This window comes from Megalobrama amblycephala, linkage group LG16 (genome assembly GCF_018812025.1).
Source record: "Megalobrama amblycephala isolate DHTTF-2021 linkage group LG16, ASM1881202v1, whole genome shotgun sequence".
Classification (NCBI taxonomy): Eukaryota; Metazoa; Chordata; class Actinopteri; order Cypriniformes; family Xenocyprididae; genus Megalobrama; species Megalobrama amblycephala.
Window position 1 is genome coordinate 7,824,218 of NC_063059.1, and position 72,089 is coordinate 7,896,306.

The 72,089-nt window shown below is 41.1% G+C and overlaps 2 protein-coding genes across 2 annotated transcripts; both read right to left on the minus strand.

The window, feature by feature from the left end:
* Positions 1 to 6,720: 6,720 nt before the first annotated feature.
* Positions 6,721 to 34,239, minus strand: LOC125249534 (ladderlectin-like). Its single transcript, XM_048161844.1, has 5 exons — positions 33,873 to 34,239; positions 33,584 to 33,675; positions 7,407 to 7,532; positions 7,131 to 7,242; positions 6,721 to 6,942 (listed from the first exon to the last, which is right to left on the minus strand). Exons 1-5 carry the CDS (start codon positions 33,931 to 33,933, stop codon positions 6,857 to 6,859), a joined length of 477 nt encoding a protein of 158 aa, XP_048017801.1. The 5' UTR covers positions 33,934 to 34,239; the 3' UTR covers positions 6,721 to 6,856.
* Positions 34,240 to 65,721: 31,482 nt separating this feature from the next.
* On the minus strand, positions 65,722 to 67,468 carry LOC125249364 (galactose-specific lectin nattectin-like). Its single transcript, XM_048161643.1, has 6 exons — positions 67,391 to 67,468; positions 67,189 to 67,256; positions 66,875 to 66,963; positions 66,395 to 66,520; positions 66,117 to 66,228; positions 65,722 to 65,933 (listed from the first exon to the last, which is right to left on the minus strand). Exons 2-6 carry the CDS (start codon positions 67,247 to 67,249, stop codon positions 65,860 to 65,862), a joined length of 462 nt encoding a protein of 153 aa, XP_048017600.1. The 5' UTR covers positions 67,250 to 67,256; positions 67,391 to 67,468; the 3' UTR covers positions 65,722 to 65,859.
* Positions 67,469 to 72,089: the final 4,621 nt, after the last annotated feature.

Genomic DNA, 72,089 nt, shown 5'->3' on the forward strand with positions numbered 1-72,089 from the left:
AACTAACACATTACCTCTGCTCTGATCCAGTCAGCCGGCTGAGGGATGTACTTGAAACAACCGTGTCCAAAATGTGTCCATCCAAAGGGGCAGCTTTGGCGGACTGCATGCCAGTACATAAACATTAGGGTTCTTGTAATTTTCACACCAAGGAATCTTTTTATTTTATTTATGTAGCTTATTTTATATTTGTGTTATTATGTGCTGTGTACTTTAGACTCTGTAAACTCCTCATTAATTATGCAAATATTAGTCAATGGAATATTGTACATTTTTTTTTGTTGTTGTTGTTTTATTTATTTTTCATTTTTTGCAAATAAATTTCTTGGTTACCTGCTGCATTCCCCATGGAGAAGATGACAAAAAGAAGCAGAAAACTTCTCAGCATTGCCATGATGAACCTGAAATGAATAAGCAGGAAAAGTTAGATGTCTGCATGCACACATATGCTGGACACTGGGGATTCTCCAATGCAAACCACAAAAACACTTCAGGTAGAAAATGTTTTCAGTAGGTCTCAGTTGCAAAAACTCACTTTGGTTTTCAAGCTGTTGTCTTCAGAATTAAGAATGATCAAGCCGACACAGAGCCTGTGTAATACCATAACATTCTCAGATTTATTGAAGGAAGATGCGTCATATTTATACCCATATGATCAGGCATTAAAGTCCAGGATGTCCTGGGCATCCAATCACACTCAAAGATCAAACCTTACCATATATGGCATATGAAGAATTATAGTAACAAGAGAGATCAAATGTTCAAATGTATGTGTGTGTCTTGAGTTCCTGTTTGCATGCAAGTGTGCCAGTGTTCAAGGTCCTAGTTTTTGTTTTGTCTATGGAGAAAACAAAATGAGTAAAATTTACGTTAATTTTGCAAGTTTTTGCACTTTTTAGTGCATTTATTTTTAAAAGCAAATTTCACATGTATGGAATTAACTAAGTTAAGTAAAATTAACAAAGAGAATAAATAAATTTAACTTTTCCAGTTAAGAGTTCATTTCTACTCATTTGAAGTTTACTTTGCAATACTTTCAAGTACACTGAAAAAAAACAATAAGTACATTTTCTTTTGCAAGTTTTTGCAAGCAGATTTTAAAGCAAATTTCACAAATGGAATTAAATCAAATCTACTCAACTAAGTTAAATAAAATGATCAAAGAATACAACTTGACCAGTAAAAGTTGATATCATATCTACATGATAAGTAAAGTGCAGAGACCTCAATTGGTACACAACACACAATAACAGTAACAATCAGTGGATAGTTTTTGAGGATGAATGAGTCATTTTGAGTAGAAAATCACCTCCAGGTGTCACAAAACCGCAAGATACTAAACCTAACCATGAAAGCAACCTACTCAACTTTTTTATCAGAAAATAACTTTAATACTTACTTACAATAATCATTGTAAACAAACAATTTCAAGTAAAATACTTACAACTTCAAGCTTTAATTTCTACAATCTTGAATTTAGTTCTAATATAAAATTTAATTTTTTTAATTCTTGCCTGAACTAACTTTTTTAATGTAGACATTGTAGAATTGTAGAAATAATGTAGAAATGTTTTTTTTTCAGTAGTATTTACTTCACCACAGAATCATTTTTATCAGTAAATGTGTGTCCACGATGTGCACATGACATAACAGAAAGAAGTTACTAAAGAGCAGTCTTACACAACAACAGTCAAAAGTGAAGTTTAAGAAATAAGAAAATTGTAAGATATTATTACAAATATTCCCCTGTCTTGTGTTTAAAGGATTAGTTCACTTTCAAATGAAAATTACCCCAAGCTTTACTCACCCTCAAGCCACCCTATAGGTGTATATGACTTTCTTCTTTCTGATGAACACAGTCAGAGATATATTAAAGGTGCCGTAGAACGTCTTTTTAAAAGATGCTCAGGGGCGGATCTAAAAAATTATTCATAGGGTGGCAAAGCGGTGGCATGAGGTCTATGAGGGGTGGCAACATCAAAGCAAGCACCCATGGATTTTTGGAGATTTATGGCCTGACATACACAATTGTGTTCACAAACATTGCATTACCACAAAGTAGTCCTATATACCGTTTAAATTTAAAAATAAATAACAAGATTTCAATATCCATCATGGCACCAAGTAAAGGCACTATATGAAAAACATCAACAGATTCAAAATGAGTCTGAACTTGTATCACTAAAAGAGATGAGCAGTTTTATTAATATTACACATGCTACTTCAGTGGCATAAATCACATGTTTTAGTGCAAGTTAAAGAACAACAAAAACTTTGTTTTTTGCAAACAATTTTTGAGTTTCTGTTATTAACAGAGGTGGGAATGTCTGTGTGTGTTCACCCAGAGTAGACTATCAACTACATACTCTAGCAACACCCCAGCAATTGCATAGCAAGAGCCTAGCAACCACCCTGAATCTCCTAGCAACCACCTAGCAACACTTTAGCAATCACCCAGAACATCTATATTCTGGCCTAACTGGACAAACTCTTTATGTTCATTTAACAAGACTTTAAGTTGGCTATATGACAAGCCAGCATAAATTTGTCTTTCAAACTTTTCAGTCTAGTTGAAATGAAACAATTCAAAATTTTCTCAGAACTATAAACACAATCTCAAAACTATGCACCAACTTGTACAAACCTCAAACTTCCAGGTCAAAATAAAATGTTCTAGTCAAAAACTTATTCTTGTCTGACAAAATCAAACTTTGGCACCAGATGACACACAAAACTTAACAAATACACAGACTACTGCACTGCCCAGTGAACACTAGTGAGATCAATTCATATAACACTGTAACAAAAATACCTCTTACTGGGATTCAGGAATTATTTTGCAGCTCACTGTCTACTACACTATACAAAAATAAATTTACATATACAGTAAAATACAGCAATGATTTTTCTTCTTTCTTTTTTTTATTTTACTATTATAAATTGATCTTGCAGTAGACTGCAGTAGTATGCACCACAATACAGTATCCTGTCAATTACAGTAAAACTAAATTCAGCATCCTCTGCACATTTGGCCAAATCTTATTACAGTATATACAGTACTAATAGCAGTGTATTGGTCTTCTGACACAAGACTATATCCCTAGGCAGTCATTTCTCAGTTCTGCAAAAATAAAGTACAAATGACTTACAGAGAAAGTTGACAATCACAAGTTTGAGGGTGTACAGCATGCTACAGTTTACTTGCTACAGTGCTACAGTTTACTGTACACAGTTAAATTTCCCTCATCTTATAGCCTACTGGTGTGTAAGTTTAAAACCCCTGTAAATTTTTCATTCAGCTCTCTTTTAGATTTTGACTGGTCTGTCATCAGTTTTGCTACCTAATGTTGTCATTGTTAAACGTTTTGAGAAATGTGTCTTTGTTTTGAGAACTGAGCAAATGGTTTGGGAAACTGGGCCAAATGAATCACTTATAATGTGTTAGCAATCGAGAAAAGATAAAATACATTTAGATTCTTACCTAACTAGTTTCTGTGATCGGGATATTCTTGTTGATTTCATGTTACCGTTTCGTCGGATGGCAAAAAGACCTTTATCCATGATGAAAGTGGAGCGGGCGGTCGGTGATTCAGCTCACAAAAAATTACGAAAATTCGAGGACTTCTGAGTTAGCCGAGAAGCAGTAATTTTCTGATTCACGAACAAATGGAAAAACAATTCGTAAGTGAACTTGGCTGCGCTGTGTTTTTGACTCCCAAAGAACCGGTTCATAAGAGTAATTTGTTAATGAAGCGGACTACACTGGGCGGACTACGCTGCGTGCGCGTGCAATCGTCATGCAGCTTATTGAAAGACGTGTTTTCTTGCAATTATTTTGCAATACGCTGTCTTTTTTTATGTCATCACATTGAAGCCCCCCGCCGCTGCTTAAAAGCAGTAGTATTTGAAACACTGCTAACATTTATATTTTATTCTCTGATAATTTTGGGGTGGCAGATGGGGTGGCAAAGCTTTTTCTTAGGGTGGCAGTTGCCACCCCGTGCCACCCCGGTAGATCCGCCCCTGAAGATGCTATATATGTCTAAAGTGTCCCCTGAATGTGTCTGTGAAGTTTCAGCTCAAAATACCCCATAGATTTTTTTTTATTCATTTTTTTAACTGCCTATTTTGGGGCATCATTAACTATGCACCGATTCAGGCTGTGCGGCCCCTTTAAATCTCTCGCTCCCTGCCCTCCTGAGCTCTCGACTATAAGTGCAGTTATACAGGCAATAAACAAAGTTCACACAGCTAATATAACCTCAAATGGATCTTTACAAGATGTTCATCATGCATGCTGCATGCATGGATCGGATCATGTGAGTATAGTATTTATTTGGATGTTTACATTTGATTCTGAATGAGTTTGATAGTGCTCCGTGGCTAAAGCTAACATTACACACTGTTGGAGAGATTTATAAAGAACAAAGTTTTGTTTATGAATTATACAGACTGCAAGTGTTTAAAAATGAAAATAGTGACGGATCTTGTCTCCACGAATACAGTAATAAACGATGGTAACTTTAACCACATTTAACAGTACATTAGCAACATGCTAACGAAACATTTAGAAAGACAATTTACAAATATCACTAAAAATATCATGTTATCATGGATCATGTCAGTTATTATTGCTCCATCTGCCATTTTTTGCTATTGTCCTTGCTTGCTTACCTAGTCTGATGATTCAGCTGTGCACAGATCCAGATGTTAATACTGGCTGCCCTTGTCTAATGCTTTGAACATGGGCTGGCATATGCAAATATTGGGGGCGTACATATTAATGTAAATATGAATGGGAATATAGTTCAGAGATATTTTACTCATAAAAAATTCTAGGGGTGCCAATAATTGTGGCCAACGTGTTTTGGAGAAAAACATTTATTCTATAATGTGATTTCCCCCCCCCACCCCCCCACCCCCAATTTACAAAAGTACAATGCAGATTCATTTTCATAGTCATCTTTGATCATATTTACCAAGGATGTCAATAACTCTGACCACAACTGTATGTATTTTTATTTTTTTTACTTTGCTTCTTTTAAAACCATCTGAAGTGCTGACAAAATTAAATAAAAAATAGGCCTACATTATGAAAATATTGACTCTCAATCCATCACAATTGAAGACAGTGACAGAATCATCTAGGTTGGTTGTTGAATGATGAACGGTTGATCAGGACGGGATGCACAATGTACCGTGCACAACAACAGCACACTTGTTTGTGGCTACGGCCTATGGTTGTAGGCCAACAGTATAGGCTACTTTGTCACCTGAACTACATTTAACCTGACCAATATACCATTCAATGACTGAACGAGTCCACCAGTGTATGTAGGCCAAGTTTGCTCAATCAGTCAGCCATTTTAAGTGCTGTCTCAATCACAAAATCCTTCCAGTGCACTGAAACGTTCACTCCCTGAAAAAGTCCCACAATGTACCGTAAAACAAGGGAGGCATTAATGTTTATTGTTACCTTAAAGCTAAATTTAAGAAGCTAAAGTTCAGATGCATTTTACATTGTCAGTTTGTTTTATGTACACAACTTTAGGATAACCAGACAGATGATCGTGAGGGTGACCCTGAGCAGCTCTCCATTGTGGTGTTCATTATTCGGAAGGAGGGGGAGAACTTCGCGAAACCACGTGCTGACATTGGCATTGTGATCAATGAAGTTAAAGTTTTGAATCACTTCACTTCACTCACATCGGCTTGTGCCCTGCTTCTGTGTACGAATATACACCAACCTATAAAGGTTTATATTAAATTAAATAGTCATACATTTGAATTCAGCGTGTTTTAACTTAAACCTTTTGTTTTTTTAAATCATATTTCAAGTTGCACTGAATGTTGTCCCGGTTTTCCAGGCTCTTCTCCTGAATTTTCCAAAGATATGTTTGAGCTGTTTTATCTGAAAGCAACTTGCACTGACATCTTAAAATTTGCCTGTGCTACTGTTTTGTCTCAAGACGAACACCAATAATGTTTTTTTAATGTTTTCATTTTTATAAAAGTTACTTAAATAATTGAACTAAGGTCTGATCCTGGCTTAGCCTAAGCCCTGTCTGTGAAACCAGGTCTCTTTGTTTGTCACCATGAAATGCCATTTTTACAGCCACTTGTTTTTTCCTGAATGTGATGTTAATTCCTGTGATTATGAATAAATAAATTTGTATGTAAACTGAAGTTGTGAATTTTTCTTTCAAAACCAAATTAACTGCAACCCTTACATTGTGTCTGATTGAAATGAGTAGAAATAGAAATTTAACTGGCATAAAATCTTGCTGTACATAAAGCAAGATTGATTTGACATTGTTTCGTTAATTCAATATTAAATAGGTGATTTAATTAAGGTTGAAAAAATATTGATTTTACAACCATCTTGATCTATTTTTCATCACTGAAATAACATTATTTTAGGGTGCAAACCTGATGAAAAATCAGCGTTACATTTCAACAATGATTCAATGATAATGTGGTTGATGCCTTAACATTGATTCGGTGTTGATTCGGTGTTGGTCTGCTATCTGGGTTCTCACACCGAAATAGTAATGGGATATTTTATGAGACAGAAAACAAAAAGAGCCCTGGATGAGGGTCATATTTGCTTACAATCCATTGTAGGAAACAAACTTGCAAATGACCATTTTAATAAACAAATCCTCAAACTGAGCTACACAATACATTTATATTTTTACATTCATGAATTAGATTGTGATGCACATGATTTGCTTTATCAATGCTTGTATTAACTTGGAGTGTTTCAGAGAAGATATTGAGAAGTTTAGAAGAGACTTGATTTCAGAATAACATTTGCAAAGATAAGATCAGAAAAAGTAAATGTAGTTCAATCAAATCACTGTGGAACTGCACAACCAACCCTCTTAGCACAGAAATAGCTCTTTAAGATTGAACAGGGCGCATCATTCCAGCAATGGTAATCTGTAGAGTGGAATAATGAAATACATTATTCTGATCATTATAGAGTGTTAGAATCAAAATAAAATAGAATGTTCAACTTAAGGCACTTTGTGAAATCCACACGAGTTATTTCATGTTACTGTATGATATGAAGTTATAGTATTGTAAATTATAATTTAAAGTATTCAAAAAACAGACTGCATTCTTACGGGAGTTGTTGATGTCCAAACAGGTCTCGGGCTGTAGTGAATTGTTAGGTTCTCCAGGGCACCAGTTGGTATATGAAAATGCAGTTCCATCAGTCCACAACCACTGTCCGTCCTAAAGAGTGGAGAGAGTGAATACAAAGAGTGCACTACTGTAGTCAGACTTAGAAAAAGCCAATAAAGTTCATCTTTGAAGTCAAACCATCTACATTAGAAAGTGTTTATAGCAGAAATGTCAGTTAAGACAAACAGGTCTCTATAGGACACAAGTTAACTTACTTGTACACCATCATGACCACCAACCCAAGAACGTGTGTCAGAAGAAGGCAACATGCCCAGCAGGAAATTATGTTCCAGTTTATTATGCACCGATGCAAGATTCGCACCAAGACTTTGACAGTTTCTCTAAAGAGACAGATTTTTTTTTATCAATACAAAATCTAATCTTTTTAGCATAAAAGCATAAGACTTTTTAAACAACATTTTATACATTTGCAAACAATGTCTGCTCTGATTATTTGCTCAGTATCAGTTTTCTGTATTTATTTTTGCAAAAAGAAAGTTTTACTCTAAAAAAACAACAATTTCCACTTTATATTAAGTGCCTTTAACTGATATGAACTAACATTTAAATTAATCACTTGATACCTTAGAATAACTATACATCTATCCAGCACTTCTCAAAGTCCGGAGCCGGAGGGAATTCAATTCGGACCCGCCTCAATTTCGTATTTCAACAGCGGTAATTGTGTTAAGGGATTAAAAGTCTGGATTTCCTACTTTGATAAACGCATGTCAGCATCATTTGTTTAGTGTTTTATGTCTTTTTGGAGATGGTCTGAAATTAAAGCGAAGGCGAGATATTTAAAGTTCCCTTTCGATACTTCACTCGTACTGTGTATGGGGAAAGGTCTCCTTTTTCCCCGTTACTGAAGCCTTTTTCAATAACGCAGTGTAACTGCATCGTCATTGGTTCACTCATAGACAAGTTGTTGAACCAATGACGGCGCGGCATAGCTGCTATGGCGACAGAGCGCGCAAATATTCCCGCCGAAATGGTTCTCTCTCCTTCAGCGACGACTTCACATCGCTCCTCGCTGATCTCCGGCTGAAGCCTTCGCCGCCTGGAAGAAGCTCGCCTGGAAAGAAGCTCTCGCCGCCGTCGAAGAGGCTCCCGCAGCGGACTGCTGAGCTCGCCGAGGAAGAAGCGCCAGCGCCCTCGTCGACTGCCGCCTCGAGCGCCGTCTCGAGCCGCCCGCTTCCCGCTTCCGGCCGCCTGCCAGCCCGTCTCCTGCCGCCATCCGGCGCGCCTAAAAGAGCGATTTTCCCGCGGTTTATTGCCGCTCTAAAAGAGCTTTCCAACAGCGGTTTTCACTGCTCTAGCGGCCCTCGCCGCTCTAAAAGAGCCCCTCAAACGCCGTTTTCACGGCGGCGGCGTTGTTACAAATGCCGCGCCACTCGTGTGGCACATGCAGAGCCCCTCTGCATGACGACGACGGTCACGGTGAGTGCGTCGGCTGCCTGGGCAGACCCCATGCAGAGGCCGCGCTCACCGGGACCTCGTGTTCTCACTGTGAGAACATGAGTCTCGCCTCTCTGCGCTCGCCGCTTGCGCCCTCCCGTCTTCTTCCTCCCGCGAGCCGGCTAGGAAGAGACGGCGGGGTAGAGCGGCCCAGTGCACGGAGTTGGATGACGTCACGCCGGCTTCCCCGCGTGCCTCACCCTCTCCCCGAGAGAGCAGTCCCCCGTCCTGTTCTCCCGCCCTGAGCTGCATCCCTTGGCAGATGCGAGCGACCTCATCTCTTTTGGCGGTTCTGAGGACGAGCCGCTTGATGACGTCATGTCTCTCGCGGCCTCTGAATCCGAAGGTTGGGCCGGTGATTCTGACCCCGCCCGCCTTCCTTCGCTGGAGCCCATTGACTGCAAGCCGGGTATGGATGCCGAGCTCTTCTGCATCCTTTCGAAAGCAGTAGAGGTTTTGGACCTCGAATGGGCTCCGCCAGAGGAGCCATCACGGAGCAGGCTCGATGAGTGGTTCCTGCCGGGTTCCCGCCAGGCCCCTTGTCAACGCGCCGCACCGTTTTTCCCAGAGGTTCACAATGAGCTGACGAAGTCATGGCGCGCCCCGTATTCTGCCCGCCTATGTACTACGCATTATTCAGCTCTCACCTCTGTGGATGGCTCTGAAGAGAAGGGTTACGAGCATTTACCGCCCCTGGACGAAGCGGTGGCGGCTCACCTCTGTCCCCCCACGGCTGTGGGTTGGAAAACTAAGAGGGCCCTTCCATCCAAGCCCTGCAGGACCACTTCTGCCCTGGCTGGCAGAGCATATACGTCCGCGGGCCAGGCTGCCTCAGCGCTGCACGCCATGGCTATTCTCCAGGTGTTTCAAGCGAAGCTCCTCCGTTCTCTGGATGAGTCCGGCGTCGATGCACCTGCCTTCCGTGACCTCCGCAGCGCCACTGACTTAGCCCTGCGTGCCACAAAGGCCACAGCTCAGGCCATTGGACGATCCATGGCCAGCCTGGTCGTGCTTGAGCGCCATTTGTGGCTCAACCTGACCGAGATTAAGGAGATGGACAAGACGGCCTTTTTGGATGCCCCGGTCTCTCCTTCTGGTCTCTTCGGGCCAGCAGTAGAGAGCTTTACGGAGCGTTTTACTGCAGCACAAAAGTCATCTCAGGCTATGCGACACTTCCTGCCTAAACGCCCTAGCTCCACGTCTGCTTCCAGCCGCCCCAAGTCTGTGCCGGCTCAGCAGAACAAAACTGCCCCCTCTACCTCTCAGGCAGCACCACCCAAGGAACAGCGCCATCGTAAGCGCTCCTCCTTCCCGAGGCAATGTCAGGGACCCCGGCCTAAGATTACGTTGGACCCGACGCCTCCTAAGCCCTCCTGATATTTCAGGAAGGAAGAGGATGGGGCAAAGTCTCGCCACGGCCGGACCACCCCAAAAGCTCTTTCGTTCCACCCCCCCTCCGCCTCGTTCAGCTCCGGGCGTGGGAGATATGTTCAGTGTTGTACTAACTGGGCCCAGTGCTGCGTCCATGCAAAACGTTATTCTTATGGCGAACACTATGAATATTGTACCTTCTCTAAGAAAGAGCGAAGTTCCTCTTCCACTCTCCCCGCTGCACGGGCCCCCGATTGGCGGCCCGTCACCCGATACCATTCAGCCCCTTGTCACGCGGGCCGAGGCCTGGTGGGCCATCCCCGGAGTGTCAAGCTGGGTTCTGGGAACCATAAGTCGAGGCTACTCGCTTCAGTTCGCCCGAAGGCCCCGCGCTTCAGCGGGGTGCTTCAGACTTCAGTCAACACGGACGACGTTCATGTCCTCCGAGCCGAAGTCATGTCTCTTCTGAGGAAAGGAGCTATAGAAATAGTCTCCCCCTCAGAGAGCAATTCGGGGTTCTACAGCCGTTATTTTCTAGTTCCCAAAAAAGATGGCGGTCTCAGACCCATCTTAGATCTCAGGCTCTTGAACCTCTCCCTCATGAGACGGAAGTTCAAGATGCTAACGCTGAAGCAGATCCTCGCGCAGGTTTGCCCCGGGGACTGGTTCTGCTCGCTGGACCTGAAAGATGCATACTTTCACATCCAGATAGCCCCCCATCACAGGCGATTCTTGAGATTCGCGTTCGAGGGTGTGGCTTACCAATATATGGTCCTTCCGTTCGGACTGTCCCTAGCTCCTCGCACTTTTACCAAGTGCATGAACGCGGCGCTTTCCCCACTGAGACAGATGGGAATCCGGGTTCTCAATTACCTCGACGACTGGCTCATCCTAGCCCAGTCACGAGCCGAGCTGGAGCATCACAGATCCGTGTTACTCAGCCACTTGGAGTGCCTGGGTCTCAGGGTCAACTTTGCCAAGAGCTCACTGCTCCCCAGCCAGCGTATAACGTTCCTGGGTGCAGTTTTCGACTCAGTCCGTATGATGGCTGTAGTATCTCCAGAGCGCGCTCTGGCCATTCAGCAGCTCGCGGCATCGGTCAGGAACAGAGCCTATTTCCCTCTGAAGTTTTTCCAGAGGATGCTAGGGCTGATGGCTTCCGCCTCCCCGGTTCTGCAGCTCGGCCTTCTTCGGATGCGGCCTCTGCAGTACTGGTTGAAGTTCCGGGTCCCTCCTCACGCCTGCGTCTCAGGGTCAATCAGGCCTGTTTGGCGGCTCTGAAACCCTGGATGAACCCTGTATGGTTCAGCCAAGGGGTACCCCTACAGGCGGTGTCCAGAAGGACGGTGCTCTCAACGGATGCGTCCAACACAGGTTGGGGCGCTCTTTGCGAGGGCAGACCGGCCTTCGGCTCGTGGTCTCACGAGGAATGCCATCTGCACATCAACTGCCTCGAGATGTTGGCAGTGATTCGAGCCCTTCATGCGTTCCAGGCACACCTGACAGGGCGCCACGTCTTAGTCCAGTCGGACAGCATGACAGTGGTGTCATACATAAATCACCAGGGCGGTCTTTCGTCCAGCCGCTTATGCGCTCTGGCGAAGCGTCTTCTGGAATGGGCATCACCGAGGTTTCAGTCGCTCAGGGCGACTCACATACCCGGGAGAACAAACTTGGGAGCAGACATGCTATCTCGGAGCAATGTCCCCTCAGACGAGTGGATGCTCCACCCCCAGACGGTTCTCATGATCTGGGAGTTCTTCGGAAAGGCAGAGGTAGACCTCTTCGCTTCAGAAGGCAACTCTCACTGCCTAATTTATTTCTCGAAGGAGGAAGATGCGCTGGCCCATGTCTGGCCCAGCACCCTCCTTTACGCTTTTCCCCCGATCGCTCTGATCCCACAGGTCATCAGACGAATCAGGGAAGACAAGCACAGAGTCCTCCTGGTGGCCCCGCTCTGGAGGAGCCAAGTTTGGTCCTCAGAGCTGTTCAGGCTTTCCACAAAAGCTCCGTGGCCGATCCCCCTGAGACGGGACCTCCTCTCTCAGGTGAACAGGACGATTTGGCATCCCCAGCCAGAACTCTGGGCTCTGCACCTCTGGTCCCTCGACGGGAGCCTGCTAACCTCCCCGGGGACGTGCTGAATACCATTTCTCAGGCAAGAGCTCCGTCCACGAGACGCCTCTACGCCCAGAAATGGTCGGTCTTTGTTGACTGGTGTTCTACACGCAACATAGACCCAGTGGAGTGTGACGTATCTCCGATACTGTCTTTTCTCCAGGAGCGTTTGAATCTGGGTCGCACCCCTTCAACGCTCAAAGTTTACGTAGCAGCCATTGCAGCGTTTCACGCTCCTATCGCTGGCCAGTCAGTGGGACGAAACAACCTTGTGGTGCGTTTCTTGAGAGGTTCTAGGCGATTAAATCCTCCTCGTCCTCTCACTGTTCCCACCTGGGACCTCTCTTTGGTCCTCAGAGCTCTTAAAGGGCCTCCCTTTGAGCCACTGCGTTCAGCTGACCTCAGGCCCCTGACACTCAAAACCGCTCTGCTACTTGCACTAGCATCGGTTAAGCGAGTTGGTGACTTGCAGGCCCTCTCCGTGAGCCCTGCATGCCTTGAGTTCGGGCCCAACGACTCCAAAGTCGTTTTGAAACCTAGGCATGGCTATGTCCCTAAGGTGCTCTCGACTCCATTCAGAGCACAGGTTATTTCCCTCTCAGCGCTTCCTCCCTCATCGGACGAGCAAGAGTTGGAACTACTCTGCCCTGTCAGGGCATTAAGGACCTACGTTGATCGATCACAGCCTTTTCGGCAATCTGATCAGCTCTTTATCTGCTTTGGTGGCCGCACCAAAGGGTCTTCGGTCTCAAAGCAACGTCTTTCGCGTTGGATAGTCGACGCTATTGCTCTTTGTTACTCCTCTATGGGCCTCGACTGCCCCATAGGAGTTAGAGCTCACTCTACTAGAGGAATGGCTTCCTCTTGGGCCTGGTCTAGTGGAGTTTCGATTAAAGACATCTGTGAGGCGGCCGGCTGGTCCTCGCCGTCCACTTTTGTCAGATTTTATCATTTGGACGTCCCGACCTTACAAGCTCGGGTCCTCTCGGTATGATCCAGCGGCCTCTATCGAGCTCCGCTTCATGCCACTCTGGGAGTTAACTCCCTTTTTGTAGTGTAACGAGGGTTCGACGGCTCCGGCCTTCTCACTTGTCCTCTGGTTCCCTCACGGTGCCCAAGACAAGTCCAGTCGTTCCCTGCCGTGGCACGGCGCGGTTGAATTCGTTCCCCATACGCAGTACGAGTGAAGTATCGAAAGGGAACGTACTCGGTTACTAACGTAACCTCGGTTCCCTGAGATACGGAACGAGTACTGCGTTACATGCCGTGCCACGAGGCTGCGGCTTCAGTGTCGTCGCTTCAGTCGAATGACCTGAAATCCTATGGCGAAACGCCCGCTTATATAGCCCTAAACCCCGCCCATTTCGGCGGGAATATTCGCGCGCTCTGTCGCCATAGGTCGCGCAGCTATGCCGCGCCGTCATTGGTTCAACAACTTGTCTATGAGTGAACCAATGACGATGCAGTTACACTGCGTTATTGAAAAAGGCTTCAGTAACGGGGAAAAAGGAGACCTTTCCCCATACGCAGTACTCGTTCCGTATCTCAGGGAACCGAGGTTACGTTAGTAACCGAGTACGTTTTCCTCGATGATTCAGTTGCTATGACATCCAGTGAGTGTCATTGGGCGCGAATCGCGCGACGCGACACTTGAATGGGTGTGGAGCAGTGGTTCTCAACCTGTGGCCGTCACGAATATAAATGCGGCTCGCGATATACCGACCACAATTAAAAAAAAAAAATATATATATATATATATATATAATAATAATAATAATATTATATATATATATATATATATATATATATATATATAGCATACAATTTCTTTTTGTTTTAAAATTTAAATTAAAGTGAATTAAATAAATATAAATGAGCTATAATGCTTTATTTGTCATAAAATAATTTTGGTGAGCATTTATTATTTTCAGACATCAGGCAATGTAGGCTAATGACGCAATCACTCAGTTAACGAAACAAACACAAGTGTGCGCTTAGGAAGAATTCAAACAGTAGCCATTCATTTTGTAAATTTAAGCCTGGTCAAAAATGGTCAAATTTGTTATTAGAGGAGAAAAACAAAATGAGGAAAATACAATGAAGGAACACATGCAAGAGTCACAACATCAGCATCGAAGGTAAGAAGAATGGAAGAATCAGTTGTTAATGAGCGAGGTCACACATCAGGGTATCTTCCGTTCATTCATGTTTTGATCATAGACAGTAAAAAAATATGGACGTAGCGTCCGTGACGTCACCCATAGAGTTCTGAACAGCAGTTTTGACGCCTAAATGAGGCCGCGGCCATCTTAGCTGCGCATCACCGCACGTCACTCCCGGATAACTGAAAATGGGCAAAGAGGCGGGGAGGTGGTTTGAGCTGATATGACTGGTTGCTGAAACCACGCCCGCCTAGCTCGACGTGACCATGTTAGCAAGCAAAGGAGCTAAATATCTATCTAAGATACGATCTAAAATATTAATGAAGATAAGTTTTATCATCAGAATGTTCTAAAGGTTTACTGTCAATCTACAGTGTTTTTTAAGATATAGATCCTCCAACACCAGTAGTGTTGGTTGTGCAAATAACAACATGGAAAATCAAATGGGACTTCATACCTTTATAATGAAATAGAGATCGCGAGATGAATCCAATCCATGGCACTTGGGTAAAATATGAGTGTCCATTGCAAAACAAAAAAACATTTCACATTTCTTCTGAATGATCTGCTCTCTGTTATCGTTCTTCAAGAAAGGATGCAATCTGAGCAGCCTTTATGTTGTAAAACTGTATACGATCGTATCTAACAAACAAATGAGACCGTGTCCAAAGTATATTTTTTTCAAAATAGTGCAGCAGTTTTAGTTATAATATCCAAGCAGTGCTGTCGGATTTTGATATCCTCCTGCCATTGTCATTGTAGTAAATCTCACAATCAAAACTTTCAGCCAATGCCACGATCCGACAACGTGTGTTCTGTCTCTTCCCCATGCATGCGCATCTACACAGACACACATCAGTCTCGAATATTATGCAGCAAGCCATATTTTATAATTGTATAAAATAATCGAGAAAAAAGCACAAAAACGGCTGAGATGCCAAATTCAGTGGCAGCTGAGGTAACATGAGGCTCACAGAGAGCAGTGCCAATCCACCTGTCACTCAAGTGACCACGCCCTTAATTATGCAGAACTTTAAGGCTTAATATAATTTAAACGGATAAGTTATAAAAAAATTCACCCCCCTCAGAGTTGTCATGAAGGGCAAAAATAGCAGTATAGACCAAAACCACAATTTGAACCAACTTGTAAACATGTTTTTTTCTGCTATAAACTTGGCCAATTTAACATGGGACTCTATGAGATTCTGCTCTCTTTTGGAGCCTGTCCCTAGCGGCCAGTCGATGAATCGCAGTTTAAGTTACTTCCGTATTGGCTTCACGAGAGAAAGGGGGAGGTTGCCGCTTGGTTTTGATTTGATATAGAGAATACGAACCGACGTCACGCCTCGTTGCATGCCGGGGCGGCGCCGCCATTTTGACAGGATCGCCCTCTATTACTCGTACTGAAATTAATACAGATTCTTGCTTACCTTTTGTTTTGTTTCTGCCATTAAGTGGAACGTTAACATTTTTAATGGTATCGTTTGCAGGGAATAGAAGCTATTTTATCGCGTCGCATGATCATTTTATTTATTTTTATTTTTTTTTCACTGAAGTTTTGTAGAATTTCGTTTACAATGTTGATCTGTTTACCGTGTCGCACGCTGGACGCTCACCACAGCTTCAGCCATCGTATGAATATCCAAATAAATCTATGTGATCAACACACTGAGAAAAGTCGATTCATTTATATGTTGGAAACGTTTAAATGGTGCTTAAACGAGCATACTGAGTAGGCCTACAACTGTTGTCATTGTAATCCCCCTTTTCCACGATCACAGATGAGGAGAATTAGAGATTGTGGGTCAAATTCAGCGGACACGAACACAATGTATTTTTATATTTATTTTAACAAATGACAACCACACTAAGCAGTTTCATACCTTTATAAAAACCATTATGAAGAAAATGTATAAAATGCTTGCATTTTAAGAGATACTGAAAGTTTATATTTGGTCTCATCCGTTTTTCAGCATGTGCTTTATTTGTAAATAGAATTTGGTCTCTTTAATATCAGTCTAAGTGCATTAAGCCTTTTCTTGAGAGGACACGAGAGGAAAGCCTTTTTATAAACGTGTGGCGTTCATATTTTGGGCTCATTTGCGTATCTCCACGCAGTATGCTTTAATAAATATACAGAATTGTTCGTTTGTCACATGAAGCGTTTTTCTTGTTAAGCATTTGAATGTCCCAGTCAAGTTCTGCTAATTCACGAGCGCAGTGAGAGTCAGACTTGCAAAGGTAATGTTAATTATTAAACCAAACGAAATCAAAATGTTCAAAAACACTTAGCAATGTGATTCTTTTATTGAGTGATAAGCAGTGGGTTTAATCAGTGCAATTATGAATAGATTTGCCATCCGAATAATCAGGGTATCTTCCGTTCATTCATGTTTTGATTTGATATTGAAATCAGAAAAATGAGAAAACCGCACATTTTGACAAAACTGGCTTGATTTTCCTTTTTTCGTTCTGGGGTTGAAAACAAATAAGCAGTTTGAAAATTCGATCTCTACATGTGGGCGGAAATGAAACGCCTCTTTCCGCTGATTGGTCAACCAGATGTCAAACCATGTCGTCATCAGTTGTTCATCGGTTCCGCTCAACAGAATAAAAGTCCCTCGCTCTACAGCTGTACAGATTCTTAACGCGTTTATTCTACATTTAATCTAGTTCTATTGAAATATTAATTTACTTTGCTGCTGCACACAATTACCCCATTCTACAACTTTAGCACACTGCCTGTTTTATTGAAGTGACCAACTATAAAAATCTAGCGAAGCTGCTCGACGCACTGGGCAGCGAATGTTAGCCTGGTAATACCAGACTCTGCTACTTCACTTTGCTTCGTAGACAGAGTCTGGAATGGCATAATAGAGAAGTGTTTTCTCTCTCGCTAGGGGACGCTTGTCTGAAGTTTAAAATCATTGGTTACCCGTAAGCCAATCAGATACGTTTAGTTATGACGTATGTTATCCGCCTGTACAGCCGCATCGAAGCACAGACATCATGCATCGAACTCAAATCTATGATTGAACTTCCACTGTAAACCTGTTGTAAACACATGATGATGTGAGCGAAATACCGGAGTGAACATGGCTGTAAACGACTTTTGCAGATTATGCGAAGTTAATGCATCCCGAAGTTTGCATCCCGTGTCTCGTTTCCCATTTCCGCGGTCGTTTCGGTTTTCGATTTCTCTAACCTACAATGTAAAACTCGGCGCTTAGCATCTACGTCACGGCTCTCAGCCCGCCCTCTGTTCGTTGATTGGCCCGGCTGTTTCCAGACCGGTGGCAAACACAAAGCTCTGACGCTGTATCAGACTGAGTACAGAAGCGAAATGAAATTGAGCGGAAGTAGGAAGTCTGACGTAGTCAGGCTAAGCGAATGTATAGGCATACATTGAATTAAAAAGTGCAAATCAGTAGTCGATGTAAATATGCAGCAGTCATAACTTTTGTTTTAGACAACACCCTGAGTTTTGGACATGGGATGAATTTGAAATATGACAGATATGAAAATATATTACATGCTATTAGTTCATCAAAGCGGTGCTATAGAGAGATGGACTTAAAATGCGAATTGGATGATTTGATGACGGAGGTGAACTCGTTTATGCCAATTTGAAATAGGCCATCACACATTTAAAAAAAGTAAAATAAATAAAGGGAAAAATGTTAAAACAGTGTTAAAAAATAACCATTATAGTGCTCTCTTAAGAAGATATCAATTATACTTTATCAATATTAGGCTATATATCAAAACCCTGAAATAACACTAACAATAATGAGATAAAGAGTATTTTTATAGCCTATTTATTGTCATCTGTCTGTGTCAGAAATTAACTGTAATTGATTTAATTGATTTTCAGGGGATTTTTCCCTAATCTTATTAAATATGTATGCTTTCTTTTATGTTAAGTTCTTAAATTTAGTCAATTAAATTAGAATAATATGACGCTATAGGTTGTTACCAATTAAATCAGTATCAACCAGGCTTGCAGAGGTGTCAAAGAAGCACCACCTGCAGTTGCTTTTAGATTTATGAGTTGTTAGATTGCTCAGAGAGGGCAGTATATGTGTAGGAATTAAAGTTTAGTCGGCAGAGAAATTAAAACACCGGTTTGTGTGACATTCATTAATACTCAGTATTAATGAATAATGAAATAAACTCAGAATATTGCCTTAAACAAAAGTTATAACTTTAAGAAAAGGAAAAAAAAATAGCATGTTGCCTATTATATATATATATATATATATATATATATATATATATATATATATGATACACAAGGATAACTGAATATTTGACATTTGACATGTCCTACACTTCTCTATGAAAAAAAAAAATAGAAACAAAATAGAATTGGCATAATATTCATAGCCTATCTATCATTTCATATCCATCCCATGTTGTCTAAAACAAAAGACATTTTTACACTCAATGTTTCAAAGTTGTAGGCTGGGGATAGGCTAGTTGTGTGAGGCTGCAAAGTAAATTAATATTTATGAGATAAACTAATATTTCTCATGATGAATTAATGTCTACACAGAATTAAGCCCCGACTCGAACGATTTGTGTCAAGCCATTCACTAGTCTGGCTATTTGATGAGAAAGACATAAAATGTAGAATAAACGCGTTAAGAATCCGTACAGCTGTAGAGCGAGGGACTTTTATTCTGTTGAGCGGAACCGACGAACAACTGATGATGACATGGTTTGACGTCTGGTTGACCAATCAGCGGAAATAGGCGTTTCATTCCCGCCCACATGTAGAGATCGAATTTTAAAACTGCTTATTTGTTTCCAACCCCAGAACGAAAAAGAAAAATCAAGCCAGTTTTTTGTTTTTTCGTTTTCATTTTAAAAATGAAAAACGAAAAAATGTGCGGTTTTCTAATTTTTCTGATTTCAATATCAAATCAAAACATGAATGAACGGAAGATACCCTGATTATACCCTGATTGTCATTAATGCTGCATCGATAATTGTGATAGTAACTCAGATCATCGTTCTGAGAGAAAAGAAGACAGTGAAAAATGTTTTTTCGCCTTTTCTACGTGTAAAAGGTCCGTGTATCTTTTGGTCATTCGTTTTTTGATTTAATAATGAAATCGGAAAATGAAAAACGGCACCTTTTTCGTTTTTCATTTTTTTCAAACAAAACGAAAAACAAGAATTCGGCTTGATTTTTCGTTTTTCGTTCAGGGGTAGAAAATGAATAAACAACTTGAATATTTGATCTCAACATGTGGGCGGGAATGAAACGCCCCTTTCCGCTGATTGGTCAACCAAACATTAAACTGTGCCGTCATCAGTTCTTCCGCTGTTCAGAGCAGCAGAATAATAGTCCTTCGCTGCGATGGATTTAACGCGTTTATTGCAACTATATAATCACTTTTAAATGTACATTTAATCTTAATCTCTATCTCTCAAACAGCCAGACTAACGAATGACTTGAGACACAAATCGAGGCAGAGCCTATAGACAAGGCTTTCTTCTGTGTGTCCATAAAAACGCGTGTTTAGCTCAGAAATATAATCATTATACTAGTTTATCTCAGAAATAACAATTTACTTCGCACCTGCACTCACAACTACCTAATAGCCAACACCTTTGACACACTGCCTGTTTTATTATTGCTGACCACCATCGTAGTTAATGTTCACAGCACATCTATTATAGTTCTAATATGATTTTTATTCAGTCAACAGATCAGGCGCGCAGATGGCACTGGGGACGGGGGGACATGTCCCCCCCAGATTCATAGTGACCCGATCCGTCCCCCCTACGAACGGGGCAGAGCAAGATGACACACAATAATAATCTACACCGGTCACTATTACTTTGTAGTCACGTTCTCACTACACGCTGTTCTGCTGTCAATAAACACACGATACCTGACGTTTACGCTCTGTGTGTGTGTGTGTGTGTGTGTGTGTGCGCGCGCGCGTGCGTGCTTGGCTTGCTACGACTGCTGAGTGACGCCGGGAGGGTTGCCAGGTTACAACAAAACCCACCCAATTGCTACTCAAAACAAGCCCAATCGCGTTTCAGGGGGACTGCTTCCCCGGTAAAAATCACATTTGGTGTTGCTTCAACCCGCGACATGAAAAACAGCCCGCGGAAATAGTGATGAAGTAGCCCAATTCTGCGGGAAAACCCATATGGAAAACCGCGGACTTGGCAACGCGGGGTCCTATGAGGAGCTGGTAGCTGCCGACTGAGCTGACACCGACTGAGTCGGTGATTTCGGAATGAAGAGACAAAAAACAATCACCTCGTTTTTTTAAAAAAAACAAACAATGTAAGTATCCTGTGCCTGTTGACTTTCCCATATGTGGCAGGTTAGATTTTTTTGAAGGAGAATAGCTAGTTTGACAATAATGCCCTTACGAAAATGAACCATGGTTTTACTACAAATAAAACCAAAAAAATGTAGTTAAACCATGTAGTTAAACCATAGTTAAACCATGGTAACCACAAATTAACCATGGTTTTGCTACTCTAACTGAGTTTAACCATGGTATTTGTGGTAAAACTGTGGTTATATGAATGGTAGTCAATTAGCCAAACATAATGGAAATAATGTTTTATCTGATCATTTAACCCATTGTACTGTATAAATTGAGTTCACTGTCATGCAAGCCACTATAAAAATAATTATAATAAGTAAATGTGTGTGGTGCAAGGTTTATGCAAACAACAAATAAAGGCCTACATAAACTTTTGACATCCTCTTATAGCAGGAAATCATGTTTTTTTTTGTTTTTTGTATGGAGCAACGGAGGATATAGAGACATTAGTAAGATTGTTGATGGTGGTGCCCATATCATCTGCTGAGGCAGAGCGCAGTTTTAGTGGGTTACGCAGGTTGAAAACTTGGTTGCGATCAACCATGACACAAAAAAGACTCAATGGCATTGCTGTGTGCCATATTCACCAAGAGAGACTTGACAGACTGGACAGACAAGAAATTGCCCAGCAGTATGTTCATTTGGTCCTTCATTAAGTAAATTTGTTTGGCTGCACTAGACGGAATTTCTCATACTCCGTATACATACTTATTTTTATTTATGTAAATATGTTGTTGTTGTTATTTTATTATTATTATTATTATTTTGCACATAGGTTCTTTGCTTTTTTTGTTCATAATGATAGCCTTTCTATGCTGAGATAAGCAAATGTTTAAATAAAACATACTTTGCTAAAGACAAATTAAGTTTTGGTGGGTGATTGGCATACTAGTAAATAACAGTCTGATCATGCATTGCTAGTGGTGATCAGGTAGGCCTTTGTTTACCTTTGTTCATTGTTGTTTATCCGTGATTCCAAATAAGAATCCCCCAATGGCTTTTAAGTGCAAAGCATTAGCCCAAATTTTGCAAAGTAACTACTTGAGCACAAGTTAAAGCCCAAATTACGCCAAATAACTAATTGAGTTTAAATCATTTGCTGACAGCTTGGTCCCCCCCAGTTACAAATTCCTATCTGCGCCCCTGCAACAGATGGATATCATAATGCCATTATCTAATGTTTCAGTGATTGACTTTAGTGAAATATGAATTTGACATAACGATTTTACGGTGAACTTGTTTGAGTTGTATGAATAAAACCCTGAAATAAGACTTTGTACAATAAACCAGAGATGAAAGGTTTTCATATTTAATGCCATCTACCAGTGTCAGAAATTAACTTATATGGGACAAATGATTTTCAGGGGTATTATTTTTTTACCTTTATATATAATTTCTTTCCTAAACTTATTAAATATTTATGCTATCTATAATGTTAAATTCTTAAATGTAGTCAAATAAATTAGAATAATATGACAGGCTGTTATCAGTTAAATCAGTATCAGTCAACTGCATGATGCTTTCGGAGCTACTTACAGTAAATACATTTACACATTAATTACAACTGTATAATATAATGAGATTAATATTTTAAGCAACATTTTTATTCAGAAATATGAAATGACAAGATGAAATAATACTTGGATTATGAAAGTAATATTGCCACTAGGTGGCGGTAAGTCATTGTGTTATAGAAGGAGTCATTTATTAATTTGTCTATTCGTTCAAAGCGCTGATTCATACAGGAATAAAATCAAGTGGCTGCATGTCTATATTAATTGGTCACTGAATATCGTCAATGGGTTGTTCAAAGACTCTTATTCATTCAGGAATGAAACACTGTGTGCCTACTGCGAGTCAGTCACACAACGGTTCTGTGACTTTATTTGCTTTGGAAGTTTATTTGGCAGAGAAAATAACCGTTCTGTCTGCCATCTGTTAGCCGGCCAATACTTAATATTAATTAAATAATCTCAAATCTTCTTTACTTCTTTACATTCAATCGGGTTTGGGCCCATTTATTTTTGATCACAGTGCATACACACATACAAACTTTAAGTCCAAAAGTGCGCACATTTGTAGAAATGCACATTTACCTCATATTTCATTAGATAGAATAAGCCGGGCCGTACGCAGGGTTTCATAAACCGAGGTCAGAAAATGTAGTTTTCTAGGGGGGTACGGGGGCATGCTCCCCCGAAAATTTAGATTTCCCTGGTGTACATATGTGCATGTTTAAGACGTTTTTAAGGCCAACAAATTGGATAACAATTTAAAACCATGTCAACAAATACATGCATGCTCAGTTTTGAGGCAGCTTTAATCGCATGGTTGGTAATTTCATGACTTAGCTTACAACAGAACAACGACGGTCATTGCTCGTAGTTTCTTTTGCGCTTTATTTAAGCTATAATAAAGTAATTAAATGCAGCGCGCGCCGGCGCATTTGCGCATGCAATTCTTGAGTGTGCGCCTATCTCTGTGCTGTCGCGTGAGTCGCGCAGCGTTGCCACACAGATTTTGATAGGTGGTCAGCAATAATTAAACAGGCAGTGTGTAAAAGGTGTTGGCTATTAGGTAGTTGTGAGTGCAGGTGCGAAGTAAGTTGTTATTTCTGAGGTATAATGATTATAATAGCCTATTTCTGAGCTAAACACGCGTTTTTATGGACACGCAGCCTTGTCTATAGGCTCTGTCTCGATTTGTCTCAAGTCATTCGTCTTATCTGGCTGTTTGAGAGATAAAGATCAAGAGATAGAGATTAAGATTAAATGTAAATTTAAAAGTGATTATATAGTTGCAATAAACGCATTAAGTCCATCGCAGCGAAGGACTGTTATTCTGCTGCTCTGGGGTGCGTTTCCCGTACAACGATGCAACTCGCTGGTTTAACTACCATAGTACGATGCATCTTTAAAGAAATCAACTAGCTAGTCACTACTGTTTCCCGAAACCATGGTACCTGTGTCGCAAAACCATGGTTTGAACCACCTTGGTTGGAGCTGTCGTTATGACGTTCTTCTTCTTCTTCTTCGATCTAATGGCGGACTGGTGCTATGAACACATATCGCCACCTGCTGTAAATTTGGTTCTTTTCTCTTTTCGACTGCGCTTTCTTAGTGACGATGTGGAGTAATTACGTTAACAACTCAACATTCATTCTTTGCACAATAAAATATAAACATATATAAACACAATGTTGTCTTCTCTAATCCCAAAAATCTATAACTATTAATTTCACAATTTCATATTTATTAATTTCTTATTGAATATTGATAGATCAGCACAATTAAAATGAAAATAAATGATGGGTTTTACTGTTGATCAATGATCACTGTGATTGTTATACTATTGTGTACACCTGTTGCATATTTTGCTTAAGATCATTAGCCTACCTATTTAAGTCCCCTTGCCATACAGCTATGTGTTCATATGACCTATATGAAAATGACGCGAAAACCACAATTTTCAAAAAATGAAGTTACAGTTCTTTTGGAGGAGGTGGAGAATAAAAAAATACAGCTATTTTCAAAGCTGAAAAATTGTGTAACAAATGCTGATAAAAAAAAATCCTGGGCAGAAATCACCCAAAAAATAAATGCTGCTGGCTATGGTTATGAGCGAAGCCCAGAAGAAGTTAGAAAAAAGTGGACGGACTTCGCAAGTGTGACAAAACGGAGGGCTGCAGCACGTAGAAGGGAAGCAAAAAAGACTGGTGGGGGTATCAACTCCGTTCCTCCTCTGACTGCAGAGGAAGAGAGAGTTTTGGCCATCCTGGGGCCTGAGGCCTTGGAAGGGATCCCTGGAGGCATAGATGCATGTGCGTCAACCAGGCCTTTGAATTCAAAGTTGAGCCCTGGAACATCAGGCCCCCTCCACCCTGGCCCTGGAACATCAGGCCCCCTCCACCCTGGCCCTGGAACATCAGGCCCCCTCCACCCTGGCCCTGGAACATCAGGCCCCCTCCACCCTGGCCCTGGAACATCAGGCCCCCTCCACCCTGGCCCTGGAACATCAGGCCCCCTCCACCCTGGCCCTGGAACATCAGGCCCCCTCCACCCTGGCCCTGGAACATCAGAACCCCTCCACCCTGCCCCTGGAACATCAGAACCCCTCCAGCCTGCCCCTGGAGCATAGCAATGAGTCCTGGTCTTGGGCTATTGCTTCCTCCTTCTGACTCCCCTCAGTCTGAGGCCTCCTCATGTGCTGGGCAACGTCGTTCTGGCATTCCAGAAAACCAGCCATTAATCTCCCGCCAAAGGAGAAACAGGGGACGTTGTGGCTGCAGTGAGAAGCTGCTTCAGTCGGAGAAGAAGAAATTATCTGAACTCCAGGGAATCAGGAGAGAACTGAGGGCCCTGAAGGAGCAGAAAGGCCAACATCATCAGGAGGTTATGGCCTATAGGAGGGCTAAATTGGAACTCCTGCAACAACAAGCCAGCAAGCCCTCTTTAACCATGTTTCTACCAACCGACAGTAAGTGAAAATTGTGTTATTTACTCAGTATGGAAAGTCAAATCATGTGTGGCTGACAGCCATGTAATCTTTTTTTTTTCTTTTTTTTCAGATCCACAGATGTAACCCTCTTTTTTTTTTTTTTTTTTTTTTTTTTTGGCTACATTGTTGGCCATCATGCCTCACTTCTGGCAAATGGGGCTCTGGTGAAGCTGTGTGGTGCATGGCATTCAATTTGTTTTTGAGTGATGAAGTTAAAACCCTTCAGCAGTTGAACTGAAATACAAATAAATAAAAAATGTTATGGCCAAATATACTCTTTTGTAATATGTATTTCAAGTGCTTTTCTAATACACTGGGCATTCAGTTTAATATGAGGAAAAGAGCATACTATTGTAACTTGACTCAAAGTAGTATATTAATGCCATATAAAAATGCAGGCATTACTGAGTGAAGCTGAAGCATGTTTACCATGCCATGTCATCCTTTATTAAATACCTGAATAACGTGACCAAGCCTGATAATGAAACATATGAAATGGAACTTTGATTTTATTACTTAGTGGTGAGCCACCATCACATAGACCATAAAGTAAATGAAAATTTTGTTCATTCACAACATTAATATCATCAATGACAATATAAGCCAAACATAACACAAAACACTCTTAAGTACTAAGACTATTCTTAAGAGAAGAATGAAAATTATGAAATAACAGAATGACAACAGTCTATTTTAAAGCAAATCAACATATACAATATATTAATGTTGTACCTTATTACTATAACAAATCAAAGATGGTAATAATTAATTGTAGTAATTTAATTAATTTAGAATGATTATTAGCCAAGGTGTTTCTATTAACTCAAAAGCAGGTGTACTAATGCCTCTCCTAATAAAACAGTGTGTATGTGTTTTTCAAGTGCTCAACAATGGCAGCTTTACAAAGATTCTTACAGCTGGAGCACAGAAGGCGACTGAGAAGTCAATCAGTTTATATAAATGCCCACATAAGGACAAATTTTACCCCTCTTGACTCACTATCTGATGATGCAATTTTAAGAAAATTCCGTCTTCCAAGGACCAAGATCCTTGAATTATTTCAGATAGTAAAACCACACCTTCAGAGGGCAACAAGAAGAAACTACGCCTTAAGTCCAGAGGTGCAGTTGTTAGCTACACTGCGTTATTTTGCTGTTGGAAGTTTTATGGAGGTGGTGGGTGATGGCCTGGGGCTCAGCAAGTCTTCAGTCAGCAAAACTGTGACAACAGTAACACCTTTGCTTTTACAGCTGATGAAGAGCATCCTGGTTTTCCCCAAAACTCCCGAGGAAATACAGCTGGCCAATCAACAATTCTATGATCTTGACAACATCCCCAGAGTGATTGGCATCATTGATGGCACCCTAATCCCAGTATTAAGCCCTAAGGTAAATGAGCCCTTGTACATTTGCAGGAAGGGCTATCCAGCCATTAATGTTCAAGTAGTGTGTGATCACCAGGGAATGTTCACTGACATTGTGGCAAAATGGCCTGGAAGCACACATGACTCTTTTGCATGGGCCAATTCGGCAATTTGCCAGATGGCTGAAGAAGGTGGCTTTGGTGATAGCTGGCTCCTGGGAGACAGTGGATATCCTCTTCGCCCCTACCTCTTGACACCTGTGCAGCATCCAGCCACCATTGCAGAGGAAAGGTTTAATCAGGCCCATGGAAGGACACGCTCTATAGTGGAGAGGACTATAGGACTGTGGAAACAACGTTTTCGCTGCATCAGCAAGTCCAGTGGTGGCCTGAAGCTAAACCCCACCAAAAGCTGTTCTGTTATTGTGGTTACTGCAATTCTCCACAACATTGCAGTCAGGGAAAATGTCCAGCTTCCTGAGGAGGAAGTTGATGCCGTTGGAGCCGATGGTGAGGAAGATGCTGTTTCTGATGATGATGACGATGATGATGATCCTTTGAACCCACATCAAGGCAGAATGCATCCTGCAGGAGCAGAAGTCAGAGAACTTTTAATTCAGAATATGTTTGGATGGTAGGCTAATACAGTATTTTACAGTTTGGATACTGTGTTTTCTATTATTTGTTTAATTTAATCTGACATAACTTGTGTTAATAAATAATGTTGTTTATTTGCCTATGTTTTCCCCCAGCAGACTTCACTTAAATACTTTTGCAAACAATAAATATGTAGCCTATTTGTTTCTTATAACACCATGAGAATATTATATTCTACTACACAAAACTGCTTATTTATACAATTTTTCTTCATTCATTGACAAACAATATTGTGGTTTGAGTGTGTAATATTTTAAATAGCCTATGTTAACGTATGTAAATTAGCCTATGTTAACGTATGTAAATTAGCCTATAGGCTAATTTAGGATAGGCGCAATAAGCTTTTGCTTCTGCCTATTCCTTTTCAGACTTTATGTTGATTTATGTCATCATTTGTTAAATGTTTAAATGTCTGAATAAAATAAATCTGAATCTGCCTACGTTTCCTTAGCGCTAAGCACTGCATGTGTTGCGTATATGTGTAATGCTACAGTACAGATACAATTTAATATTTAAGGGTAAACCCCTTTTTGTAAAATATTGTTATATGACAATTTGTCTTTGGGAATTTAACAAAGCTACTCACTTGCACACTCACCGTTTCTTCGCACAAACGAAACCAAGACTGCGTCCCAACCGGCATAAATAATCCTTTCGGAGGGCACTTCGAAGGGAGAATAATTGCGATCGTCACGCTATTATATCGTTTCAAATAATTTGTAATGAAGAAAGCAAATTGTGTAAAACCTAGGCACCTCGACTTTAAGTCATCCAAATTACTTAAAGTGGATGGTGAAACCTTCGAAAGAAATAGGCTATAGGGTCGATAGCTCTGAATAGAACCAGGGTTGCCAACTTTGGGACTTTGGCTGGAGTGAGACTTTGTAAAAATTTCAGTTTACGCGTGTGCGCGGAGAAAATGTTTGGTAACCCTAATTTTAAAAATCAATGTCAGTCCATGTTTACTTAGTATCATTGGGGTGAAATAATTTATTTTATTTTTTGTCAGTTTTGTTACCTGACAGGGGCAGAGCCAGACATTGTAAACATTCGGGGCTTAGCCCAAATCTATATTTGTCCAAAGACATTTCAATTTTCTATTAATAGCTTTACTGACATGAAAGGAGCTTTTGTTGTCGTATTCTTGTTCAGAAAATGAACATTATTTGAGACTGTAATTTGTAAAACTTTGTTGGATGTACCTCCGCTAGGGGGTCCGGGGGCATGTCCCCCGGAAGAAAATTTTGTACATTTTAAGGTTAAATGCATCAATCTGGTGCACTCTGGAAACTCAAAATTAAGAGCTTCAACCCATGTACAGTGTGCAAATTGAACAAAGAAACAGCATTGCCTTGTACCTGGACATTAAAAAGGGTTCAAACATTTTTTTTTACAATACTTTTGTAGGCCTACTCATTTCTTTTTAAAAGATATATCCTTGAGCTTTTATTTTGATCACCAGCTGATCGCGTGCGCAAAGGCGCTCACTTCTCTTTAAAACACGCAGCACAGACTGTATACTTAATCACTGTCTTTTGCTGTTTTATAAAGGCACAAAGCCATATATCACAGTTTCGATTTTAGTTCGTTGGCAAACGTAGGCTAGTATGTTTTGAATTTTCAGTTCATTATGAAACGGTGGCGGCAGCAGCGGGTTTTTAATGGAAAACAATGAATGAATGTATCTGATAAATGTGCTAAAGTTGTCATATCGGTTGTTATATAACAAAACGTAACGTACTCGGTTACTTACGTTCCCTGAGAGATAAGGGAACGAGTATTGCGTTGCAAACGGGGGACATGCCCCCGGACCTCTCGAGAAAACTCCTTTTCTCGAGAAAATAACGGTCATGGTGTGTAAAGCAGAAGCAGCCTGGCCAGCGGCGGAGTGTGCACGATCCGGGAGTGCTGAAGACGTTCTGCGCGGCTTTGATGGGTGCGCGGCCTGGGGCGCGTTTCCCGAGCGAACTATGGTCGCAAATTCCGTCGTTGCCATTAGAGTTCAATGGGACTTACGACCATGGTTCACCAACGATGCTTTCGGGAAACGCACCCCTGAACAGCGGAATAACTGATGACGGCACAGTTTAATGTTTGGTTGACCAATCAGCGGAAAGGGGCGTTTCATTCCCGCCCACATGTTGAGATCAAATATTCAAGTTGTTTGTTCATTTTCTACCCCTGAACGAAAAACGAAAAATTAAGCCGAATTCTTGTTTTTCGTTTTGTTTGAAAAAAATGAAAAACAAAAAAGGTGCCGTTTTTCATTTTCCGAATTCATTATTAAATCAAAAAACGAATGACCAAAAGATACACGGACCGTAAAAACACCAAGGGAACACCAAGTCGAGGAGATGACGAGAAGACGCCGGATGAATCAGGGTATCTTCCGTTCATTCATGTTTTGATTTGATATTGAAATCAGAAAAATTAGAAAACGGCACATTTTTTCGTTTTTCATTTTTAAAATGAAAACGAAAAAACAAAAAACTGGCTTGATTTTCCTTTTTTCGTTCTGGGGTTGGAAACAAATAAGCAGTTTGAAAATTCGATCTCTAAATGTGGGCGGGAATGAAACGCCTATTTCCGCTGATTGGTCAACCAGACGTCAAACCATGTCATCATCAGTTGTTCATCGGTTCCGCTCAACAGAATAAAAGTCCCTCGCTCTACAGCTGTACGGATTCTTAACGCGTTTATTCTACATTTAATCTCTTTCTCATCAAATAGCCAGACTAGTGAATGGCTTGACACAAATCGTTCGAGTCGGGGCTTAATTCTGTGTAGACATTAATTTATCATGAGAAATATTAGTTTATCTCATAAATATTAATTTACTTTGCAGCCTCACACAACTACCCCCAGCCTACAACTTTGAAACATTGAGTCTTTTGTTTTAGACAACATGGGATGGATATGAAATGATAGATAGGCTATGAATATTATGCCTATTCTATTTTGTTTCTATTTTTTTTTCATAGAGAAGTGTAGGACATGTCAAATGCCAAATATTCAGTTATCCTTGTGTATCATATAATAGGCAACATGCTATTTTTTCCTTTTCTTAAAGTTATAACTTTTGTTTAAGGCGATATTCTGAGTTTATTTCATTATTCATTAATACTGAGTATTAATGAATGTCACACAAACCAGTGTTTTAATTTCTCTGCCGACTAAACTTCCAATGCAGATCAGAACCATTGTCTGACTGACTCCTAGCGTACAGAGCAGTGTTTCATTCCTTAATGAATCAGAGTCTTTGAACAAATCAGTTGACTGAGTGATTCAATGGCCCAAAAGATTATAGAGATCCAATTGATATATTCTTGAATGAATCAGCGTTTTGAACGAATCGCTTAAATAAATGACTCAATCATTAACACAATGACTTGCTGACACCTACTGGCGACATTAATTTCATAATCCAATTAACGTTTCATTTTGTCATTTAAAATTTTCTGTATTCAAAATGATGTGTAAAACATTAATATCATTACATTATGCAACTGTAATTCCTACACATATACTGCCTTCTCTGAGCAATCTAACAACTCATAAATCTAAAAGCAACTGCAGGTGGTGCTTCTTTGACACCTCTGCAAGCCTGGTTGATACTGATTTAATTGGTAACAACCTATAGCGTCATATTATTCTAATTTAATTGACTAAATTTAAGAACTTAACATAAAAGAAAGCATACATATTTAATAAGATTAGGAAAAAATCCCAAAATCCCCTGAAAATCAATTAAATCAATTACAGTTAATTTCTGACACAGACAGATGACAATAAATAGGCTATAAAAATACTCTTTATCTCATTATTGTTAGTGTTATTTCAGGGTTTTGATATATAGCCTAATATTGATAAAGTATAATTGATATCTTCTTAAGAGAGCACTATAATGGTTATTTTTTAACACTGTTTTAACATTTTTCCCTTTATTTATTTTACTTTTTTTAAATGTGTGATAGCCTATTTCAAATTGGCATAAACGAGTTCACCTCCGTCATCAAATCATCCAATTCGCATTTTAAGTCCATCTCTCTATAGCACCGCTTTGATGAACTAATAACATGTAATATATTTTCATATCTGTCATATTTCAAATTCATCCCATGTCCAAAACAAAAGTTATGACTGCTGCAGATATTTACATCAATCGGCTATGATTTGCACTTTTTAATTCAATGTATGCCTATACATTCGCTGCCCAGTGCGTTGAGCAGCTTCGCTAGATTTTTATAGTTGGTCACTTCAATAAAACAGGCAGTGTGCTAAAGTTGTAGAATGGGGGTAATTGTGTGCAGCAGCAAAGTAAATTAATATTTCAATAGAACGAGATTAAATGTAGAATAAACGCGTTAAGAATCCGTACAGCTGTAGAGCGAGGGACTTTTATTCTGTTGAGCGGAACCGATGAACAACTGATGATGACATGGTTTGACGTCTGGTTGACCAATTAGCGGAAAGAGGCGTTTCATTCCCGCCCACATGTAGAGATCGAATTTTCAAACTGCTTATTTGTTTCCAACCCCAGAATGAAAAAAGAAAAAAAATCAAGCCAATTTTTTGTTTTTTCGTTTTCATTTTAAAAATGAAAAACGAAAAAATGTGCGGTTTTCTAATTTTTTTGATTTCAATATCAAATCAAAACATGAATGAACGGAAGATACCCTGATTATGAAGAATCAGGGTAATTTTTTTGGTTAATTTTTGAGAAGTTCACAGAAAGGAAAATGTTTTTTTTTATTATTATTATTATTATTATTGTGAGTGTACAAAAATAATAGGCCTATTTAACCCTTCACATATTCGAATGGTTACATACAGCTCTGGAAAAAATTAAGAGACCACTCCAAGTTCAGAAATCAATGTTAAGTGGTCTCTTAATTTTTTCCAGAGCTGTATATGTGACCATGTCTGAGTATTTTAAGTTGTTTCCGCTTTTATAAAAATTCAAGTGAACGCGTCGGCGCCTCACGCGCACACAACATAGATGTTTTAGTATTAGAGAGGTAGCCTAGGTTATAATGCCGGTTTCTGCTTCAGTTTAGATTTAAATGAATTCGTTTTGGCTTAACGTTTATATATCTTTTTTTTTTCATGACTAAAATAGCTATGTAGTGGTCCCCATGGGCGTTTTTTTTTAAATTGCTTACACTACTTAGCCTATTTATTGCGACTTCAAAATAGAAAAAATAACTGTAGGCCTAGTTTTTTTTTTTTTTTTTTAAATCTGTGCTTCTCATCCGGTCCTCTGTGTATGGGTAGCGCAGTTTCACCATGCATATTAAACTACAAACAGCATTACAACAACCTGCGTGCTGATTAACTTTTCTGAAATAAATATTTCTGTGAAATACGCGTTATGTTGCACAGAAGAAAACCGATATATGACACATACTGATATACCAGCAGAGGACTGTTATTTTGTTGAACGAACTGATGATGACGTCACAGGCTCATTTGATTGACCAATCGGCTGAAAGGGGCGTGTAATGACCGCCCACATGGGGAAAACGAGTTTTGAAGTCGTGTTTCCGTTTTCTGTCTGTGACCCGAAAAAACGAAAATCGAGCCAAAATCTCGTTTTCCCATTTTTTTTAACAAACGAAAAAAAACGGGAAACGGCCGTTTTCTCGTTTCTGCGTAGGCCTATTTCATTTCAAATTGGAAAACAAACTATCAAAACGTACACGGTAAAGTACTTGACAAGCAAAACCTACAATTTCAAAAGACTGAACTGTGAATTCGATGTGTTTGTTTGATGTATTTTAAATCAGTAAAAATAACCGCATCCGCGCACCCGCGGCTAGAATGAGCCCGAATGAGCCCAACTCTGCGCGCGCTCGCTGATCCGATGCTGCGCGAAGGATTACGACATGACAGAATGCTTGATATCGTCAGAGATTGTAATTAGCCTACAGTGCACTCAGTGTTGTTTGTAAAAAGAGCTGAGTAACATGTGCTTAAGGCGTTTATGTGATTGGTGACTATTGCGATGCTGCTGAAGAGAGTCATATACAGTCATACAGAATTAAATAGCAACTTAAAGTGATTGATACAGTTTGTGTGTTCATTGAGCATTACTGATAATTATTGTAAAGCTAATGTCAGTAAGTTAGTTTTTATTTGTTATTTATTGTGTGCAACATCTAGGTAGGCTATAATAATAGTATTATCTGCTAATACCATAACATTAAATCTGATTGGTTTGCATTGGTGACGTCATATGTAAATTATATGCGGCCCGTGAGACTTGCACTTGGACCATTGTGCGGCCCACTGGGAAAAAAAGTTTGAGAGCCACTGCATCTATCTATATCTGTCCGTCTGTATATCTAGATGTAGTTAAAGACATCTAATATAAAGTGTGACCAAATCACCTTGTAACTAACACATTACCTCTGCTCTGATCCAGTTAGCCGGCTGAGAGATGTGCTTGTAGCATTGTAGCAGTCCAAAATTTGTCCATCCATAGGGGCATTTTTGGCGGACTGCATGCAGTACATAAACATTAGGGTTCTTTTAATATTCACACCAAGGAATCTTTTTATTTTTATTTATTATGTTATTATGTGCTGTGTACTTTAGACACTGTAAACTCCTCATTAATTATGCAAATATTAGTCAATGGAATATTGTACATTTGTTTTATTTATTTATTTTTTTTGCAAATAAATTTCTTGGTTACCTGCTGCATTCCCCATGGAGAAGATGACGAAAAGAAGCAGAAAACTTCTCAGCATTGCCATGATGAACCTGAAATGAATAAGCAGGAAAAGTTAGATGTCTGCATGCACACATTGTTAGATAAGAACGATGGAAGACCAGGGCGGGATGTAGTTAACAGTCTTTAATAAGAAAAGAAAATTGTCCTCACTGAGTAATTAGAACACAAATCACAGGCATTAAACAGAGCCAGAACGGAAACAGCAGACGACTGGATCAAAGAAAATCAGCATGAACGTCCACAAGGACAGAGGCAGGGACCCCGAGATGCATTCAGCCAGTCAGTGATAGTGAAGACAGCAGTCAGGGTGAAAAGCCAAGGACGAGCGCAGTACAGGTACTCTGCAAACAGGCACAGCTGGATAATACACAGTCCAATGGCAGTATAACTCACAGCAGAAATAAAGACTTCACTTTCCACAGATAAGACAGGACAGGACAGGACAGGAGAACAGACGTTTCTCACGAGAGGTCATTGAATAATCCGACAACAAGACAGGGCTAGGAAGAGGGAATAAGAAGCAGAGACAATCAAGAGGAAAAAGGGGACAGGTGAGGAGAAGGGAACGAAAGGGGAACCAGCTGAAAGAGATAATGAGCGGAGAAGTGGAAGTGTGTGCGTGAGTGACCACAAGAGGGAGACAGAGAAAGAGGAGAAGAAGCCAGGATCATGACAGTACCCCTCTCTCAACGAGCGCCCCCTGGCGCTCCTGAGGCCAACTGGCAAGACCGGAGGAAATCATCGATGAGTGAAGGATCCAGGACGTCCCGGGAGGGAACCCAGCTTCTCTCCTCAGGACCATACCCCTCCCAGTCGACAAGATACTGACGGCCGCGTCCCCGACGGCGCATGTCGACAAGACTAGGGACGCGGACCGGGCGAGAAGGGGGACGGATGACTGGTTTGATGCAAGAGACATGAAACACGGGATGAACCTGGCGTAAATTAGGCGGAAGGAGAAGCTTTACTGCGACAGGATTTATGACCTTTACAATGCGGAATGGTCCAACAAAGCGGGGAGACAGTTTACGTGATTCGGACTGGAGAGGTAAATTTGAAGTGGATAACCACACTCTTTGACCGCAAACGTAGCGAGGACTTCTAATTCTGCACCTATTGGCCGTAACGGTCAAGCGTCTTCTAGCTCGACAGAGAGCAGATCGCACTCTCCTCCAGGTGCGTTTGCAACGGCTAATAAAAGCTTGCACTGACGGAACATTAGATTCAGAGTCTTGGGACTCAAATAACGGAGGTTGATAGCCGAGACAGCAATGGAAGGGCGAAAGACCGTTGGCAGAGGAGGGAAGCGAATTATGGGCGTATTCGGCCCAGGATAGTTGCTGTGACCAGGACGCGGGATTCCGATGGGTGAGACTGCGAAGCATACGGGCGACAATCTGATTTGTCCGTTCTGCTTGACCGTTCGTTTGGGGATGAAACCCGGACGAAAGGCTAACAGATGCCCCAATGAGGCGACAAAACTCCTTCCAGAATTGAGAAGAAAATTGAGGGCCTCTATCAGACACAATATCAGTTGGTAAACCATGTAGCTTAAAAAGCAACCATTCTGGGCGGTCTCCTTGGCAAAGACTGGAATAAAATGGGCCGAAAAACGATCTACCATGGTCAGAATAACGTTGTTACCCTCCGAGAGAGGAAGTCCGGTGATAAAGTCGAGAGCTAAGTGAGACCACGGTCGTGTAGGAACCGGTAACGGACGAAGTAGACTGGTACCAGGGCGAAAGAAGACCACCAAAAGCGCTGACGATAAAAGCGAGGGTGCCCTGGAAAAATTTAGAGGTGTGTCCCCATTGAAACGGGCGCGGATAAAGAGCCCCTTAGGACAGTTGCGCGGGAGAGAGAAAGAGAACCCAGCGGGCTGCCAACAATGACGAGCGTCAAAAAGACGAGATAGCGCGTAGTCTCTTGGCCTTGTGGATATATTCTAGGTTTCGGTGATCTGTCCAGACAATAAAGGGAACGGGAGCTCCCTCAAGCCACTGTCGCCATTCGCCTAACGCTAGACGGATGGCGAGCAGTTCGCGGTTGCCCACGTCGTAATTGCGCTCAGCAGGAGAAAGACGGTGAGAGAAAAAAGCGCAGGGGTGTATCTCTCCTTCAGCAGCGGACCGCTGGGAAAGAACAGCCCCGACCCCCACTTCAGAGGCATCGACCTCGACTACAAATTGCTTAGTGAAGTCAGGAGTAAGGAGGATAGGCGCGGTAGTAAAAAGAGACTTGAGAACGTCAAGCGCTGTCTGCGCAGATTCTGACCACCTAAACTGGGACTTGACCGAGGTCAGAGCTGTAAGAGGAGCGGCTACTTGACTGAAATTTCGTATAAAACGACGATAAAAATTTGCAAACCCGAGAAAACGTTGTAGCGCGAGGCGAGAGTCGGGCACGGGCCAATCAGTGACCGCCTGGACCTTGGCCGGGTCCATACCGATCCCCTCTGCCGAGATGACTGAACCTAGAAACGTAACTGAGGGGGTGTGGAAAGAACATTTCTCGGCCTTTACATAAAGTCGATTCTCCAGTAGACGCTGGAGAACACGACGAACATGTTGGACGTGCACCTGGAGTGATGGCGAAAAGATCAAAATGTCGTCGAGGTAGACAAACACAAAGATGTTGAGCATGTCCCGTAGGACGTCATTGACTAAGGCTTGAAAGACCGCGGGGGCGTTTACCAATCTGAAGGGAAGAACCCGGTATTCAAAGTGCCCTAGGGGCGTGTTAAACGCGGTCTTCCATTCATCCCCCTCCTTTATGCGCACTAGGTGATAGGCGTTGCGTAAATCGAGCTTTGTGAAAATCTTAGCTCCCTGCAAGACTTCGAAGGCAGATGACATCAGTGGTAACGGATAACGATTCTTGACAGTGATATCATTTAAACCCCGATAGTCTATGCAGGGACGCAGGGAGCCGTCTTTCTTTTTAACAAAGAAAAAACCGGCTCCCGCTGGAGACGAGGAAGGAACGATGGTACCGGCGTTGAGCGACTCAGAAAGGTATCTCTCGAGCGCCTCCCGTTCGGGAGCGGATAACGAGTATAGTCTTCCCCGGGGGGGCGTTGTACCTGGGAGAAGATCTATACTGCAGTCATACGGGCGATGAGGGGGGAGAGAAGTGGCCCGGGAACGGCTGAAGACCTCCCGCAAATCGTGATACTCCTCCGGAACTCCAGATAAATCACCTGGCTCTTCCTGAAAAACAGTTACGGACGAGACAGGGGCACAGCAGAAGACAGACAATCAACATGACAAGACACTTTCCAAGATAGAATAGAGCCCTCCGCCCAGTTAATCTGGGGGTTGTGGAGAACTAACCACGGGTGGCCTAAAACCACTGGAGAAAAAGGGGAATGAAAAATAAAAAAAGAAATGGTCTCTCTATGATTTCCTGAAACAGTGAGAGTCAATGGGGAAGTCCTTCTCTGTACCCTAGGAAGGGAACTGCCATCTAGGGCGAACAGGGGGGTGGAGTCTTGTAAATCTAAGAGGGGAATACCTTGTTCCAAAGCCCAAGTCTCGTCAACGAAGTTCCCCTCCGCCCCTGAATCAAGCAATGCAGAGCAGGAAACTGACGATCCCAGCCAGCGGAGGTGTACGGGAAGGGAAGTGCAGGACTTAGATGGAGAGACCCATGATGTAGCGCTCGCCAGCAACCCTCCGCCTACTGACGAGTGCTGGCTTTTACTGGGCACCTAGAGACAAAATGATCAGCGGCAGCACAGTACATGCAAAGGTGATTCATAATCCTGCGTTGGCGTTCCTGTGTGGATATACGAAGCCCCCCTAGCTGCATCGGCTCGGGATCAGCAGCAGATGACAGAGGTGGCTGGGTCGCCGTGGAAGCGGGAAGTAATGACGCCTCCATTCTGCGAGCCCTTCGTGGCATGTCAAAGCGTCTTTCGATGCGGAGAGCCAGCTCGACAAGGGAATCGAAACTGTTAGGAACCTCTCGGACAAAGACCTCTTCCTTAATCTCGGAGTTCAGGCCCTCGAGAAAGCGGGCGATGAGTGCCGGATCATTCCATCCACTCGTTGTGGCCAGGGTTCGGAACTCATTTGAAAAATCAGTGACTGACCTCTTTCCCTGGCGCAAGGTGGATAGGAGGTGGGATGCTTCGTGACCGTGTGCAGACCGGTCAAAGACTCGGATCATCTCCTCCTTAAAAAGAGAAAACTTGAAGATGCAGTCTACCTCTGCCTCCCAGTTCGCTGCCGCCCACTCTCGAGCTCGTCCATTGAGAAGAGAAATCACATAAGCCACCTTAGATCGATCTTTGGCATAGGTGAACGGCTGGAGGGAAAAAACAACCTCGCATTGGGTGAGGAAGGATCGGCACTGCAAAGGCTCGCCAGAGTAGCACGGCGGGTTGTTTATACGTGGCTAAGAAGAGTCGCGCTGTCCAGCTGAAGCGGTGGTTTCATGAAAGTAGTGATGGAACTGCTGGGTTAGATCCGAGAGCTGGGTGGTCAGGGAATCAACGGCACGTCTCGCGGTGGATAAATCCTCCTCATGTTTACCCAGCAGAGCACCCTGGAGCTCTACAGCATTGTGAAGGGGGTTACCACTTGCCTGGCGGGATGTAGTTAACAGTCTTTAATAAGAAAAGAAAATTGTCCTCACTGAGTAATTAGAACACAAATCACAGGCATTAAACAGAGCCAGAACAGAAACAGTAGACGACTGGATCAAAGAAAATGAGCATGAACGTCCACGAGGACAGAGGCAGGGACCCTGAGATGCATTCAGCCAGTCAGTGATAGTGAAGACAGCAGTCAGGGTGAACAGCCAAGGATGAGCGCAGAACAGGTACTCTGCAAACAGGCACAGCTGGATAATACACAGTCCAATGGCAGTATGACTCACAGCAGAAATAAAGACTTCACTTTCCACAGATAAGACAGGACAGGACAGGACAGGACAGGACAGGAGAACAGACGTTTCTCACGAGAGGTCATTGAATAATCCGACAACAAGACAGGGCTAGGAAGAGGGAATAAGAAGCAGAGACAATCAAGAGGAAAAAGGGGACAGGTGAGGAGAAGGGAACGAAAGGGGAACCAGCTGAAAGAGATAATAAGCGGAGAAGTGGAAGTGTGTGCGTGAGTGACCACAAGAGGGAGACAGAGAAAGAGGAGAAGAAGCCAGGATCATGACACACATATCGTTAGCCTCATAGCATAATTGCCTAAGTCATTCATTTTCAAATGATACTTAGGCAATTATGCTATGAGGCTAACGATATGCTGGACACTGGGATTCTCCAATGCAAACCACAAAAATACTTCAGGTAGAAAATGTTTTCAGTAGGTCTCAGTTGCAATAACTCACCTTGGTTTTCAAGCTGTTGTCTTCAGAATTAAGAATGATCAAGCAAACACAGAGCCTGTGTAATACCATAACATTCTCAGATTATTGAAGGAAAATGCGTCATATTTATACAAATATGATTAGGCATTAAAGTCCAGGATGTCCTGGTCATCCAATCATACTCAAAGATCAAACCTTACCATATATGGCATATTATGAATTATAATAACGAGAGATCAAATGTTCAAATGTATGTGTGTCTTGAGTTCCTGGTTGCATGCAAGTGTGCCAGTGTTCAAGGTCTAATTTTTGTTTTGTCTATGGAGAAAACAAAATGAGTAAAAATTTTTGCACTCTGTGGATGTTTTTGCACTTTTTTGTGGACTTATTTTTAAAAGCAAATTTTACATGTATGGAATTAACTAAGTTAAGTAAAATTAACAAAGAGAATAAATAAATTTAACTTTGCCAGTTAGAGTTCATTTCTACTCATTTGAAGTTTACTTTGCAATACTTTCAAGTACTGAAAAAAACAATATGTAAATTTTCTTTCACAAGTTTTTGCAAGCAGATTTTAGCAAATTTCACATATGGAATTAAATCAAAACTACTCAACTAAGTTAAATAAAATGATCAAAGAATACAACTTGACCAGTAAAAGTTGATATCATATCTACATGATAAGTAAAGTGCAGAGACCTCAATTGGTACACAACACAATAACAGTAACAATCAGTGGATAGTTTTTGAGGATGAATGAGTCATTTTGAGTAGAAAATCACCTCCAGGTGTCACAAAACCGCAAGATACTAAACCTAACCATGAAAGCAACCTACTCAACTTTTTTTATCAGAAAATAACTTTAATACTTACTTAAATGATCATTGTAAACAAACAATTTCAAGTAAAATATTTACAACTTCAAGCTTTAGTTTCTACAATCTTGAATTTAGTTCTAATATAAAATTTAATTTTTTTAATTCTTGCCTGAACTAACTTTTTTAATGTAGACATTGTAGAATTGTAGAAATAATGTAGAAGTGTTTTTTCAGTAGTATTTACTTCACCACAGAATCATTCTTATCAGTAAAGGTGTGTCCACGATGTGCACATGACATAACAGAAAGAAGTTACAAAAGAGCAGTCTCTTACACAAGAACGGTCAAAAGTGAAGTAAGAAAATATTAACATATTATTATAAATATTCCCCTGTCTTGTGTTTAAAGGATTAGTTCACTTTCAAATGAAAATTACCCCAAGCTTTACTCACCCTCAAGCCACCCTATAGGTGTATATGATTTTCTTCTTTCTGATGAACACAGTCAGAGATATATTAAAGGTGCCGTAGAACGTCTTTTTAAAAGATGTAATATAAGTCTAAGGTGTCCCCTGAATGTGTCTGTGAAGTTTCAGCTCAAAATACCCCATAGATTTTTTTTTAATTTTTATTTTTTAACTGCCTATTTTGGGGCATCATTAACTATGCGCCGATTCAGGCTGTGCGGCCCCTTTAAATCTCTCGCTCCCTGCCCTCCCGAGCTCTCGAATATAAGTGCAGTTATACAGTGCATAAACAAAGTTCACACAGCTAATATAACCCTCAAATGGATCTTTACAAGATGTTCATCATGCATGCTGCATGCATGGATCGGATCATGTGAGTATAGTATTTATTTGGATGTTTACATTTGATTCTGAATGAGTTTGATAGTGCTCCATGGCTAAAGCTAACATTACACACTATTGGAGAGATTTATAAAGAACGAAGATGTGTTTATGAATTATACAGACTGCAAGTGTTTAAAAATGAAAATAGTGACGGCTCTTGTCTCCACGAATACAGTAATAAACGATGGTAACTTTTACCACATTTAACAGTACATTAGCAACATGCTAACGAAACATTTAGAAAGACAATTTACAAATATCACTAAAAATATCATGATATCATGGATCATGTCAGTTATTATTGCTCCATCTGCCATTTTTTGCTATTGTCCTTGCTTGCTTACCTAGTCTGTTGATTCAGCCGTGCACAGATCCAGATGTTAATACTGGCTGCCCTTGTCTAATGCCTTGAACATGGGCTGGCATATGCAAATATTGTGGGCGTACATATTAATGATCCCGACTGTTACATAACAGTCGGTGTTATGTTGAGATTCGCCTGTTTTCCAGAGGTCTTTTAACCCTTTGAGCGGTACGGTCCCACATGTGGGATTTTTATTTTTGTGCCCCTGGGCGTATGGTCCCACATATGGGATTTCGAACGTTCAGCAACGTCACATAACTGCCAGATTCAAATTGTGCTTTCACGCTTTGGCTGCGAGACGGACGCACGCAGCTCTTGTCATATATCACAACTATGCAGTGTTTTCAGCCACATAACGTTTCTTTTAAGGTTTCAGACATTTAAATACGCATAAGCACCATTAAAACAATATATTTAGAGTTTATAAAATACACACTGATGTCAGACATCAGTGGAAGGAGTAATAACAATCCATTCAAATACAATTTGCCGACATTTATTCATATCAGACACACATAATGGGCCCAAGTAACTACAAAGTTTACTCTGTTATTCTTCCAGTTCACCAGCCACTTACTTGCATATATTTCGGGAGAAACTAATGAATTCACGTGCTATAAATCCGACTGACAGGAGTCTGCGAACTGCGGGGCAAACTAAGATGGCGGCGCCCATCTCGCGTTATAGATCAAGATAAAGATAATTTATAAAGGCTTTTAAACAACAAAACACACTCACTTACACATATTTGAGGATCGGAATATCAGATAGTTAATGACATGGTAAGCAAGTTTGTGAATATTTTAAATAAACAAGGAAAAACTAAATAATAGCGATCCATCTGTGATAGTGTTAGTGTGGCTGCGTTCAGCGCTCGTGACACGCATGACGCGTTGCTATGGAAACATTAAAGGCAAACGTTCTAAAATAACGGTCGCCTTAAAAATACTCACTCTGGGGGACAATTCGAATATTTTAAACTCACACCCGAAAGGGTTAAACAAATGAGATTTATATAAGAAGGAGGAAGCAATGGAGTTTGAAACTCAGTGTATGTCTTTTCCATGTACTGAACTCTTGTTATTCAACTATGCCGAGGTAAAATTAATTTTTGATTCTAGGGCACCTTTAATATATTTACTGACACATCCGAGCTTTATAATGGCAGTGAGCGAGACCAACGAGTATGAAGCTGAAGAAAGTGCTTCCATCCACATTCATCCAAAAAAAAAAAAAAAAACAACAGTAAATGATGCAAAAACTTGGGAAAATGAGATCCAGGCAGATGATAAAGTTGATGAAAAATTATTTATTCATTACAATTAAATTTAGCCTCACACGCAAACTTTAATCGATAATGAAAATACTTAATAAAACCAAAAGGTAAAATAACCATCATAAAGTATTAGTCAATAGTTAATAATAAAATTTAGAGTATTGTAAAATCCAGAGTATTGTATCTAATAGATGAAAATCAAAAAGAATTAAAACATTTGCAGATGAGAGAGAGAAACAGAAGCCAAGGAGAGCAAAGGAGGGAAGAAAAGCTGAATTATTAACAACTCAGTCCATATTATACCATAAGCATACAGGGAAATTCCCAACCCACACAAACTGATGTTTTTGTTCTAAACTGATGTTTTTGTTCTAAAAGAAAAGGTTAATTTCACCCATTACGTCATCCACTGGTCCAGTGTCAAAAATAGTTGTTTTAACCCCTATAGGGAATTTTGCAAATCTTACATAATTAAATGTCAGCAAACATTAATTCAGAAAAAACACTACTTCTGCAGCACTTGGCAGGCGTCCAATGTATAACCACAAACGTGTCAGCATGACCTGGCTGTCACACTGGAACACTTGAAGAACAATTGAACATAGCAAGCATACTCGTAAATATAAAATAAAAATAACCATGAGGGTACAATAACAAGTAAATACTTGAAAATATGATAAGAATTAATATGTAAAGTATTAGTACATAAATATAGGAAATCAAAAGTGAAACTGATAAATCATAAGCCATAAACGATTAACATAAATATTAATAAAGGTGCATGAATATGAATATTGACCATTTCGGATGCATCAGTCCCCCACTTGAGTCTTGAGAGACTCATTACAAAATTGTCAAAAGATACGAAATGGATATCGAATCAATTAAATATAAAAGCATCACATCTAAATGAAGCTGCGGGTACCTCTCTAACCCCAGCTAACTGCATAGAATATTGACTGGGAGCCTTCACCAGGCTGGTCCGACGAGGGCTACTAGAAAAACCCGACCCCGAACGTCCCCTGGACTTTTGCTGGGTTGAGGACTTACCGCAACTATTAGGCGGATAACATTTCTTCCATTAGTCTTAAATTGTTAGCCAGTTTTAGTAAAGAATCAAAATCAAATTAATTTGCCATAATAAATTGTGAATTCAATATCAACTAGACCCAAATAAAAACTAAGAAAAATAACATATATCATTTGACAACTCTAAACAACACAATCCTTCAAAGTCTCAATCTCTCCATTCTATGCTGCAGCACTTTCAGTGGACAGTACTTTCAGTACTTTCTGTGGACTTCCCCTTGCGTTGCTAAGCACTGAGGTGCGTGCTCGTCGATCCTTCGATCCTTCCTTGGTTCTGGGACGCTCTTGATCAGTTGGAGCAAACATTGGGCTTTTAAGCCACCAGTTGAGTTTACTCATTCTTTTCGTTGACCCTCCTAACGGACACTTCCTTTCCAGTGGTCACAATCAGGCGTCACACAGGAAGAAGAACTTGTTTGATGAATATACCACACATAATCTCCTCCTGATTACCTCCACTTGTACTGAACCTAGACATGGAGAAGATATAACGGACACAAAAAGAAAACAAAACAACAAAACAAAACAAAACAACATTGTCGTTTTTCACATGATTGACAATACATTAGCACTCGGATTAGTAGGATGAATTTCAGCAATCAACAGCACGGCTTTGACCTGTGAATGAAGACCCTGAAATGTTTTTGTTAGAGACAACATATGTTTCCACATCACCCCGTCCAGTCCTCCTTGGGGTACCAAAACCTGTGAAAATTCATTTGGATTTGGTGTGAGGGTTATCCAGGGCTGTTCAGACCATGATATTCCTCTATCTGGCAATATCATACATGATTTAATTTAATTGTTATAATATTTCACTTGTTGATTAAATAAGTGAATAATTTCTTATTTTTACCCAGTAATATAAATTCCTCTACCTAGATAACACTCATCACACCTTCAACATGTTAATAATCACAAAACAACACATTATACATTCAGAACAGATTCAGTTCATTCAATGGAACTCATCATGACATGCTGGAAAGAAAAGTAAAGTTAGGTGTGGGGTAAACAGGACAAGATTGCTTGTTCTGCTTTCCCAAAGTTATTCGCCTGCGCAGGTGTGGCATTGTTTCATTCTGCCACAATAACCCAGGTCAGGATTATTAGCCAAATTCATCCATGACCATTATTTCATTAGGCATAATTCATAATGTGCCCATTTTAGAAAATTTGAATACAGCTGTTTATGGCATTTTTCTTTGCCACGGTGCACCATCACTCACACACACACACACACACACACACACACACACACACACACTTTCACACTTTTATGTCTCTGGCCAGAGTATAATTTTTTTTGTTTTTGTCACTGCATATGCAAACAGTGAACTGAATGGGGAATAGATATTGTTAAGGGTGGAATACCACCGAGTCCAATCGAATAAAACTCTTTCGACGATGTTGGAAATGATGAAACATAGGCACTGTGGCATTCCCCGCGCAACAGTGTCTAGGTTTTTGAAATGATTTAGTCAGACGACGTCAGTCGCAATAGAATTGATGATTTTAACACAGCAAAAACAAACACCAATTTTAAAGAAATTTTTATTTTATTTTTTTCAAGCCTAGGCATGCCAGACTAAGAAAATTAATTTCGTAAATATATTTTATTATTCATCTATGTATTGGGGAAAAAAAAGTATCCTTTCTACAGTTGCTCATGAGCTGTTCTAATAATAAAAAAAAACTGGAGATCTCATAATTTTGGATCCATGATTAACCATAATCATAATCTCTGATGACAGCATTGTGATATATATATATATTGATTTTACAGGTTTTTAATTAATTTGTTTTTTCCTTATAATAAAGAATACATATCTATTAGCCAAGATGGAGTGACTAATATCATATCTCTACCATCCATATTCTATTTAAGAGAACTATGTAACACACATGTCTGTCCTGAGAGCAAAGTTTAAACTCTCTTCATTGCACAACATTCTCTAACTAAGTCCAAACCCAGTTTAACTGAACGTGAGTCAAGCAATCACTTAAATTTCATTTCATACAGGGATGGACTGGTGCTTGTTGACAGAAAAGTGTAGTAGGTTAACAAAATCAAGAACTGCTATGAGACTATTATCAAGTTGTAAGTTGTGATGACAAGTCTAATTTTGAAGCATTCTCTGCAGTGATCACAGTAAAGGCAGTACCTGCATCAACACACGAGGAAGAGAGGGAAGTCCCCCACTCGTAGGGTCAGTTAGTCAATTGAGCCTGCTTGGCAGTTTTAGTGTCTTTCTTCATCCAGTACGTTGGGTCTCTCAGTCTGTCATGAGGACCAGGTGGAACATGAGGTTGACTCTGAATGCAGCTGTCTTTCTCTCTCTGCATCATGGCAGGATGTGTTATTTCTGCATTAACTCAGTCTTTTCGTCATCAGCCCCCAGAAGTTTCAGCTTCCTCTTTCAGGGTTTAGCTGGAATCAGGGGTGAGCTGAAGGCCCATCAATGAGTGCCCGTATTTCTTTGCAGCCTGGGTCTTTAAGTTTCTTTTCCCCCACTTGCATGCACAGTCCATTCACTCTTGTAATGACTGAGGCAAATCAGACACAATTATTGGTTAGTTAACCAATAGTTTTAAGCTCACTCTGGAGTCTGTCCCCATCCCCCGGGAAGTTTTCAGTTACAAGTTTATTGCGCCGAGGAATGCGGTTGCCGCATGGAGAACAGAGTAGAGACACAGAAAATCTGCATCTTCCCTGCATTTTCCACACAGAACACAGACTCTATGGCATTAATGTATAGACAGACTGTGCTATAAATGAATCCTTCTCAGGAAATGGTATCCATTATTACTGATGTTGTATTGTACTCATTGTATTTACATGTTTGATGATTGTTAAATGTTATGACCTGCACGGTAACTTCAATCATGCCATGTTTAGTGTCTATACGTTCGTAGCGGGAAGATTTAAATGCTTGTGTATGCGGTACATCCATACCTGTGCAACACATCAGTATTAAAAGAATCTTTAATAGTTCTGATTCAAGAACTCAGCTTGTTAATCTTTCTGGGTTGTAAAAGCCCTGACAGGAGGGGTGTTGCCACCCAGAATTACAACATCTTCATTGGTCCGGTCAACAACTGAGAGGTGTGACTTTGACCAGAGGTTAAAAACCAGCGAACAGTGCCACTCCCCCTCTTTTTCTCCTTGCTTCTGAACGACCGAATCGATCTCCTTGCGGCCGGCCTAGGCCAGGCCTGCAAGGCCTGTAGGCCTCGGCCTACAAACGAGCCATGTGCTCCTCATCCAACATGGAAAAACTGGCAATAACTTCGGACTGAATCACCCAAGATCTCTCCTCAGATGGCAGAGCCGATGCTCCTCAGCCTAAGGGCATCTTGCAAGTATCGTACATTTTAACACTAAACAGCGAGTTAGTATTAATTTGTAAGACTTACCTTGCTATTGCTGAAGAAACTGATGATTCCTTTCCAGATTGCCTTTGACATTTCATGTAGCTCTAGTAACAGCATCTCTTCCGGTTCAACACTATCATTATTCATTCTGACTTGCGTGTGTGTGTGTGTGTGTGTGTGTGTGTGACCCTTTATGTATGTTATGTTATGTGTTTGTTAGTTTAGTTATGTGTTTGTGAGTTAGTTAATAAAGATTGTGCACAATACACGTTTGGTTCTGACTCCGTCTGCTAATGAATTGCCTCTTAAGTGATAGATCCGGACTACGTGCTCTGAGTAGTACAGTACAATAAGAAATATTATTTTTCCATAACTTGGAAATTGACATTTCTTAGAATTAATAAAAAATCAACACTGAGCGTTCACTGGACGAACAGGTTAACTGATTGTAATGTTAATTTTAATGTAGCTACGTCCAGTTAATCTGATTAACGGATTTGCATATTCATAATTAATCATAATTAATAATCATAATGAGTTATGAATAATTATTAATATTTCCCCTTTGAGTTAATTTTCGCTACATATTTGGTGGGGAATGCGGGCATCATTTTAAGCAATTGTTTGCAGATGGACCAGTAATCAATCATGTGTTTTGGCATAATTTTTGTTAACATCTTATACATGCACAAACTGGGGCTTCAATGCACATTCTCTTGAACGGCAGAACGTTCCTCGATGCTATAAGGCATGTTTAAATTGTATGAAGAAGCTAACCTGAAATTATCGAAGAAATCATAATTTCAGTTGCTAAATGAGCGTAAAACTTTTCTGACGACGGAATCGCAGATTAGTAGCGCGTACAAAGGGTATCGAAAGTAATTAACCTGAACTTGGGCGTAGAAACCCCCACTTTCAGCTTTAAATGCATAAGTCTTTCTGACGATGGAATCTCAGATTAGCAGCACTAACAAATAAATTAACCTGAATCTGGGCGAAGAAATCCCCACTTTCAGCTGTAAATGCATAAGCCTTTTTCTGATGACGGAATTCCAGATTAAGCAGCATAAATTTACCTGTGTGACGAAGAAATCTCACTACAGCGTTTGTAATGGTGTTCTGGGCGAGACTCCCCAGTCACCGATTAAAGGCCTTTTTACTGTTCGTTCCGTCACTGTATTCATATTCATGCGCGGGACCACACATATGAAACACACGCAACGAACCTGTGGTGTAAATTCTAGTGTAGCTAACTAGCCATCCACCACCGTCTGTGAAGTGATGTGCTGTTGTGATTTGTGAGTTATGCGTGACCACACTGGAGTTCTTAATGCGGGCTTGCAACGCGGTTAGAATTCTGCTCCATTCTGATCGTGTTGCGGGCTGGCATTGGTCTCCTGGCAACGCGTGACAACAGAGCGTGTAGAGCAGACACCTCTGAAAGTCTGATAGAAGCACACCCACATCACAGACTGTTGTGCAAACAACGAATCACGCGTAGCCGAATCTAGCTCTATAGAAACCCTACGCGTATACCCTACGAGTTAAAACCCTTTACCTCAACTAAAAGCTGCTAGCACCCTGCTAGCACCTAGACATGTGCAAGCGTGAAGCATTCAAGCCAAAGACTTTATAGACTTTGGGATTCCCTTTAGGAGGGATTTTGATTTGAACCGCTGATGGGAACACAATGCGTTGTGAAGCTCCGAATCAAATGAATCAATTGCGTCACGAACGATTCACTGTTCGAACCGCTCAAAGCGCCCCTTTGCGAGCCAGAACAGTAAGTGTAGTGAATACTAGAGATATACGAATACGAGACATCTTTAATAAGCCATTCACAAATGGTTATTATTAAGTTGTTATCAATTAAATGTGATCAATGAATCATCTAATATCCTTAAACCTGAGGTTTCTGTCAAGACATGATATTTCAGTAAACTGTAGCGCTTATTGAAACACTCTGAAACTGCTAGGACGCATCACAAAGCCTCGTTTACTGAAATCACGTGACTGTGGCAGTTTGACACACGCTCCGAATCACTGATGCAACACAAACGATTCATTTGAGTTCCAAAGCTTCACAAGGCACGCCTCAAAGGGCACCCATCTCTGGTTTAAACCGTTTGTATGTGTGTGCGTATGTGGCGTCACTCACGTTGTCAAGTCTGAGTACCTCTATTCAGTCAAGTTGAATTTAAATTAAATTTAAAATTTAATTAAATCAATTTGTTTAGTTTCCTATCTCTACTTCATGCTAATACTTTGTTCACCTGACTATCCCTATGCAGCCAAGTTGAATTTGGTTAAATTTGAAAATTTAATTAAATCAATTTTGTCTGTTTAACTTTCCTTTTAGATTTCTAAATCTACTAGGAAATTCTAATTTTATTTTGTTCAACTTCATTCCTCCTCTACGTGTCATTTTATTTCCTTCACTTTCTTTCTATATCTCTGTTCGGTCAAGTTGGATTTAATCAAACTTAGCATTTAATTAAATCAACCTGGGTATTCACATTCCCTAGGTCTAAAGGGACCTTCTGTTTTTATTTTATTTTATTTTATTTTATTTTATTTTTTTTGTGTTATTCTACTATCACCCTCTTCCCTTTTTCTATAGGATTACAGTAGTTCTAGAAACTGTTGTTTCCTTAATGAGGCATAATGAGTTATAGGTTATTACTACGCTAACACCTATCTCTCAGCTCCCCCTCCTCACTCCTTAGTGCTGAGTACATGAAGTACGGCCACCGTCCAGTGCACTTGGGGCTCCGGAAAGGACTAGAAACTCTTCCCGTTGTTTCTTCTCCTTTCGACCTCAAGGCATCTGGTCTTTCTCTGTTAGTCTAGAGATTAGGTCATCACTTGAACCAGTGACACCTGCTTAACCATATCTCCTAGCAAGACTAAATGGGTAAAAAACCTCTTTCCTTCCTTTCCCTTTTCTTATTTCATTTTTTTTCTCTCTCTCTCTCTCTACCAGTTTGTTCTATTCATTTACCTTATGGTGATAATTTCTGGAAAGGAATCATCTGTACTCTGAGTAATAGTTTAATGACATGTACCAGCCCCGTCATCAGTCAACACAGCTTACAGCTGTCATCCAAGATAGTTAAACACCTTAGTCTCATGCTGGCTTCCCCCACTTCAGCTAGCCACTTCCTATATGGCCCACATAGCTGTACGAACTTGCATTTGCCTGTGCTATCTCTTTCTCTCATGTCCCCATAAGTGTGCCTGTCTGCCCAGTACATCCAGCCCTGCCATCCAGGACCCCCTGGAGACCCAGCGGAACAATGTGATGGTTGCCCTTCAGCTAAAGCAGTCAACAACCTGCAACAGCAGAGTAAGGGACAGCGAGATCGGCAGCACCAGCAGACACTTGACACCTGACCTGAGCCAAAAGGAGCTTCAATTTCTCCTTAGCCCATGCTCATACGGGCTTCCAACAGGAGGTAATTGAACGAACGCTGCAAGTCACTGAGTTCCACAGAGAACCAACCCACTCAGCATGAGAAGGCACAGGACAGATGCAAGAACCATGACAGAGCAGAGCAATTGAGGGAGGTCACCAGTCTTCAGGAGGCTCTGACAGCTGTTGAACTTCGCCAGTCAAAGAACGTAAAGAACAGTTTGTATTTAAAGAGACACTAAAGCGCATGCAGAGCTGAAACCCAAACACTGACTCGGCAATGCACCAGTGTGGGAGACGAACTTGTGGTGGTCCAAAAAGAACTGAAACAGTCCTACCAACTGCAAATGGACCACACCAAGCACCAGCTCCCCCAGCCTTATACAAAGGGGGGAGGGGCCAGAGCCTGCAGCCTAGGATATCACAGCGCTCATGCCAACATATGAGACCTTCCTTTTTGCCCGAAGTCCCTTACTGGCGTGACCCACCAAGACAGGCTCTCTGTTCTTGATCCCACCAGATTCACTATGAGTTTTGACTTAACAGCCAGAAAAACTCCAATTAGACTATCAGCAGTTGAAGCCAGTCTGCATAAAGGATTTCTCAGACCCAGAAGCCTGAATGCAGATTGAGTGCTGCCCCCGACACCAAGCAGGGCAGATCTGAAAGTCCCAAGGCTACTGCCACCGACTCAGACAAACCTGGAATGAATGGAGGACACCAACAGGACCTTTGCCTCCTACAACGGCTAGTCACCCCTTTGGACAGCACAACCTGCCCTCACACAGTGCCACTCCTGTGACCTGACACAGAAGGCCTGTAACACACAAGGCCCCTCAGCAGGGGGTTCTCAAGACCCCAATGACTTTGAACGGCAAACACAGTGCCTTCCACATAGCTTTTACAAAGGTTCCTAGTTAGCATAATGCATAAAGCACACGGTACACTGATTTCCATGACAACGACTTGTCAAAGGAAATAGTAACTCCAGCTACGGCACTATGACACTAGATTGAACTGGTTAAGTTAGCACGGCCTAACGCCACTCGCGTAAACCCCCGTCCAACTAAAAGAGTGTTTAATAATGTATAGCTCCGAAATGACATTTGACACAACGTTCGATTCGCATGTAGATCGGTGGGTCTGGCTTGCTAGATGCAGATAAAACCATAGCTTGAATTGACACCTCTGCTGTAACAGAGAGAGTCTTGCCACATTTGAATAAGTCAAATGGTATCAGTGTAAAGTTAATCTGATTTTAGCGAAGAAAACCTAATTTCAGTATTAGAGCGTAAGCCTGTTCTGACGAAGGAATCTCAGCAGCCGGTAAACTGTACCAGTAACTATTCTACTTTGGTTGAAGAAATACCAATTGCAGAATTGCTAAACCTGTTTCTGATGAACAATCTCAGTACAGTGTTATATGAATGTAGATTTAGATGTCGGCATCCTTTCTACAGAGCAAAGGCCTTAGAAATTATAGTCAGAGAGACTCATTCATCTAAACTTTAGCTGCATCTACAAGCATAACCACCGGGTGATCAATACTATGTTTCATTGGCCAATAGAAACATCAGTATCTATTCACAAGACGAGGTTTCTGCGCGCCTAGACCAGTTTGATTTGCATCAAATCTGGGTAACTACTCTCTAAATTAGTCAAAAGATGTTACAAGTAGAGAGAAGAATTTTACATGAGTAAAATTTACAAACGTCAAACCATACTTGCATCTGACTGAATTTAAGGTTGAATTATTGAAGCATAAGCACTCTTTTTTTTTTTTTTTTAACTTGATGCGTAACTCGTTTCAAATGCGCAGACATTCTTCATGAACTGTAGAATCGCTCGGACATGCACTGCTTCTCATGACAACAACTTGTCACAGGAAGTGCTAACTCATCACCTTGTGATGCCATGGTGTAAACAAACCAGGCTAGGTGGCTAAGCTAACCCCACCTAGCAACCCTTCCGCTCAGGCTAAGCTAACTAATAGCTTCTACAGTTAGCGGTTAGCATCATTTATGTGAAGCCTTTAACTACAGCTTGTGTGTATGCAGTGTGAACTGATCTAAACCCATTCTGCTGTTTTAGTCACTTCTTTAAATCTTTTTATTGATTTTAATTATAATAGCAGTCAGCTATTAATTTTTACTAGTATTATTTCTTTCATCTTTGTGATTTACTTACATCTTCCTTTTTTTCTTGTGTGGTTTACCAATATAACCACAAGCAACTAGACATACTCTCCTTCTTGATTTTGTTTATTTACAACAGTTGCTTCAATTTTATGAGCCAGCTACAAAGTAATCTGAACAATTACTAGGGCATAATTTTGAGCACCACTAATAAGCAGAATCTAATAGGAAAGCTCTCCTCTTCCTCTCCCTTTTTCTTTCCTATTTGTTCAGAGGTCAAGCCTGTCGTGAGCCATCAGTAAGAAATACTAAGAAATAATTTGACCACAAGAACCATCTTAAGTCATTTGTTAAACCTAGCTGTATTTTATACACCTGGCTGCTCACTGTGCCTTTAGCCCTAAATTCTGTTTGATCTTGCAGTAGTCTCTTGCCCTTACTCTCACCACAAGCGTGCCTAAATGTTGCAGATGCTCAGCCTAACTGCCCAGATGGCAGACCAAAAGGACTGGCTAGGTGTCGTGAGGAACACCCTCCTAACCAGTGCTGCTGATCAATTATAGCACCAGAGCCAAAAGCAACTGGACAAAGATGGAAGAGAAGTAAAGGCAGATGACTCAAACCAGAGGTATGGTCACAATGATCTGACTGAAGTCAACTTCTTCCTGGCCCACATCCTCACTGTTTTGAAACAGGAGGTGAACAACCTCAAACTCCAGATCACAGAGACTCACAAGGAGCTGATGCATGCTAAAAGCCACATAGACCAGCTAGAGATGGAGGCTCGGGACAGACACAAGGACCCTGACAGAATAGAGACACAGAAGAAAAGCCACAAACTGCAAACGGCTCTGACGGCTGCTCCGCAACGAGAGCAGCTGGAAAAGGCAGCCAGAGAAGACGTGGTAAAAGAACTCTTTCACAAATAGTCACTGTTAAAAATAGCAAATTCTGAACTCTAGGTCAAAGATGACACAATCAGGACCTGTGAACGTCCTCTGGATGTGTCCAGATCTGGGACTGAAGCTCTGACCCAGCAGCTGGACAACACCAAAGATGAACTTGACATGGCCCAAAGAGAACTAAGACTCTCTTGCCTGCAGCAGAAGAACCTCCCCCAGCCAAGCACAGAGGTACAGAGGGGGGAGCCAAAGCCTTCTGCTTGACACCTTATCAGCTAATTGCCTGAAATCCTCTAAAGCTACAGAAGGAGAAGGATTAATTCAGACAGACCCAGGCACCAGACCTACTACAGGGAGAAGCCATGGATGGAAACATCCTCTTCCTGCAGACACCGCATGATCTCCAATGTCAGGTAGCACAAGGGCGACTGAACATGCCTGCATCGAACCTGCAGGAGCTTCTAACGCTAGTAAGGAGCCCCTTGAACAGTACTTACTTGAGAAGTACTCAGAAGCACAAGCTTCTGACCACTCACACAAGACCACTCAGACTTGCTCAAGCCAGCCACGCCACAAGAGCAGAGTGACACTGCAAACTTCAGGCTGCTTCTGACTGAGAGCAGAGGCTACAATCACCGGTTGCTCCTCTGCCATCAGACCTAGGTGAGTCTGAAACCCTCTTCACACTACAACTCCTGTAACCTCCTTCTACAACCACCTGCTTCACAGGCGTCCAGACGACAGGTGACACTGTCAAGGCACCTGCTACTTCAACACCTGCTGAGCAAGCTCAGAGACCTGAACCTTGCCACCAGCAAACATCTTGCCCGCATTAACGGTACCAACACTAACTGACAGGTGACACACTGTCAAGGCACTGGATGCTTTGATTCCTGCAGCACCAGCTCAGAGACCTGAGTTTGCAGACTGTCTGCATCAACCGCCATGAAACGACCACCACTCCAGGAGACACACACAACCAGGGCCCATCACAGCCTTCCAGCCTTGTGTGCCAGTGATGTGTCTGATCTTTCTGCACCTTCAACGTCGCTCACTGTTGTCATAAGAGAGACAACAACGAGCGAAAGGGGGGGAATTATGTAATGACTGAGGCAAATCAGACACAATTATTGGTTAGTTAACCAATAGTTTTAAGCTCACTCTGGAGTCTGTCCCCATCCCCCGGGAAGTTTTCAGTTACAAGTTTATTGCGCCGAGGAATGCGGTTGCCGCATGGAGAACAGAGTAGAGACACAGAAAATCTGCATCTTCCCTGCATTTTCCACACAGAACACAGACTCTATGGCATTAATGTATAGACAGACTGTGCTATAAATGAATCCTTCTCAGGAAATGGTATCCATTATTACTGATGTTGTATTGTACTCATTGTATTTACATGTTTGATGATTGTTAAATGTTATGACCTGCACGGTAACTTCAATCATGCCATGTTTAGTGTCTATACGTTCGTAGCGGGAAGATTTAAATGCTTGTGTATGCAGTACATCCATACCTGTGCAACACATCAATATTAAAAGAATCTTTAATAGTTCTGATTCAAGAACTCAGCTTGTTAATCTTTCTGGGTTGTAAAAGCCCTGACAGGAGGGGTGTTGCCACCCAGAATTACAACATCTTCATTGGTCCGGTCAACAACTGAGAGGTGTGACTTTGACCAGAGGTTAAAAACCAGCGAACAGTGCCACTCCCCCTCTTTTTCTCCTTGCTTCTGAACGACCGAATCGATCTCCTTGCGGCCGGCCTAGGCCAGGCCTGCAAGGCCTGTAGGCCTCGGCCTACAAACGAGCCATGTGCTCCTCATCCAACATGGAAAAACTGGCAATAACTTCGGACTGAATCACCCAAGATCTCTCCTCAGATGGCAGAGCCGATGCTCCTCAGCCTAAGGGCATCTTGCAAGTATCGTACATTTTAACACTAAACAGCGAGTTAGTATTAATTTGTAAGACTTACCTTGCTATTGCTGAAGAAACTGATGATTCCTTTCCAGATTGCCTTTGACATTTCATGTAGCTCTAGTAACAGCATCTCTTCCGGTTCAACACTATCTTTACTCATTCTGACTTGCGTGTGTGTGTGTGTGTGTGTGTGTGACCCTTTATGTATGTTATGTTATGTGTTTGTTAGTTTAGTTATGTGTTTGTGAGTTAGTTAATAAAGATTGTGCACAATACACGTTTGGTTCTGACTCCGTCTGCTAATGAATTGCCTCTTAAGTGATAGATCCGGACTACGTGCTCTGAGTAGTACAGTACAATAAGAAATATTATTTTTCCATAACTTGGAAATTGACATTTCTTAGAATTAATAAACAATCAACACTGAGCGTTCACTGGACGAACAGGTTAACTGATTGTAATGTTAATTTTAATGTAGCTACGTCCAGTTAATCTGATTAACGGATTTGCATATTCATAATTAATCATAATTAATAATCATAATGAGTTATGAATAATTATTAATATTTCCCCTTTGAGTTAATTTTCGCTACACTCTTGTTTGTGTTGGGACATCTTCTTCTGGAAATTGAACACTCAGAGAATGGCATAAATCAAATTGACCCCACACAAATTGTCATCACAACCGAAAATGAGCAATCTGCTCTGCTTTTACTTATTTCAAGAGTCTCATCCAATTGATAACAGCAGTTCCAGATTTTATTTTAATAAAGCAAGTTCTTCTTTGCAGAAAATAGAGCAAGCAATTTCTTCTTTGCAAAAATGCAGAAAAGAGCAAACTAAATACATATTTCTAATTATCTGAACATATAAATAATAAATAATAATACTCACAAATACATCAAAATCAAACAAAACAAAACAAAATGAAACTTTTCTTTCTTTACCTAAATCAATTTAATTTCAACTTAGTCACTCAATCTCGTTCTCATTCAACACAATGCAGAAGTTATTTCCATTAACATTTACTAAAAATCTCTACAATAGATAAAATTCCAAGCTGTCCACCAGGGATTATGAATACATATTTCAGACATACAGAATATATATTAAACCTATATTTTTGCTTCATTCAGTTAATATTGTTAATATTGTACTGTTTATTAATTTCTCTTTTAAGTAGCTTTACATTTCATGCATATCGCATTTTTATTTAACTTTTAACCTATCTGAGACAATGCATAAAATAATAATAAAACACGAACTATTAAGCAGAATTATCTAAGTATAATTGTACATATCATATCACTAAAATTTGGACTGCAATACGTTAAAGACAGCAGCACACACACTCGATCTAACACAGCTGGGACAGAACAGAGCAGAACAGGAACTTGGTTCAAAACTAACTTCACCTCATCAAAGTGACTGAGGAAATAGTGAGTGGCAGATAGATAGCCATAAGTTGAATTTTTAAGCCTTTTTACAGTCCAATCTCCTTTATAAGACGGACATCCACATACAAGAATAATTACTGATATGCTGCTCTGCTTTGACACCCACTCTGACAAGATCGAGTTATGTAGGACATTTTAAAAGTTATTTAACATTTTAGGTTCTAGTGCCTTGCAAGGACTTCAGTACACAAAAGAATAGGTCATGACCGAATATAACTTCATCCATTAGATAAAACACTCAAAATACTTGTGGTTGAACACAACGTTAATTATTTTTCTTATTTTACAAATTGGCACAATTAAAATTTCTGCTTTCTGAATTTAGACAAATTTCAAATTTCTCTTGGATTTAAATTTTAAATATTAATATATATATCTGCCAATGGATCTCAACTTAATAATTCAGCAAGGCCAGTCTTCTCCTGTTATCGTAATTGCAGAGCCCTTTTTAGAAGCTTCTACCCAAACACGAGTTGACTTCACAGACTTTCAATAAATCTACTCAAAAACACAGTCTCACCCGAGGATTAGCCTAAACGGGGAAACAAACGGTAGAATATATTGATATCAAACAATAATTGTCATCCTCGCAACAGAGCGCTCCCTCACTTTTCTCCCTGTATTCTGAATATTTCAGTTGATAATTCAATATCAACACCAATCAATGAATATTCAGTAATTAAACTCATCGGGGTCCCGGATTCGTGATTATTTCTTTGGCTGCAGTCCAAAATTATTGAAATATCACATCCTCATTACAGCAGATAGCTTCAAGGCTCAACAATTCGAAAAACAGCAGACTAGAAACAGAGGGTTTTTCTACTCACCTCTCTTTTAATCCTTGCAGTGCATCTTTCAAAGAACCCGAACCAGGCCGAACAGATCCGGGTCACGGCACCAAACTGATGCAAAAACTTGGGAAAATGAGATCCAGGCAGATGATAAAGTTGATGAAAAATTATTTATTCATTACAATTAAATTTAGCCTCACACGCAAACTTTAATCGATAATGAAAATACTTAATAAAACCAAAAGGTAAAATAACCATCATAAAGTATTAGTCAATAGTTAATAATAAAATTTAGAGTATTGTAAAATCCAGAGTATTGTATCTAATAGATGAAAATCAAAAAGAATTAAAACATTTGCAGATGAGAGAGAGAAACAGAAGCCAAGGAGAGCAAAGGAGGGAAGAAAAGCTGAATTATTAACAACTCAGTCCATATTATACCATAAGCATACAGGGAAATTCCCAACCCACACAAACTGATGTTTTTGTTCTAAACTGATGTTTTTGTTCTAAAAGAAAAGGTTAATTTCACCAATTACGTCATCCACTGGTCCAGTGTCAAAAATAGTTGTTTTAACCCTATAGGGAATTTTGCAAATCTTACATAATTAAATGTCAGCAAACATTAATTCAGAAAAAACACTACTTCTGCAGCACTTGGCAGGCGTCCAATGTATAACCACAAACGTGTCAGCATGACCTGGCTGTCACACTGGAACACTTGAAGAACAATTGAACATAGCAAGCATACTCATAAATATAAAATAAAAATAACCATGAGGGTACAATAACAAGTAAATACTTGAAAATATGATAAGAATTAATATGTAAAGTATTAGTACATAAATATAGGAAATCAAAAGTGAAACTGATAAATCATAAGCCATAAACGATTAACATAAATATTAATAAAGGTGCATGAATATGAATATTGACCATTTCGGATGCATCAGTAAATATGAATGGGAATATGTCACAGACACGTCAGGTTCCACCTCACTCCCTTACCCACGCACTCAATCACCAGCCTACTAATCACCGCCACCTGCACATCATCACCGCAGTCATCAGTACCAGGATAAATACCACACACTCACACACACTCATTGTCCGGTCTCGTTTGTGATACAACCTGTTGTACGCTTACCTTCAAGGACTCCAAAGTGATACTTACCTGTCTCCATTATCTCCTTCGTCTCCATCGTCTCCTGGTCTCCTTGTGTGCTTACCTGCCTGTGTGTGAGTGTGTTCGTCTGCCAGCTCCAGCGTCTCCTTCCAGTGTCATCTGCATCATAAAGTAAGGACAGTATTACCTCTCATTCACCTTCAAGATCATTGTATTCACCAGTCTACTCACCTGTTTCTCTGCTGATCATTTCAATAAACTGCAACATTGCTTTTATCTCTGCCTCCGGTGTCTCTGTCATAACAGAAGACCGGACCATAACAACTATCGATCAGCATGAGCCATCACGACCCGTTCCAAGAGCTCGTGGACGCATTGCGACGAGCACTCACTCCACAACCACCGTCACCGTCACCTGTATCCACCGCCGCGGCTGCTTCCGCATCCACCACCACCGCTGCTTCTCCTGTGTTCACCGCCAGTCCCATGGCCAAACCGGCGCCCTTCTCAGGATCGGCGGAGGACTGCAGCGGATTCCTCCTTCAGTGTGAGTTGGTCCTGGAGATGCAGCTGCACTTCTATCCTACCGACACGGCGAAAATAGCGTTCGTGATTTCCCAACTGCAAGGTAAGGCCCTCCAATGGGCGGATTCTCTCTGGGCTCAGAAAGGACCAGTTACAAAATCCTATGCGGCTTTCGTTTCTCACTTCAGAGAAGTTTTCGGAAAACCCCTGACTGATTCAACCACTGGTGAGAAATTGTATAATTTAAAACAAGGAAACAATACGGTTAATGATTATGCCTTGCAGTTCCGAACGCTCGCCGCAACCAGCGGATGGAACGAACAAGCCCTCATCACCACCTTCCGACAAGGTCTGGAACCCAACGTGCGGCTGCATCTCGCTGCATACGAGGACTCCATAGGAATCGAACGTTTCATCCAGCTCGCCATCCGAGTGGGTTCTCGTATGCAGTCGTGTCTCCTTGAGCACCAGGGCCAGCCACTAGCCAGCACTCTCCTCCTTCGGTCCGAACCCGTCAGCTCTCCAGAACCAGCCACCGAACCCATGCAATTGGATAACTCCCGTTTGCCACCAACAGAAAGACAAAGAAGGCTGACCCTGAATCTGTGCTTATATTGTGGATTGCCTGGGCATGTCATCTCTACATGCCCAACCCGTCCTCCTCGACCCGTGGTGAGTGCTATCATTCCCTCTATCCAGAACATGAAACCACTCACTACAATCGTAAACCTTACTGCTGCTGATGTTTCCGTTCCAGTGGTGGCACTCCTCGATTCAGGGTCAGCAGGAAACTTCATCTCCGGCACCCTCTGTCGACACCTCGGGCTCAAGACCTCGCCATCTCCGACTCACTATCAGATCAACTCCATCACGGGCAAACCCCTGAGCCGTAAGACGGTTCGCCGTGTCGCTGGACCCCTTCAACTACAAGTGGGTATCTTCCATCAAGAACTCATCCATCTGCTGGTTCTGGAGGAGTCCACCGCTGACGTGGTTCTAGGGCGCCCGTGGCTGGAGCTCCATAATCCCACCATCTCCTGGCGCACGGGCGAAGTCCTGAAGTGGGGCGACCACTGTTTCTCCAGCTGTTTTCCAGACCTTCCTGTTCCAAGATCTCCTCCCTCCAAGAACCTCTCCATCAATGCTACCTCCATCGAGAGCCCTGTGGAAAAACGCTCCGTCGACATACCTCCCGACTACGCCCCCTTCAGCGACGTCTTCTGCCCGCAACGCGCCTCCAAGCTTCCTCCACACCGGCCATGGGACTGCGCTATTGATCTGTTACCGGGTGAGCCAGTGCCTAGGGGACGCATCTACCCCCTATCTTTGCCGGAGGAGAAGGCCATGGAGGAATACATCAAAGAGGCCCTTAACCAAGGATACATCCGCCCGTCTACTTCCCCTGCTGCTTCAAGCTTCTTCTTCGTGGCCAAGAAGGACGGAGGCTTGCGGCCCTGCATCGATTACCGGTCACTAAACAAGATCACAGTTAAATTCCGGTACCCACTTCCCCTCGTCCCAGCGGCCCTGGAACATCTCCGCGGTGCCACTGTGTTCACCAAGCTGGACCTCCGCAGCGCGTACAACCTCATCCGGATATGCGAGGGGGACGAGTGGAAGACCGCCTTCGTCACGCCCACCGGTCACTACGAATACCTCGTGATGCCGTATGGCCTGGTCAACGTCCCCTCCGTATTCCAGGATTTCATCCATGAGGTGCTCCGGGAGTTTCTCCACAAGTTCGTGTTGGTATATATCGATGACATCCTTATTTACTCCCGGAGCTTGGCCGAACATCGCCACCACGTTGCGGAGGTCCTCCAACGCTTACGGCAATACCATCTGTTCCTGAAAGCAGAGAAGTGCTCTTTCCACCAGCCCTCTGTCCACTTCCTGGGATATGTGATTGATCACAGTGGCATCCGGATAGGCCGAGGGGAAGGTATCTGCCATCCAAAACTGGCCAGCTCCAAGCACCATAAAAGAACTCCAACGATTCCTTGGTTTCTCCAATTTCTACCGTCGATTCATCAAGAACTACAGTACTATCGTCAGCCCACTCACCAACCTCCTCCGTAAGCAGCCCAAGTCTCTGTCCTGGTCCCAACCTGCCACAGAAGCTTTTGAAACCCTCAAGAAAGCCTTCACCACCGCTCCCCTCCTCGTCCACCCCAACCCGGACCTACCATTCGTCGTGGAGGCGGATGCCTCCACCACAGGAGTGGGAGCGGTCCTGTCGCAGCAGCAGGGGAATCCAAGTAGGCTCCATCCATGCGCCTTCTTCTCCCGCAAGCTCAACCCAGCGGAGGTGAACTATGACATCGGGGACCGTGAACTCCTGGCTGTGAAACTCGCCCTTGAGGAATGGAGGCATTGGTTGGAGGGGGCCAGTCATCCTTTTCAAGTACTCACCGACCACAAGAACCTCGAATATCTGAAAGCCGCCAAACGACTCAGCCCTCGCCAAGCCCGCTGGGCGATGTTCTTCTCAAGATTCCATTTCACCATCTCATACCGACCTGGCTCAAAGAACCTGAAAGCCGATGCTCTCTCTCGTCTCCACGCCCCAGAAGAAAAGAATGAAGAACCTGAAACCATCCTGCCTGAATCTATTTTCGTCAGCCCCATCGAATGGTCAGAAGAGACCTTACCCTCCTCCAATGCCTCCTCACGCACTCCGCCGGGTTGTCCCCAGGGCTTGCGCTACATCACCAGGACACGGCGCACTCCACTTCTGCACTCCGTTCACACTTCACTTGGCACTGGTCACCCGGGGGTCAATGAAACCCTCTCGCTGCTCAAACAGTGCTTCTGGTGGCCAAACATGGCCAACGATGTCAGGAGGTACGTGCAGGGCTGCAGGGAGTGCGCCATCTCCAAGAGCCCACGCCATCTTCCCACCGGCAAGCTCCATCCTCTGCCCGTTCCTGAGAGACCCTGGTCACACCTGGGAGTAGATTTTGTCACTGATCTCCCCGAGTCTGATGGTAACACCTGCATTCTGGTCATCGTAGACCGCTTCTCTAAAGCCTGCCGTCTTATTCCCCTGGAGGGTCTACCAACAGCTATGGCCACAGCAGAGTTAATGTTCAACCATGTCTTCCGTCACTACGGAATCCCCGAAGACATAGTCTCAGACAGAGGACCACAATTCGTCTCGCGGGTCTGGAAGGCTTTCTTCTCCCTCCTGGGTGTGACCGTCAGTCTGTCGTCTGGATACCATCCTCAGTCGAACGGGCAGACGGAACGGAAGATCCAGGAGATTGGCCGCTTCCTGCGTACCTTCTGTCACGGCCACCAGGACTCCTGGAACCAGTACCTGGGCTGGGCCGAGTACGCCCAGAACTCCCTCCGTCAAGCTACAACAGGATTAACACCTTTCCAATGCGTGCTCGGCTTCCAGCCCCCACTGTTCCCCTGGGACGGGGAACCCTCCAACGTTCCTGCTGTCGACTACTGGTTCCGGGAGAGCGAGAGGGTATGGGACTCAGCTCACCACCAGCTGCAGAGAGCCCTGCGCAGGCGCAAGACGACAGCCGACCTTCGGCGCTCCCACGCTCCAAACTACCAACCGGGGCAGAAGGTCTGGCTGTCCACCAGAGACATCAAGATGCGCCTGCCCTGCAAGAAGCTGAGTCCCCGCTTCATTGGCCCGTTCACCATCCTTCAACAGATCAACCCTGTCACTTACCGGTTACAACTCCCAGCACAATACAAGAGAATTCACCCAACATTCCATGTTTCACTATTAAAGCCTCACCACCCTTCTGTTCTTCCTCCCACAGAACCTGACGTGGCAGCCGTCGAGCCCCCCCTTCCACTCATTCTGGATGATGGAACAGCCCACGTTGTACGTGAGATTCTGGACTCCCGGCGCCGTGGTGGTCTTTTAGAGTATCTGGTGGACTGGGAGGGCTACGGTCCCGAAGAACGCTCATGGGTTCCCAAGAATGATATCCTTGATCCTGCTCTGTTACAGACCTTCCACACCAACCACCCAGACAGACCTGCCCCACGACCTCGAGGACGACCACCACGACGTCGGGGTCCGCGGCCCTCTGGAGCGGGCCGTGGGAGGGGGGGTATTGTCACAGACACGTCAGGTTCCACCTCACTCCCTTACCCACGCACTCAATCACCAGCCTACTAATCACCGCCACCTGCACATCATCACCGCAGTCATCAGCACCAGGATAAATACCACACACTCACACACACTCATTGTCCGGTCTCGTTTGTGATACAACCTGTTGTACGCTTACCTTCAAGGACTCCAAAGTGATACTTACCTGTCTCCATTATCTCCTTCGTCTCCATCGTCTCCTGGTCTCCTCGTGTGCTTACCTGCCTGTGTGTGAGTGTGTTCGTCTGCCAGCTCCAGCATCTCCTTCCAGTGTCATCTGCATCATAAAGTAAGGACAGTATTACCTCTCATTCACCTTCAAGATCATCGTATTCACCAGTCTACTCACCTGTTTCTCTGCTGATCATTTCAATAAACTGCAACATTGCTTTTATCTCTGCCTCCGGTGTCTGTCATAACAGAATATAGTTCAGAGATATTTTACTCATAAAAAATTCTAGGGGTGCCAATAATTGTGGCCAACATGTTTTGGAGAAAAACATTTATTCCATAATGTGATTCCCCCCCCCCCCCCATTTACAAAAGTACAATGCAGATTTATTTTTATAGTCATCTTTGATCATATTTACCAAGGATGTCAATAACTCTGACCACAACTGTATGTATTTCTTTTTTTTTTTACTTTGCTTCTTTTAAACCCATCTGAAGTGCTGACAAAATTAAATAAAAAATAGGCCTACATTATAAAAATATTGACTCTCAATCCATCACAATGGAAGACAGTGACAGAATCATCTAGGTTGGTTGTTGAATGTTGAACGGTTGATCAGGACGGGATGCACAATGTACCGTGCACAACAACAGCACACTTGTTTGTGGCTACGGCCTATGGTTGTAGGCCAACAGTATAGGCTACTTTGTCACCTGAACTACATTTAACCTGACCAATATACCATTCAATGACTGAACGAGTCCACCAGTGTATGTAGGCCAAGTTTGCTCAATCTGTCCGCCATTTTAAGGGCTGTCTCAATCACAAAATCCTTCCAGTGCACTGAAACTTTCACTCCCTGAAAACGTCCCACAATGTACCGTAAAACAAGGGAGCATCAATGTTCATTGTTACCTTAAAGCTAAATTTAAGAAGCTAAAGTTCAGATGCATTTTACATTGTCAGTTTGTTTTATGTACACAACTTTAGGATAACCAGACAGATGATCGTGAGGGTGACCCTGAGCAGCACTCCATTGTGGTGTTCATTATTCGGAAGGAGGGGGAGAACTTCGCGAACCACGTGCTGACATTGGCATTGTGATCAATGAAGTTAAAGTTTTGAATCACTTTACTTCACTCACATCGGCTTGTGCCCTGCTTCTGTGTACGATATACACCAACCTATAAAGGTTTATATTAAATTAAATAGTCATACATTTGAATTCAGCGTGTTTTTAACTTAAACCTTTTGTTTTATTAAATCATATTTCACGTTGCACTTAATGTTGTCCCGGTTTTCCAGGCTCTTCTCCTGAATTTTCCAAAGATATGTTTGAGCTGTTTTATCTGAAAGTAACTTGCACTGACATCTTAAAATTTGCCTGTGCTAGTGTTTTGTCTCAAGATGAACACCAATAATGTTTTTTAATGTTTTCATTTTTATAAAAGTTACTTAAATAATTGAACTAAGGTATGATCCTGGCTTAGCCTAAGCCCTGTCTGTGAAACCAGGTCTCTTTGTTTGTCACCATGAAATGCCATTTTTACAGCCACTTGTTTTTCCTGAATGTGATGTTAATTCCTGTGATTATGAATAAATAAATTTGTATGTAAACTGAAGTTGTGAATTTTTCTTTCAAAACCAAATTAACTGCAACCCTTACATTGTGTCTGATTGAAATGAGTAGAAATAGAAATTTAACTGGCATAAAATCTTGCTGTACATAAAGCAAGATTGATTTGACATTGTTTCGTTAATTCAATATTAAATGGGTGATTTAGTTAAGGTTGAAAAAATATTGATTTTACAACCATCTTGATCTATTTTTCATCACTGAAATAACATTATTTTAGGGTGCAAACCTGATGAAAAATCAACGGTACATTTCAACAATGATTCAATGATAATGTGGTTGATGCCTTAACATTGATTCGGTGTTGATTCGGTGTTGGTCTGCTATCTGGGTTCTCACACCGAAATAGTAATGGGATATTTTATGAGACAGAAAACAAAAAGAGCCCTGGATGAGGTTCATATTTGCTTACAATCCATTGTAGGAAACAAACTTGCAAATGACCATTTTAATAAACAAATCCTCAAACCGAGCTACACAATACATTTATATTTTACATTCATGAATTAGATTGTGATACACATGATTTGCTTCATCAATGCTTTTATTAACTTGAGGAGTGTTTCAGAGAAGATATTGAGAAGAGATTAAAGTTTAGAAGAGATTTGATTTCAGAATAACATTTTTGAAAAGATAAGATCAGAAAAAGTTCAACCAAATGCCTTCTTAGCACAGAAATAGCTCTTTAAGATTGAACAGGGAGCATCATTCCAGCAACGGCCATCTGTAGGGTGGAATAATGAAATACATTATTCTGATCATTATAGAGTGTTAGAATCAAAATAAAATAGAATGTTCAACTTAAGGCACTTTGTGAAATCCACACGAATCATTTCATGTTACTGTATGATATGAAGTTATTGTAAATTATAATTGAAAGTATTCAGAAAACAGAGTGCATTCTTACTGGGAAAGTTGAGCTCCAAACAGGTCTCGGGCTGTTGTGAATTGTTAGGTTCTCCAGGGCACCAGTTGGTAAATAAAAATGCAGTTCCATCAGTCCACATCCACTCTCCGCCCTAAAGAGTGGAGAGAGTGAATACAAAGAGTGCACTACTGTAGTCAGACTTAGAAAAAGCCAAAAAAATGTTCATCTTTGAAGTCAAACCAACTTCATTAGAAAGTGTTTAAAGCAGAAATTTCAGTTAAGACAAACAGGTCTCTATAGGACACAAGTTAACTTACTTGTACACCTTCATGAGCACCGACCCAACAACGTGTGTCAGAAGAAGGCAACAGACTCAGCAGGAAATTGTTTTCCAGTTTATTACGCACAGATGCGAGATTCGCACCAAGACTTTGACAGTTTTTCTAAAGAGACAGATTTTTTTTATCAATACAAAATCTAATCTTTTTAGCATAACAGCATAAGTGACTTTTTAAACAACATTTTATACATTTGCAAACAAAGTCTGCTCTAATTATTTGCTCAGTATCTGTTTTCTGTATTTATTTTTGCAAAAAGAAATTTTTACTTAAAAAAAAAACAACCATTTCCACTTTATATTAAGTGCCTTTAACTAATATGAACTAACATTTAAATTAATCACTTGATACCTTAGAATAACTATACATCTATCTATATCTGTCCGTCTGTATATCTAGATGTAGTTAAAGACATCTAATATAAAGTGTGACCAAATCACCTTGTAACTAACACATTACCTCTGCTCTGATCCAGTTAGCCGTCTGAGAGATGTGCTTGTAGCATCGGTACCCAAAATTTGTCCATCCATAGGGGCAGCTTGGGCGGACTGCATGCAGTACATAAACATTAGGGTCCTTGTAATTTTCACACAAAGGAATCTTTTTATTTTTATTTATGTAGCTTATGTTATGTTTGTGTTATTATGTGCTGTGTACTTTAGACACTGTAAACTCCTCATTAATTATGCAAATATTACTCAATGGAATATTGCACAATTTTTTGTTATTTTTTAATTTATTTTTCATTTTTTGCAAATAAATTTCTTGGTTACCTGCTGCATTCCCCATGGAGAAGATGACAAAAAGAAGCAGAAAACTTCTCAGCATTGCCATGATGAACCTGAAATGAATAAGCAGGAAAAGTTAGATGTCTGCATGCACACATATGCTGGACACTGGGGATTCTCCAATGCAAACCACAAAAATACTTCAGGTAGAAAATGTTTTCAGTAGGTCTCAGTTGCAAAAACTCACCTTGGTTTTCAAGCTGTTGTCTTCAGAATCAAGAATGATCAAGCCGACACAGAGCCTGTGTAATACCATAACGTTCTCAGATTTATTGAAGGATGATGGGTCATATTTATACTCATATGATCAGGCATTAAAGTCCAGGATGTCCTGGGCATCCAATCATACTCAAAGATCAAACCTTACCATATATGGCATATTATGAATTATAATAACAAGAGAGATCAAATGTTCAAATGTATGTGTGTGTCTTGAGTTCCTGTTTGCATGCAAGTGTGCCAGTGTTCAAGGCCTAGTTTTTGTTTTGTCTATGGAGAAAACAAAATGAGTAAAATTTACTTAATTTTGCAAGTTTTTGCACTTTTTTGTGCACTTATTTTTAAAAGCAAATTTCACATGTATGGAATTAACTAAGTTAAGTAAAATTAACAAAGAGAATAAATAAATTTAACTTTGCCAGTAAGAGTTCATTTCTACTCATTTGAAGTTTACTTTGCAATACTTTCAAGTACTGAAAAAAACAATAATTACATTTTCTTTCGCAAGTTTCTGCAAGCAGATTTTAAAGCAAATTTCACAAATGGAATTAAATCAAATCTACTCAACTAAGTTAAATAAAATGATCAAAGAATACAACTTGACCAGTAAAAGTTGATATCATATCTACATGATAAGTAAAGTGCAGAGACCTCAATTGGTACACAACACACAATAACAGTAACAATCAGTGGATAGTTTTTGAGGATGAATGAGTCATTTTGAGTAGAAAATCACCTCCAGGTGTCACAAAACCACAAGATACTAAAACTATCATGAAAGCAACCTACTCAACTTTTTTATCAGAAAATAACTTTGATACTTACTTACATAATCATTGTAAACAAACAATTTCAAGTAAAATGCTTACAACTTCAAGCTTTAATTTCTACAATCTTGAATTTAGTTCTAATATAAAATTTAATTTTAAAATTTTTTTAATTCTTGCCTGAACTAACTTTTTTAATGTAGACATTGTAGAATTGTAGAAATAATGTAGAAATGTTTTTTCAGTAGTATTTACTTCACCACAGAATCATTTTTATCAGTAAAGGTGTGTCCACGATGTGCACATAACATAACAGAAAGAAGTTACAAAAGAGCAGTCTTACACAAGAACGGTCAAAAGTGAAGTAAGAAAATATTAACATATTATTATAAATATTCCCCTGTCTTGTGTTTAAAGGATTAGTTCACTTTCAAATGAAAATTACCCCAAGCTTTACTCACCCTCAAGCCACCCTATAGGTGTATATGACTTTCTTCTTTCTGATGAACACAGTCAGAGATATATTAAAGGTGCCGTAGAACGTCTTTTTAAAAGATGTAATATAAGTCTAAGGTGTCCCCTGAATGTGTCTGTGAAGTTTCAGCTCAAAATACCCCATAGATTTTTTTTTAATTTTTATTTTTTAACTGCCTATTTTGGGGCATCATTAACTATGCGCCGATTCAGGCTGTGCGGCCCCTTTAAATCTCTCGCTCCCTGCCCTCCCGAGCTCTCGAATATAAGTGCAGTTATACAGTGCATAAACAAAGTTCACACAGTTAATATAACCTCAAATGAATCTTTACAAGATGTTCATCATGCATGCTGCATGCATGGATCGGATCACGTGAGTATAGTATTTATTTGGATGTTTACATTTGATTCTGAATGAGTTTGATAGTGCTCCATGGCTAAAGCTAACATTACACACTATTGGAGAGATTTATGAAGAACGAAGATGTGTTTATGAATTATACAGACTGCAAGTGTTTAAAAATGAAAATAGCGACGGCTCTTGTTCAGTATAAACGAATACAGTAATAAACGATGGTAACTTTAACCACATTTAACAGTACATTAGCAACATGCTAACGAAACATTTAGAAAGACAATTTACAAATATCACTAAAAATATCATGATATCATGGATCATGTCAGTTATTATTGCTCCATCTGCCATTTTTTGCTATTGTCCTTGCTTGCTTACCTAGTCTGTTGATTCAGCTGTGCACAGATCCAGATGTTAATACTGGCTGCCCTTGTCTAATGCCTTGAACATGGGCTGGCATATGCAAATATTGGGGGCGTACATATTAATGATCCCGACTGTTACGTAACAGTCGGTGTTATGTTGAGATTCGCCTGTTTTCCAGAGGTCTTTTAACCCTTTGAGCGGTACGGTCCCACATGTGGGATTTTTATTTTTGTGCCCCTGGGCGTACGGTCCCACATATGGGATTTTTATTTTTGTGCCCCTGGGCGTACGGTCCCACATATGGGATTTCGAACGTTCAGCAACGTCACATAACTGCCAGATTCAAACTGTGCTTTCACGCTTTGGCTGCGAGACGGACGCGCGCAGCTCTTGTCATATATCACAACTATGCAGTGTTTTCAGCCACATAACGTTTCTTTTAAGGTTTCAGACATTTAAATACGCATAAGCACCATTAAAACAATATATTTAGAGTTTATAAAATACACACTGATGTCAGACATCAGTGGAAGGAGTAATAACAATCCATTCAAATACAATTTGCCGACATTTATTCATATCAGACACACATAATGGGCCCAAGTAACTACAAAGTTTACTCTGTTATTCTTCCAGTTCACCAGCCACTTACTTGCATATATTTCGGGAGAAACTAATGAATTCACGTGCTATAAATCCGACTGACAGGAGTCTGCGAACTGCGGGGCAAACTAAGATGGCGGCGCCCATCTTGCGTTATAGATCAAGATAAAGATAATTTATAAAGGCTTTTAAACAACAAAACACACTCACTTACACATATTTGAGGATCGGAATATCAGATAGTTAATGACATGGTAAGCAAGTTTGTGAATATTTTAAATAAACAAGGAAAAACTAAATAATAGCGATCCATCTGTGATAGTGTTAGTGTGGCTGCGTTCAGCGCTCGTGACACGCATGACGCGTTGCTATGGAAACATTAAAGGCAAACGTTCTAAAATAACGGTCGCCTTAAAAATACTCACTCTGGGGGGACAATTCGAATATTTTAAACTCACACCCGAAAGGGTTAAACAAATGAGATTTATATAAGAAGGAGGAAGCAATGGAGTTTGAAACTCAGTGTATGTCTTTTCCATGTACTGAACTCTTGTTATTCAACTATGCCGAGGTAAAATTAATTTTTGATTCTAGGGCACCTTTAATATATTTACTGACACATCCGAGCTTTATAATGGCAGTGAGCGAGACCAACGAGTATGAAGCTGAAGAAAGTGCTTCCATCCACATTCATCCAAAAAAAAAAAAAAAAAAAACAGTAAATATGAATGGGAATATAGTTCAGAGATATTTTACTCATAAAAAATTCTAGGGGTGCCAATAATTGTGGCCAACGTGTTTTGGAGAAAAACATTTATTCCATAATGTGATTCCTCCCCAAGTTTGCTCAATCTGTCCGCCATTTTAAGGGCTGTCTCAATCACAAAATCCTTCCAGTGCACTGAAACTTTCACTCCCTGAAAAGTCCCACAATGTACGTAAAACAAGGGAGCATCAATGTTCATTGTTACCTTAAAGCTAAATTTAAGAAGCTAAAGTTCAGATGCATTTTACATTGTCAGTTTGTTTTATGTACACAACTTTAGGATAACCAGACAGATGATCGTGAGGGTGACCCTGAGCAGCTCTCCATTGTGGTGTTCATTATTCGGAAGGAGGGGGAGAACTTCGCGAACCACGTGCTGACATTGGCATTGTGATCAATGAAGTTAAAGTTTTGAATCACTTCTCTTCACTCACATCGGCTTGTGCCCTGCTTCTGTGTACGATATACACCAACCTATAAAGGTTTATATTAAATTAAATAGTCATACATTTGAATTCAGCGTGTTTTAACTTAAACCTTTTGTTTTATTAAATCATATTTCAAGTTGCACTTAATGTTGTCCCGGTTTTCCAGGCTCTTCTCCTGAATTTTCCAAAGATATGTTTGAGCTGTTTTATCTGAAAGTAACTTGCACTGACATCTTAAAATTTGCCTGTGCTACTGTTTTGTCTCAAGACGAACACCAATAATATTTTTTAATGTTTTCATTTTTATAAAAGTTACTTAAATAATTGAACTAAGGTCTGATCCTGGCTTAGCCTAAGCCCTGTCTGTGAAACCAGGTCTCTTTGTTTGTCACCATGAAATGCCATTTTTACAGCCACTTGTTTTTCCTGAATGTGATGTTAATTCCTGTGATTATGAATAAATAAATTTGTATGTAAACTGAAGTTGTGAATTTTTCTTTCAAAACCAAATTAACTGCAACCCTTACATTGTGTCTGATTGAAATGAGTAGAAATAGAAATTTAACTGGCATAAAATCTTGCTGTACATAAAGCAAGATTGATTTGACATTGTTTCGTTAATTCAATATTAAATGGGTGATTTAGTTAAGGTTGAAAAAATATTGATTTTACAACCATCTTGATCTATTTTTCATCACTGAAATAACATTATTTTAGGGTGCAAACCTGATGAAAAATCAACGGTACATTTCAACAATGATTCAATGATAATGTGGTTGATGCCTTAACATTGATTCGGTGTTGATTCGGTGTTGGTCTGCTATCTGGGTTCTCACACCGAAATAGTAATGGGATATTTTATGAGACAGAAAACAAAAAGAGCCCTGGATGAGGTTCATATTTGCTTA

Bases quoted from the DNA above. Each gene is read 5' to 3' on its own strand.
- LOC125249534 (XM_048161844.1), bottom strand. From the start codon at position 33,933: ATGGCAATGCTGAGAAGTTTTCTGCTTCTTTTCGTCATCTTCTCCATG. The intron at 7,533-33,583 runs GTAATGTGTTAG...CTGTCTCTTTAG, and splicing joins CTAACTGGATCAGAGCAGAG to AGAAACTGTCAAAGTCTTGG. The intron at 7,243-7,406 runs GTAAGTTAACTT...TCCACTCTTTAG, and splicing joins GTGGTCATGATGGTGTACAA to GACGGACAGTGGTTGTGGAC.
- LOC125249364 (XM_048161643.1), bottom strand. From the start codon at position 67,249: ATGGCAATGCTGAGAAGTTTTCTGCTTCTTTTTGTCATCTTCTCCATG. The intron at 66,521-66,874 runs GTAATGTGTTAG...CTGTCTCTTTAG, and splicing joins CTAACTGGATCAGAGCAGAG to AAAAACTGTCAAAGTCTTGG. The intron at 66,229-66,394 runs GTAAGTTAACTT...TCCACTCTTTAG, and splicing joins GTGCTCATGAAGGTGTACAA to GGCGGAGAGTGGATGTGGAC.